This window comes from Ambystoma mexicanum, chromosome 8 (genome assembly GCF_040938575.1).
Source record: "Ambystoma mexicanum isolate Mex_15411 chromosome 8, UKY_AmexF1_1, whole genome shotgun sequence".
Lineage (NCBI taxonomy): Eukaryota > Metazoa > Chordata > Amphibia > Caudata > Ambystomatidae > Ambystoma > Ambystoma mexicanum.
The window spans coordinates 1,694,277,577-1,694,349,665 of record NC_090929.1 but is presented as its reverse complement, the minus strand read 5'-3'; positions in this window follow the sequence as shown (position 1 = coordinate 1,694,349,665).

Here is a 72,089-nt window from a genome sequence, read left to right as displayed (position 1 = left end):
AATCAATGGACTAGTGTCTTGGATAATAAAGAGCAGTTCTTGTAGTAAACGGTAAAGTCTTTGCAAAAGTTCTTAGAATTAGTTTGTATGAAAAAGAATCATATGTTTGGTCACAAGGCCTGCAAGTTGGGAAAGTTCCATGAACTTTCAAGGCGAGAGATGCGTTCTCTCAATCGGGTTGGCACAGTACCTTAATATGAAGCAAAAGATGCAGCTGAAGATGTTGGTTCTTGGCAGTTCCTGCAGATCTCACTGTTCTTGAGCCTCAGTAGTTGGGACAACACTGACAAAATGGAGTCACTTCAGTTCCAATAGCTGTAGTTCAAGCACACCAGCTGGTGTCCCTCTGCCTAGTTAAACCTAACAAGCTCAGAGAATGGTATCCAGGTGGCTTACGCGTTGATTGGTCCCACCAACTCAAAGGAAGAAGTCGTCCTTGAAGGGGCTTCTCTGTCGAGATGAATTTGGCAATTCGGACCTGCAGCAGGACTTCACCTGGCAAACCAACGGTCCAGGAGTTGCAGCAGCCGTCCTCTTCCAGCTCGTCTTCGGTTCTTTCGTTCCAGTGGTCGACTCTGCTCTCCAGTCCAAGAGACTTGCCTTTTAAACAGTTTTCTCCCTTTCATTCCAGCCTAGCTGTCACTCACCCCACAGGGTGGCTGTCCTTGCCGGACAGTTAGCCAGCCAATCATGCCAGTGTGCATTTGGGTCTCCCAGGAGACTAAGCACAGGAAGTTTTGTGTACCTCCCTCACTTCCTGCCCACCGCAGACACTCAGACGCCATGGGAGGTCTTCAGTCCTGAAGCCCGACAAAGGCATACGAACAAAGGGACCAAACCTGGTTTGGCGCACAGAGACAAATTCTAGAAGGACCTTTCCAAAAAGAAACGGCGAAAAAAGAAGACCAGGACCTGTTTAAACAAAGGGGCTTAAGGCTCCATCTTGAAAAACATGGCTCCCGTGATTGTTAGCTACCTGTGTTCGCGGTCGGGAAAAATCATGGTAGTTTGTTGAAAAACCACTGCTACATGACTATTTAGACACAGGGGATATTATGTAACCCCTCCAGCACTGGAAAGACTAGTAAAGTAAATTTCACTTTTCATTCTCTGGGAAGCAGTAGTTTATCCCAGAGAAGGTATTTAAACCTTGTGGAAGTCTAAAAAGACATCCCTGTGTTACTGCACTGAGGGTGCTGTGTAACACACATGAAAAGATGCCTACGGAGTTATCTTAAAACTCCATAATCAAAGAACACAAGAGTAAAACACACATCAAAATACTTGAAAGAGTGGGGGAAAAAAGGCTCACACTCTTTCCAGGAAAAAAAATCAAGTTCTCAAAATTGAGCAAAGTTGCTGGGGTTCTCTAAGGTGAAGGGAATTAGCACATTTATGAGAATTCTCCCTAACACCAACCTTTTTGTATCAACCTTGACTTGTGAATCAAAGCCACAGAGCCAAGACAAGAATACGCACAACCTGTGAGTCCGTGAAAGACATGAAAGGTCGGTTTGTGTCAAGGAAAGATTGAAGCCGAAATAGTGTATCTCACAATTGAAGCTTGCGCACATGCTGATGAGATGTGAAAGAAAGCACGTTTTAGTTGCTGATAACCATGAAGCCAGTGATACAGAGTAGCGGAGGGGTCCAGCGAAAGGAAGTAGCCCACTCGAAAGTCTAAGCGAAAGGTTTGATGTCTTATTATAAAGCGGCAAAGTGAACAAACGCTGGAATGCGCAATGGTCAATATTAACCCCGGTGAAAGGGGAAGTGAAAAGGTGAATGCTTTAAGAGAGAGATTTCTTTGAACTTTTGTGCCTGTGGTATGGAACTACCAACACCAAGAGACACTGTGGCAAATAACATAAAGGGAGAGCTGGAGTGAAAGTCGAAGTGGTTCTGCAGAGGTCTATAGTAAAGCCTCACACATTCGAAAGTCTTCAACATCATTGAAAAGTCTGAGCCTGACTGAGGGAGTCCTGGAATATGAAATAAGTTAGGTGAAGGGAACCCCTAACGAATGTGAATAAAGCTTGGGGAAGGGAACCCCTGCAAATTCTGTGATTGTGAGGTCTGAGCCCAGCTGAGGGAGATCTACGTTGAATCAGGTACTTTTTGGTTGAAATGTCCGAGCCCGGCTGCTGGAGACCTAGGTGAACTATTGATGCCTTGAGAGGTCTGAACCCGACCGAAGTGGACCTACGTAAACTTTTGTTGAACTGTGAAAGAACTTCTGAAAAGCTAAAATAAGTGACGTTAACATGGAAGGCCAAGCTGACCTCGACCCACATTTTGAACTGCCTTTTTATGATAACCTGAGCCAGAATGTCTCATCCTGTTTATGGGGGCCGCCTTACTCCGTGCTGTCCAAGGTGGGGAGGAGAGATGACTCGGCCACCTTGATCCTTTATGTTGTAACACTGACTTTGCTTTGCATACACATTCCCCTTTTCACACTTTGTGTATAAGAGATAGGGCAGGCATTAGGTTTTGTTAGTGAGGCCATTTTGATTTTACCAAGACTGACTAGGACTGTGTTTTCTTTATTATTTGATGGTAGGGACTACTCCTGTTTTAGCTATATGGCAGAGTAGGAGTTTTTACAAACCCTGAGAATGAAATAAAGGTTTTAAAACATGTAACTATTGTGTCATTGTAATACCTGTGATACCATGCCTCTCTTACAATATGCACATGTAAGGAGAAATGCCTGAATGTTGGCATCAATTATTCCATACAAAGGCTCAATCAGTGTTGTCAGTGTGGATTTAAGTGTAGCTGCTGTGATTCTTAATAAACTTCAAACATACCCCTGCAGAAATCATATCACAAGCAGTTTTGTTGCTTTGATGAGATATGTACTAATCTAGTTCGTTTTATCTTTTAGGTGGCACTTGCTGAAATTATTGCCTTAGAGTACAGATAGCGAGACATTCATTTGAGGAGGGACACACCGCTAGTAGCTGTTGTTTGGTTATGTGCCCACCCATTGACTGCCCACGGCCATTCTAATCCCTATGTCCATTCCCATGCAGTTCCTGCCCCTCCCTGCCCAAAACACCTACTCATGGGAACTCTTTTTCTTTTAAGTTCTTTTTATTGCTATATATAACAGTTAACCAAAACAGCATTCCCAACAATCATGATTGTGATAGTACATGGTATAATATTGCAACATATTACATACTTTCATATGCATTCAGGTTCAATTTCCAATTGTACAGTTGCGGTCTCTTTGCCCCGAGATTTGGTAATGTCTATATGGACCCCATATATCTCTGGGTCTTGCACTTGGGTGTGCCATGAGGCGATAGTCCACTTCAATATCAAAACAATGGGGCTCATTATGAGTGTGGCGATCTGGAATCAAGGGTGCCGGTAAGCTCACCGGAACCCTTGTTTCTGGACCGCCACACTACGAGTTTGTCTGCCGGGGCCCTGCGCCCAACAGGTCTGACTCTGCCAGGTGCAGCGACCCTGTAGGCAGACTCATCAGGGAAGCATCGGCACAGTAAGTAACGATGCTGATGCTTCCGTGAATCCATTCCCATGGAGTCCCATGGAGTTCCCATTCCCATGTCCAGGGGGTCCATGGACATGGAAATGGGAACTAAAATTTTCCGGCACCCAGCTTCCCGGTCTGCGGGACTTGTAATGTCCCTGCAGAGGTCTATCGGAAGCGGCCAGTGTGAGAGAATGTCGAGCGACTTGAGAGCAGTGGAGAGCAATACTGGTGCGGCTTGATGGTCCCGTTACGTCCTTTTCTCTAGCATAGTGCGACGGCAGCAGTGCGGACAGTGCGGACGGTGCCGTGAGCCGGCGGCCAGAGGAGCTGGGAGCTGGTGAGCCATGATACCGGAGCTGGTCGTATTTGATCACTGATGTGAGGCACCGCACATCGAGTAATAGAGCTGCATCACACCGTGTTGAGCTGCGGTGTGCAGCTTATGGTGAGAGGTTGAAAGGAGACGAGTGAGCCGTGCCCCAGGTAAAAACTTTGTTATTGGCCATGTGTTTGTCCCGGCCCGCGATAAACGGGGGCCTCTGGCATTTACAATACTGTAGGTAAAGAGTGTGCCTACTCCCTACTCACTTTACTATTGGTGCTCGTTTATATATGTATATAAACCCACCAGTGATCTGCTAAGGCGCAGGATTGTAGCAGCTCCGTCATCCCTATTTGGCAGGAATAACTTTTATTGGCAATAGCAGGAAACGCACCGGGGGGCTGACGGAAGCATCCACCAGGTACTTCCATCGTTAACCCGGTAAGAGATAGCTATAATTAACATTTAAGACTGGACTCTTTCCATTTCAAACTCTGCTACACGAATTTAAGTGATACAAGAGCTGGGTGTATTTAGGTGTGCATACAGGGCAAAGGTTGCTGTTGCTCCTGATTTTTATTGAATCACTCACAGATAAACATCAACAAGCAAAATGAAGCTGCGTAGTAAGGTCTTGCAGGATGACCACGTATGCCCAGAGTGGGATGGATCCTACTCAGAGGATTTAGAAATCCAAGATCTAGAATCAACATCATGCAGCACTTTTACTTCAACAATGGCACCAGCCAATATAGTTACAGTGCAGGTGCATGTGGGGCATTCAACAGTAAATAGCACACCATCTGACATTGTCCATCTCTGGAAGCGTGGGCTGGAATATACCACCCCTGCTAAATACATTTAAAGGAAAATTGAAGAACATTTTGGTGAAAAAAACAAAGCCAAAGCCTAAACGACATTCAAAGCAAGACGCGAGATTTTGGAGACAATGAAGAAAAGGCGTCCTCCCCTAGTCAAGACCTTCCATTTTCAGGGGCCATACAAAAAGTTAACTCTATTGAAAATGAGGTAGTGGTTGTCGCAATGGAGGAAGCAGCTGGAGTGGGGACGCCTACACGAGTACAAAATACTAAAAGTCAATGGAACGACAAAAGTATGGAAGCAGAACAAGACTGTAAACAAACATCAGAGGATATGGACACAAAGCAAGCTAGTGCTGCCACTCTCACATCCCTAAAATGTGTACTAAATTCTCTTGTGACAGTATTCGAGCAGTTGAAATCTGAAGTACAATTGCAAGCTGGAACCTTGTTGGAGCTGACCAGAGAAACAACCAGCATAGAACCAGCAATAGTGGGGCTGACCTCAACAATTAATGCAGTTGTTACACAATCTTTGAAAGAGCTGAGAGTGGAGTTAGCAAAACAAGGCCTGGACTTATCAAGAATCGAAAGGGCCCTCGTAAAGAACAAGGAAGAAGATAGGCAAAATTGCCTACTTCTAGAAATGTTGCCCTTACTTAAGGCCGAGAAGACAATAAAAATAGGGGCCCTAGAAGACCCCAAAGAGGACAGAAACAATAACAACTACTTTGATGATACCCCCCTCTCGGAGTCTGTTTTTAGAAGAATTTAGAAGGCTTGCAGACGTCGTGGAAGAAGAAGAGTTTGGAGTAACTGAGCCTCAAGTTACTAATCAAAGGGATCTGTTAAACAACCAGGATGAACGGTCCCCAGAGTGGACAGAAGCCGGCAAACAGCTTTCAAAGGGGAGAAGGAAAGCTAAGAAAAAAGAGGTCAGAAGAATAAGCACAACTGCATTTCCAGTTACCCTTAGAAAACATCAAAAGAAAAGTCCATCAGACAAGCAAAAGGGGAAAAGCACGAAAAGTGTGGAGCAAATAAAAAATAAAGTGAATGTAATTACAATACAGGAATATACAAGAAGAGGATTAGTGCGATAAAAGGCTGGCCACAATCAATGAGAAGTCAAAACGTATGACAAAAAAAAATGGGAAGCTCAGGTGGGTTTAGAAGAAAAAAGAAAAATGGGAAAAAAAGACAGATTTGGCTCATAAAAAGAGAGAATCGAATTATACATAGAAAAACTGTACAAATGTGGGTCTGCAGACAGACACACAAGGAATCCAGAGAGAAGATATGCAGAAAATGGTGCCAGAGGCTTCTAGACCCTCAAGTTCTCCAATGAACACAGAAGAAAAAAGAGGGAAGATTACCACTAAAAGCTGTCCATCATCAAAAGGACCCCCGTGGGCTCCAATATTTTTGGGGAAGGGGAGTACATGTTTACCCAAAAAAAATGCTGCTGCCACAATGGAACCAACCAAGAAAATTGCACCGATCTTTCTCCAATGAGCACCACATGCTAACAGAATTGTGCATTTGATGACTGAAATCAAAAATGGACAAGGTAAAACAAAAGAAATAGGGGACGAACACAAAGAACAAGAAGAAGTCTTTCGAAGGAAGGCTACCTCCGAGGAGAACCCCCAGCTTCAGCTGCCGGTGGTTGATTTGGAAGATCAGGAATATGCAGTCCCAAAATTATGGCTTAAGGCAATGAGTAAAATCCCACAACATGCCTCACTCTGCAGGGGGGATATACTGGGCTATTTTAATAAAGTACCAAATCTCTTTCTTTTCGGCTCAGGAAATATGGATTATGTAAAGTTCCCGAGTAGAAGCAATCCAAAAGTGGTAGAGGTGGAATTTACATCATTAAAAGCATGGAAAGCAATAAAAAATAACAAAAAATATTAAAGTCAATCTGCAGATTATTGAAAAACTACAGGAAGAAGCAAAAAAAAAAACAGAAAGTGTCATCTCTCTTTCTGAAGGGCTGAATTTAAGAGCTGAGCGTTTCCTGAAGCAGAAGGCATGCGTGAACCCGCAAGGGAATAATGGGGAACCAAAAGCTAGCATGTTAGCTGCACTTCCCGAGATCCTCACATAGGTACTCCAGAAATGAGGCTTGGGGCAACAGAATCTTTAGGCAAGGTGAATTAAATATTACAAGCTGGAATACCCGCGGCCCACATTCCTTTACAGCAAGTAGTAAGAAAAAAGCTCTCTTTCATAGCTCAGATGTCACCCTGCTTCAAGAGACTTGGCACACACACCCATTAGAAATAGAAGGATTTACTATATTCACAATACCAGCATGCCAAAAAGCAAAGGGTCGACCATCAGCAGGGCTACTACTTGGGATTAATAATTCGCTAAGTAAAGATGTTACACTTTTACATAGTAAAAAGAAGGGCATTCTCGCATGTAAAGTAGGAGTACACACAACAGAGGGATCTTTGCAGCTTATAATAGTGAATGTGTATTGGAATCAAGCACAAATCGACCTTCAAAACTTTCACCAGTTGCTATCTATGGTGCTGGAAAAGATTGCACTGTCTCATGCTGAGGCTAGAGTGATTTTAGGAGGAGACCTGAATGCCCAATGCATAGCAACACAGAATAATAAAAAAATCTAAATTGGGCGAAAAAATCGAAGACAGGAAAGCATTGGGCAAATTAATTGAAGACATGGGGACTTAACATGCTAAATGGTTCAGTACAAGGTGATAACCCATTGAGACCTACTTGGTCCCGAGGTACCTCCTTCTCTTCATTGGACTATTTCTTTGTCTCTGAAGATATTCAATCAAAGGAAATATCTATGGAGATTATTTGGGGTGAAGGGAGTGATCATGCTTGCATAAAAATAAACATCTCAGATTTCAAGAAAATACAACCGGAAAAGTATTCACATGATCTAGTCCTGAGAAAATGCAAAGTGACACTGGTAAAATATAAGAGAGAGGGGAAGAAACTAAACGATAAATTGAATCATATTTCCCCAAAAGAACAAAAAGAAAACTGTAAACCCAAATGTTTTAAAACATTTATTTGGTCTGCACCCGCCAAATACAGGGGCACCATGGCAAGTAACTCACCATCAACATTCATTCGATGAAGAAACTTGGACACAGAAAAAGACCTTCAGGAGAGAATGCAGATGACTAAAAAAAATTATAATAGACCAAACAAAATTACGAGGAGAATTAGAAAAGCTCAGAAGAGGTTATAAGCAATGGTCACGAGCAAGGAAAATTCTGCGGCACCAACAAGATAACGAGCGGATGCTCTCAACCCTATTTGAAAACAGCACTCGCAACTTTTGGTCAATTATAAATAACTCGGGCAAGAAATGAATTAGCAATAGCACTCAATGTAATCTAGTGTCTGAAAAGAGCTGGACCGACTATCTCACAAACATTTTTAAAGATACGTCAGAGTTCCAGGGAGGAGAGAAGGCAGTTGCACGGTGGGAACTTAAATATGATGCAAAACTAACAGAAGAGCTCTCATCCTGAATGCCTCATCCTCGAAGGCGGCGGGCCTACCAGGTTTTAAAAAATAATGCCAAAACATGGGCAAATCTTCTTTTCAACCTTTATAAAGAAATATTAGAGACACACAGTTTTCCATCCTCCTGGAAACAAGCAGTCGTTATTCCATTCTATAAGGGGGGTGACCGGTCCCAACCAGAGAACTATAGACCAATCACCCTCCTCGACATTGAATGCAAAATATTCATGATAATTCCCTTGATAGAGCTAGAGGACCGGGCAAAGAAAATAATGTCTTATTTAAATTTCAAACAAAGGTTCCGAAGTAGTATGCCCACAACACTAAATGGCTTGGCCTTAAATCTTTTAGCAGAACATTCTAAAGAGTATGGAGAGGGTCCGATATATGGAGCCTGGATAGATTTCTCCAGGGCTTTTGATCTAGTGATAAGGGAGCAACTATGGGCTAAATTGAGAGACTGGGGACTACCGAAAAGGTTGTTGTCAATATTAATTGAATTACACAAAGATACTTCATTGATGGTAAGATTAGACGAGGTTGGTCATCTTACTAATTCAATTAATGTTGAACAAGGCTTGAGACAAGGGTGCTTGGGAGCGCCATTTTTCTTTAATTTGTATTTATCAGACCTGGGGGCACTTTTGCAATCCTGGAAAATGGCGAGCCCAAAACTAAATTCGACCAAGGTTTTTTGGCTCGCCTATGCAGATGACCTTGTCTTGATTGACAGGACAGCATTAGGGCTGCAATGTTTAATGAATGGCCTAAGTGTATAACTAAAATGAATGGACTCCAAGTAAACCCAAAGAAGTCCAAAATGTTAGTGTTGAAACACCCATAAAAGCACATTAACTATGGAAAATGTTTTTTTTGAAGGTGAGGCAATCGAGAGAACATAAGAGTTAGTTTACTTGGGTTACATGGTGCATTCTTTCCAATCAGCCAGTAAAGCAGAAGCAGAAACAAGGCTAAAGACTGAGAAAGTGGTGCCTTAGATGAAAAAAAATCTCTGTGAACTTTGTAAATTCTCAATCATGCCACTACTAAAGTTTTACATTGCAAAAATAATTCCAGTGATACTATATGGACTGGAGGCCAAACCAACTCTCTGGGATTTAGACTGGCAAAAAGTGGAAGGTCAGTTATGGAAAAGATCATTAGGCCTACCTAACTGCCTTCCTATGCCCGTCTTAAGATTTGAACTCGGACTAAAATCATTGCAGCAACAAGTGGGTTGGAGATTGCTCTCACTGTATAGGTTGATAGTAACCCCACAAAAAAACTCACTTTATGAGGATATAAAGACGCAGCTTCAAACGGACAGGTCAAAGATCCTTCATCAGTTGGAAGTTAGAGTTGCGAGAATCTTGACAGGGGCCGATTCTTCAGTAGAAACTCTGAAAGACAATCCCCTGAAAGCGAAGAAAGAAACTGAAACAATGGATTGGATTAAGACAGGAGTGGAAATGCGGCGCTCAAAACCAAAGAATAGCTTCCTAACTCTGGATAAAAAACTGGGAGAGCTACCAAAGTATCTACAAAAGCATCCAAATAGGGAATCATGAAATATATTCCTTAGGGCGTGCCTAAACTTAATCCACACCAGAGAAATTTTAAACATTCGAGCACAAAATCACAACACCATCACTCAACGCCAGCAATATGTGCGCAGACTCGAATAAGCAAAATTTGCAGCATTTACTTTGTGACTGTGAAGGGACTTGGGATAATAGAATTATTTATTTCTGTAAGTTTGTAGACAAAACAGAATGTTTATTATCGGAAGGTTTCTGGAACCTCTTGATATCGGGGTATAGAACTGCTCTAACAATTGCGGTGGGACAGGGCCTAACAAAGATTGGCCTGCTACCTATGGAAGTCTGGCAGAACGGAGACACTAGCACTAAACAAATCCAGGCGTAGAGCGGGAGCGACAATGATTGTCTTGTTTTTTTCTTTTCCTCCCCTCGTTTATTTTTTTTATATAACGGAAAGACAGAGTTTGGACAGATAAGAAAATTGGGCAGGTCTTGATTGCCTAAACATAGCTTTTTGTTTTTGAGGTTCTGTAAATAATTTTGTCTTCAATAGAATTTTGTTCTCAAAGGAGTGAAAAAGTGATTGTGTTGTATTTTATATGTTATATTGTAATGATTGGTAAAACATTTTTTTGTTAAGGTCAAATTTGATCAAAACAAATTTTAAAAAAAAGTAATGTCCCGGTGGCACCGGGAAGCTAGTTGCTGGTAAAATGTTACGAGTCCGGCAGCAACCCACCGGAAGCAACGGCAGGGTTACTGCCAGACTCATAATGAGGCCAAATAGGTTATATCATTCAACCAGAGGGTCTTCAATCGTGCAGGCCCTCTCCCCCACATCATTGATATTGGTATTTATGCCAGGACTAACAGTAACTGTGCAAGGTGTCTACATGCCCTGGAAAGTTCTTTGTGCAACCGAAAGGTGCCACCAGTGGTGAAGGTTCCATTCCTTCCCAAGTATGTCCCTCAGTGTCTGAAAACCTCCATCCACCCAGTATCTCATGATACGAGGGCATTGCCATGCGAAGTGCAAGTTGAGGCCTGATAGCATGTACGGGCAGACGGAGTATAATAAGTTTGGTGTAGGTACTTAAAATGTATCCGTTTGTCCTGACAGTTCAGAGCAACAAATCTGTTTGCATCAGTATTGCCACATGTCATCTGGTATCGGTGTACCCAGAATTTCCTCCTATTTCAACTGTGCTGACTCAGACATCCAACCTTCTCTTCTATAATTTTTGCATACAAATGAGAAAACATGTTTCCAGTTCCCTCTGCCGTTATGACGGTGTGAAGCAGCAACAAAGTATCAGGCGGCTTTGGGAAGGTGGTGAACACTTAATTTATTGTGTTTCTGAGTCAAAAGTATAAACATATATCTAATGGCGAGGTTCTCCCGAACCTCTTAAACTCCTCCATTGTAATGAACAGTCCCAGGGGAAACAGATACTGAAATCTCATCAGTCCCACCCTACGCATGCATTGTATGTAAGCCTTATCACTATTGAGTGGGACCAACAGTATATGCTCAATGGGGAGGAGGGGAGAGTACAGGATTCCCACTCCTGCTTTCCCTCCTAACCTTTGCCACGCCATACATGTGCATTGCACTATGTTGTTCATTCCTGCAGAGCGGGTTTGTGAGCACCACTGGCCTCAATAGTGACGGTGCAGCTAGGGCCCTTTCAATTTGGACATGTGGCCCATCTGGAATGGGAGCGTACCAATGGGACATATAGTGAGCCAGGGCAGTCAGTGCTAACCCCTCCTCTGTCTAGTGGGGCAATCTGCTTCTCCCACCTCACATGGGTTTGTTTACCTGCCCATATAAACTTAGAGATCACAACCTTCAGGTCTTTAAAGAAGGCTCTCGGAACGAGTAGTGTGACATTTTGAAATGTATACAATAATCTCAGTAATAGTACCATTTTAATCAACGAGATCCTGCCATATAGAGAAAGAGGAAATCTCACCCATCAGTCAGTTATGTTCTTAGCTTGTTCCAGTGCTTTAGCATAGTTTTCACTCCATAGGGCATCAACCAATCGGGCCAGCTCTAGTCCGAAGTAGCGAGTACTTGTCATGTGCCACTGAAATACCAGCCCATCCGGAAAAGCCACTACTTTCTCAAAGAGTGGGAACAGGACAGATGTTTTGGGGTTGATCTTAAGACCTGTGAAGCTCCCAAATGACAGTACATCCGAAACCCCAGGTCTCAAGTTCTCCACGGGGTCTCTAATATATAAAACCATATCATCGGCATACAGCGATATGCCCTTCTAGATGCAGATTCTAAAATCTTTTCATCGCTGATACTAAATGAGTTACAGTGGTGTGCGGACTGTATTGGACTTATAAAAGTCAGCCTGGCGGGTTTTAAGGCAGGGGTGGGGACCTCACTTGCCCGCTGTGTAATGAATTCGCTCAATGGTCCTTCTGGGAGAAATCCCTTCCAGAGGTACATGTAGCAACAATTGATTTATCCTTACCATTCGATCGAGTCAACCAAGAGAGGCTCTGATCGAAGTTGGCAGGCTTGGGACTCTCGCGTGGGTTGTTGGTCATTTTGGTCCATCTACACACAAAAATTCGGCATTGAAGGTACCCCTAAACAGTGACCGAGATCTAACAGGTGAGATTCCTACTGCCAGAGGCCTGCGCCAGAGAAGCATCTTAGCACCATTTCTTTTAACGTTTAACTATTTGAGTGGGGTGCAGCTCTGGCAAAGGTGTTGTTTGTTCCTCCAACTGTCAGCGGAGTACATTTACTTTGGATGTTGTACGCTGATGACATTATCTTGCTAGATTGCACCCGAGTGGGTCTTTAGTGATGAATGGGTTCCATTAAGAAATGTTGCACTATTAATTAATGATTTGTTGATTAATACAGATAAAACCAAGATTTTAACTATCTCAGCAGGTCATAAGAGAAAAATAGGCAGATGGTGGTTGGCAGTGAAGTCAATAGAGTTAGTAAATTACTTTAAATATCTTAGCAAATTAAATGAAAAGGCAAAACCTCTCGTGGCGCAAATGAGGAATTTTAATTAACGTTAGAGGGACTTCTTAGTGTTACCGATTTTAAAGTTTTACAATGCTAATGTGCTCTAGCACCTTGAAGCATCTTTTGTGTTAGATGGAACTATCAATAAAGGTCACAAACCAAGTAACCGGACAGACTCAAGGAATATGTCAAACACTCATTTGTTCTCCTTTAATAAACTAGGGAGACCTGGCAGACATCGGACAGATGCATGAACATAGAGGTTTTATACCTCATTCTACATCATCTATGATGTTATCCTACATGGCAAACAATACAACCTATCGAGGGGAGGGATAGGTTAGGTGAACATATCTACTTATCGAACATATAAGTAGTAGTGCTTCGTTTGCTACCTCTTATCTGTAGGGCACACCTTGAACTACCTCTAAATGCATACAGTACTGATTATATCAGACGAAATAGCAGCAGATTGGTCTGTGCAACATTGTATACCAGTTTACCCTAAACACCCACTGATTGGTTGGCATTCCCACCGAACCTTGGATTTTCGGATCACTACAGCAACCAAGGAAAACAAAATCTAGGTGCTTTGAATCACGTCAGACTATTCCCCATATTTCCCAATTAGTCCATCATCCCTCATCGGCTAGGCCATAAGCCACAGTCTTCCATTTGTAGTTGACCTTGTAGCCTGCTCCATACCTTGGAACATTTGAAGGAGTGTGAGCATACCACTATCTTCGGCTGCGGCTTAAAGACTTTTGAATCACGAGTTAGGGGACCACAAAATTGCCCATTTCAAGCTTCTATTTGGTGCTATTTGATTCAATTATGCTCGGTGTCGTTGCTCCTTTTGGCCCCTTGAGACTTGCTCACTCCATCTTATATGAAATGTCTGTACTTTTAATTGTTCAATACTTGGCGCTTACAAATGTTTTCTGCTTTAATCTAAGAGAAATGTGACCTTTGTTCACATCTTATCCTGGTTAACTCCCCTTGTGCCTTGCAATTATTCCTTAAAATAGCATCCTTGATCCTAGGCCAACATAGCCTTCTTGTTGTTCTGCACACAGGGCTTTCCAGCATCTCCTGATCCTGCAGCCTTGGTTTGTTTCTGAGTTAGCTTGGCTGAAATTGACACGAGCCGTTGTCCATTTTCCTATCATGACCGTCTTTACCATGTTACATATACCTTTATAGCAACCTCTATTTTTATTTTAGTTATTGTGCCTTTGTAAGGCGCTTACACATCAAGAAATTGTGTTTCAAAGTGCCCTCAGGGCAAGGGGAGGGAACACGGGACCAAAGGCAAATTAAATAACAATGATGTTTAAGATAGAGGCAGTCCTATTGGGCCTTTGAGAGCATTCCGAGTGTGCAAGTGCAAAGGGAGAGAAGGGACAAGGGAAAGGAGTAAGTGCTAGGATTTCCACGGAAGGGGATGTGCCAGGGAGTTGGGAACTGGAGCTGGGAACTGGTAAGTGCCTGGCAGAGGTCACATGGTAAAGAATGGTCCCCTGTCAATAAAATAAGTGCAGTCCTTTGAGAAAACACAGGCCAGTGGGTACCCAACTGGTATTTGAGGCGATCCGGCTCAAGATGGAGGGCGAGGGGGAGGCTGTTCCAGAGGAGGGAGCCAGCCGATGAAAGAGATCATCCACCAGCTCGCTGATTAGAGAAACGCTTGACACGCAGAGAGTTGGAGTCACGGAGCATAGAGATCTAGAGGAAGAGTATTTGGTGAGAGCATGTTGTAGATAGCATGATCTCCGGCCCCAGACAGCCTTATGGATGATGCAGAGGGATTTGAATTTGATCCTTGCAGCAGCCGGGAACCAGTGAAGAGATTTTCAGGCTGAAGAGATACAGTTCCTGGGCTTGAGGCCAAATATAAGTCTTGTAGCCCTATTCTGGATAAGGTGGAGGGGCGCAGAGAGGAGGAGGGTAGATTGAGGAAGAAGCTGTTGCAGTAGTCCAGCATAGAGAGTAAAAGAGCTAGATTCATTTAGCTTCTCAGGAATAGTGAAAAAAGGAAGGATGCCTCTGAGGGGGTGGAGTTGAAAATTGACTTCTTGGCAATGTCCAAGATGTGTTATATATCTCTTCTACCTTGATGTACTGCGTATTTACAGTAATTGACCAGTAAGTTAATGATTACTTTATCTTTAGGTATATGTTTCTCTTGATGCTTCAGTTACATTTTCATTTCATATTGTTTCAATATAGCTTCATATATCTTCATATATCTTCTTTATGACATCATTCTGCCCTCGTCCGATTTCATTTAACGTTCCATGGTGTTCATTGGTGCGTGCTGTCATCCTTCCACGCAAAATCCTTCCGCTTGCTCAATCTTATGGTACATTCTATATGGATGTCTGAGTGCATAGTGTCTCTCATGTACTCTATGCGATATTGGAACAACACATTGGGTCCCACTTATAGCTCTTCTCCTGCTATACCAATATGACGGTGGTGAGAAAGCATCCACCTGCTTCTCTACATTCCCCCCCTCAGGTCGAGTCCCCTACCACATTCTCTCTTCATTTTCTTTTAAATCGAAATATACTCCTAGTTTTATTGTAAAACAGGCTTTCTCCAGCTCTATCCGGAACTATACTAGATGTCTCATTGACACCCTCCATATCTGGAGATTTCTCATTGACATTTACCATGTCTACTTTATCAATTATAACATGTCTGAACGCCATTATAATAGTAAGAAAAACACAAATCTTAATACCGAATGATATCACCATCAATATTACATGAAAGCCGATTGACTCTCTTGATGGCAATGCATCTCTTATATTTTAAAATCTCCCCATTTTGTTTTCATTTCAATATGTAACTCTGTTATTCTTCATGGATTCACTTTTATACCAGAAACTGTAAGATAATTGCGATGATCACTCTCCAAATACTACAAATACTTCAATTGTTCTTGGGATTTGCCAAAAAACATAATGATGTTTTTACGCCTCTTCGTATCGTGGCTGAATAAGACTGTAATATGTAGGAAAAAATAGCATACACATTTTGTTCTCGTCAAGCTCCAGATTTTATTCTCATTGCCTCTTTTGTCATATCTAAAAAAGGTTCCAGGATAGCTGCAAGTCTATTTTCTTCTTATCGAATTCAGAAAACGTTAATCCCTATTCTAGAGTAATGACATGCTCTTCATTTTTCTTGTCCTTGCTTCTGGTCATCGAACGAGTCAGCATGCGTGGAACTTCTTCTCCTGCTTTACTGTGGCCAGCTGCAGGAGGGGTCAGTGTTTCACCTTTATATAGTTTAATGTCATGTTGGTGCAGACACGCTCTCCGTCCTTTCAATTTCGCCGCTCTGTGGCTAACTTCTTCCACTTTGTGTGGCCGCTCAAAGTGTGGTGTACTCTAGGTGCATACAAATGTGCGCACTAGCACCTGGTCTGGATACAGACTTGAAGGTTTTAGCAATTCTTCTGTTTCAAGAGGTTGATTGTCTTTGTTGCTTCTTTTAACCCCTCCCTTCTGTTCTTTACCTGTTGGGACATGAAAGAAACACTTGGCAGCCATTGTTGTAAGGTAATCATGCATCTTGTCACCTAATGCCTTAGCTACATTATGGGCATCAGTTCTTACTCTAGTTGGAGGAGCACATGGGGTTCTCATACAGTGTCCAGTCACCAACTCATGAGGAGTTAGATGGTGATCTGAGCTGGGATGATTTCACAGTGCATACAGGGAAAGGGGTAGGCAATGTAGCCATCCCTTTTTTAAGGTAATCTTGAGTTTCGCTATTCTTTTTTTACATTTTTTTTATTGTATTTGGTTGAAACAACCTTTTACAAATCTCAAAAAACATTTCATAATATAAACATCATTTTTCATAACTTCTTCAAAATAGAGAAAATGGAAAGAAAAAAAGAGCCAGAAAAAGGAAAAGAAGAAAAAAATAGAAAAAAAAGAAAAATCTAAAATTCCATGAAATTTCCACAACAAATTCACATTCAACGAGGTAAAATATAACTTCGATCTCCCAAACACCAAAAATTGACCAATAACACTAAGTGAGCAAGGAACAACCACAGAGACATTAAAAATTAAACATTGGTATAAAAAATTAGGCAACAATATTGCAGCTTGCAAGCACCTGTACCACTGGAATTGTGAGAGATTTAGAATCACTTGCAATTAACCAATCCCAAAACATTTCTGGTAAAAAGTTCTCTCTACCCAGTCCCTACCTTGCCAACAGGCGACTTCTGAGCTGCAGGGTTCCTTGACACTCCATTAAGAGGTGTCTCAACGTTTGATCCTTTGGATTAGCACACCGATTACAGAGACTTATCGTTAAACCACCCATGCCTCTCTGAGCCAGGAACTCTCCTGTCCTTGCTATGTTCAGCTGAACTCTAAGGAAGTTATCCCTCATCTTACAATCAGGGAATTTTACTTGATATCTTGGAATGTAGCCTAGTTTCTTCTCCTCCACCATGAATTGGTTTGTACCCCCTCTATTCTTTCCTTTAATAGTCTGTTTAATCTGTCAGAGATGCCATTGACATGTGGGTGATAAGCGAAAGAAAACTTTTGCTTAAAACTCATAGGAGGACTATCTGCTCAATCATTTCATTTACAAAAGGCAGTCCATTGTCAGACTGCAAAACCTTTCACAACCCCACCTGGGGAACACCTTGCATACTAGAAACTTGGCGGCACATGAGGTATAAGCGTGTATGCATGGACCTGCCTCAATCCATCTAGAAAAACAATATACTACAACCAGCATATATCTGTAGCCGTTGCATGTCTGTAACATATCCACATAATCTATGCGCAGATGCTGAAATGGGCCATTTGATCTAGGAAATGCTCCTCCCACCATTTGGAAAGTACGCCCTGCAGTACATTTCTGGCACATGATGCAATTTACAATGAACTGTGCCACATGTTCTATCAGTTTGGGTAAAACCAATCTTCTGCAATTGTAGCAGCAAGAATGTCTTGAGTCATGTGCGCTGGGTAGTGAAGCTGCTCCAGGGCCACTCTCAATAATGCTAAAGGCATAACTGGCTTTTCAATGCTATCCTTTCTCCAGATTGCCTCAGTGGGTGATATATTATTTATTTATTTAATTTTTATAGCGCACATACAACCCGAAGGCATTGAAGCACTGTTGCGCGTACAAAGTACTAGTCAAGCTAGTAGGTTACAGGCAAGGTTGCATTCAGGTGCAACGTGACAGAGGGTGACCAAATGGCGGTTGTCACAGAAAACAGAGTCATATATAGTTGTAAGAACTAGCAGTTGGTAATACAAAGAGTCAAACACAGGTATAAGAGCAGGCAAATGTCAGGTGGCAATTATCATTCCAAGAAGTCGAATGTGCGGTCAGACAGACAGTTACTTTTATGTTTTATGTAATGAGCTGAGTTTTTATTGAACAGGTTTAAGCAATGCAACAAAACCAGGAAACCCTGGCCAATACTTATCAAAACCATTACAGGAAATCCATACCAAAATTAATACCCCTCCAGCCCACACCCCTCCCACCTGCACATTGGTTTATCTGGCTCCATTGGACGGCGGGCATACAGAGCAACGGGAAGAGATCATCATCAAAGTAAAAAACCAAACCATACTCAACGGCTGACATTGTGGGGTCTAGGTCCATGACCGTGATGAAGGGTGCCTCCCTTCGCTTGCTAGGGCTACAGTCTCATAGTGTCACATTGTTAGTGTAAAAGAACTCCCATCCAGTCCTGCACAAAGGATGACATAGCATTGTTGGTAATAGCAGACAGCTTTTTATGCATGAAGATTGCCCACAACTTATTGAGCCACTCCGCTTTGGATGGTGCTGATGCGCTCTTCCAGTTTAAGAGCTGAGTTTTTAATGCTTTATGGAATATCCAATAGGATTTTCCTGCCCTTAAGGATGGGGGGAGATTGTTCCAGAGCTTGGCCGCAAGGTATGGGAAGCTGGATCCTCTGGATTTGCATCTTTTCACGTTGGGAACAATAACTCTATCTGTGTATGGGGTACTAGTGGGTCCGGAAGAATGGACTTTGGTAATTCTATTGGATAGCTAAGGTGGTGCTGTTTTGGAAAGGCACTTGTGGGAGATGGATAGTGTCTTGAAAATAATCCGCTCCTGTATGGGGAGCCAGTGTGCATCTCTTCTGGCTCTTGAGATGTGCCCTCTTTTTGGGATGTTCAGGGCTGCTCTCAGCGCGTCATTTTGGATTACTTGCAGTTTTAGTATGTTTTGGAAGAGGTGCCGTTGAATAGGACATTGCAATAATCAATCTTCTAGCCAATGATTGCGCTTGCAATGTTTATGCAGTTATTTTTGGAGAGGAAAGGTCTTGCTGCATTAAGTACTTTGGAAGCATAGGCTGCTGATGAGGCAATGGCACTAACTTGCCTAGTTATGGTAGCGTCTAAATCGACCCCTAGGGGCTTTATCGTGTTGGACGCAGGGATCGAGCAGTTGTCGATAGTGAAGACTGAGTATTGAGTGTTTAGGGACTTTAGGGCACTTGGCGGGCCAACAATCAAGATTTCTGTCTTATCACTGTTAAGACAGAGGTGAATGGCTGCCAATCGTGCCTGGAAACATTTGTGTATATGTGCGCTATAAATGCCATATCATATCATATCCAGGTGTGAATTTTGGAGTAGTTTGTGTTAAGTGTGTTTGAGTCTTCTGTGCAATTGCCTGAGAGGGGGATCAAGATTTGTGCCTCAACGGCATAGTCAGTGTAGGCTATGCCAAGCGAATCTAGAATATGGAAGAGGGGCCTGGTGAAGATATTGTACAGTGTGGGGGCAATGCAGGATCCTTGTGGCACACCGTAGGTGATAGGAGACGGCGAGGCGTTGGCAGTCTGAGAATACTCTCATCACTCTTCCATTGAGGAAGGAAGCAATCCAGGCAGTGGCAGAGGGTGCAAAGTGAGCGTGAGTGCTGAGGTGGTGGCAGAGGATCTGGTGATTTACCAGGTTGAAAATTGCTGGTAAGTTGAGGAGGAGGAGTAGTGCTGACTTGCCTTCATCCCTGATTTCATCTAATTGTTTTTTTTAGATCAAACAGGGCAGAAACCGGTTTGACGCATCCCTAGGATGTGATTGTCCTCCAGGAACTGCTGAACTTCTAGGTAGGCTGCTCGATCCAGAATTTTTAGGTGGAAGGGGACAGTGGTGATTGGCCTATAGTTTGTGGGTATTTCTGGGTCAAGAGATGTTTTTGTCAGGGGAGGGAGTACCTAGGCTTTTTTTAGGCTGGCTGGAACAGTGCTTTGAGCGAAGGAGGTATTTATGATAGCTGTGATGATTGGGGTAAGTATGTCGGCACAGTGTTTGACGAGGGACGCAGGGCAAATGTCACCTTTGCATTTTGAGGGTTTCAGACTGTTAATCAGTTTGGTGACATCAATTTGAGAGAGTTACCTGAATACTAACTGGGGGGTAGGAGAGGTAACGGAAGATTGTGTGTAGTTGTTGTTGGAGGTAATGGGTACTATGTTGAAGGTCGCTTGTTGTGAGAGGATTTTCCTATTCAAGGTGTCGATTTTGCCTAGGAGGGCCTCTTGGATGCTCGAGCACCAAGTTTTGTCTTTAATGATGGTTGTGGGTGGAGCAGCAGGGGATTCAAGTTCTCTGTAGATGGTGAATATTTCTTTTGCATCAGACTTAGCTTTGCTGATTGTAGTGTTGAATGAGTTGGACTTGGCTGTGATTATGGCTGAATTATACAGTTTAGAGGTAGTGGCAAAGTCCTGTTTAACAGTGGTGGTGGGATCTTTTAACCAGGATAACTGGGCTTGTCTTTTCAGGGTGCATAGCTCCAGTAGGTTAGTGGTGAACCATGAATTGGTGTGTCTGACCATCTTAGCTTTGTGCGTATTAGGGGGGCTAGGGTGTTCACTGCCTTAGAGAGGATTGTGGTGTAGGTATTGACTAGTGAGGTAGGGTTCAAAGGAAAGGGAGCCTGTAGACAGGGAGTGTTGATTAGGGATAGGATGTTGTCTCTGGTGAGCTTCCGAGAGCCCCTTGAGACAGCTGGAAGAAGCCAGTTGGGACGAGCTGTTGGCTTGTTTGGCTGTGTGATGGAGAAGTGGATAATATGGCGTTCCGACCAAGGACAGGGTGTGCTGGCGCTAGTGGTGATTTGGCAGTTGTGGTCTGAGATCCAGCCCAATATGCAGCCTTTGGTGTGTATAGGGTTGGTGACGCATTGGGTGAAGCCAAGTGTATAAAGAGCGTGAGATAATGATTTTGAGGGTAGGTCATTTGGGTCATGGAGGCCCAAGTTGAGGTAAACTTAGTAAGATTATTTGTGAGGATGATTTGAGGTTATCCTGGAGGATATGGAGTACATTTTCCACAAAATTTGGAGAGGGGCCAGGAGGGCGGTAGATAAGGTGAGAATTTGAGAGAGAGAAGGTCTGAATTCCCATCCATGGCAGTGTGAAATTGTCTAAGGGGGTTGGAATCTCTAACAATCATGGTGACTACACCTCCCCTGGAGGTGGGTCTGTTGTTCTGCAGTATAGTATATCCTGTGGGTAAGGCTAGGGCAGGGCCAGAGGCTTCATGGAGCCAGCTCTCAGTGATGGCTAGTATGTCAAGGTTGTATTTCGTGATCAGATCATGAATATCGAGTGCGTGGGCAGGTAAGGGAGCGAGCGTTGATCATGGCGCATGTCAAGAGTGGATGTGGGTCAGAAGGCTGGGTGATAGAGACTTGAGCATGTGTGGAGGTTTGGGTTTGAGAGGGAGGGTAGAGGGGTGGGGGGAGTGTCTGTAGTAGCGTGGGCGTTTGGTTGGAGGAGTTCTGGCTGGTCATCTTTTTGCCATGAGGTGAGACGTTGTGAGTTGTGGAGGATTGCGAGTGGGCAGAGATTCTGTTGGGTGGTGGTTTAGGAGTTGTGGCTAGTCCGTAGCATTTGTGTGCGAGATTGGCTGTATTGAGTGGGGCTAGCATGGTGAATGTGTGACATTTCATAGTGGTATGAGTTGAAGGAAAGGCATTAATGGGGCGTTTACCATAAGAAATGGTGGTGTGCGGCCTGAGGTGTGTGTTCCTGATGATGCTTTCTGTGGGTGTGGTTGTTGCAGAGGGGTGGAATATTTGTAGAATATTTACTGGCAGGGGTGCAGCCCAGCTGACCTCTGGGGTGCAGTCTTAGAAAGGTGGAGGTGTGAAGGTGGGCATTTTGTGGTGCTATCTATTGTCTGTGTTGTGCCAGAAGTGATTGCACTAGGTGAGAAGTGAATTCCCTGATGATATGAGACACCAGGTGGTGTGCTAGTACGCAAAGTTGTGATGTTTGCTATGTTTAGGGAGACACTAGTTGTTCTGACAGAGGGGAAGCCTGTATAGCAGGCACGGCTCATGGCTGCAGCATTCCACAGGAGATCAGCTGTGGAAGGGGGGGCAGAGCATGCGAGTGCACATGCACGATCGTGTGGCACTGTGGGGATTGTGGTTCTGTGCGCTGGACTCGAGCTGTGCTTTCTTTGAGTGAAAGCGTTAGGTTGGTGTCAGGGCGAGTGCGCGGGCAGTGGGAATCTTGCGCTGGCAGTGCCCTGGCGGCCCTGGATAAACACCCCCTTTTCCTCCATAGATATTGCTCTTCTTGTGGTGCTCGACCTTGTATCTCAATTAATCGGACAAGAGATAACATGTTAAAGCCCTCCGTTACAACATGTATCGTCCTGTCATCTGTTTAACATTTTCCTTTTCAAAATTAGACAGGGTTGGATAATAGGCTGCTTTTTTGGCTTCTAAGTCTGCAGCTTTTTTTCAGCAGGGACATTACGTGCGTTCTTTTAGAATGCACTGCACATTTTACGACTGCTGAAGTCAATAGGAGTGCTAACGCTTCAATAAGCCTATCCAACAGGGCTCCATGTTACACCGGAGTGCCTTCTGTACGGAGGAAGCCCCTCCTTTTCCATCGTGACAAACCAGCGTGTACCGGTGATGTCACATAGGCAGAGTCAGAGTACACCGTCACTTCCTTATCTTCAAATCTCTGCAGCGCTTCGATAAGCGCCACTAATTCTGCAGCCTGTGCTGAGTGATTCGGTGACAATCTCTCAGTTGTCACTACCTCAAATTCATCCTCTCGGATTAGCTTCAGTACTGCTGATCCAGTATGCCTTTCCCCCCAGTTTTTTAATACATTCTCGAAGAACCATCAATAAAAACAACTTCCCCCCTTCAAAGAGCATTTTCTCTAACTTGGGGAGTATCATTATAACATTCAGTTTTTGTTGTGCAATCATGTACATAATCATTCTCTCCTACTGGTTCTGCTATGAACATTGCTGGATTTACCATTGCACATCTGACAATTTTAATTGCAGGGTTTGAAATAATCACCTCTCAGTGTAGTTAATGTACTTTTGTGCTTCTCTAAAATCGCAGATAACGCATGGTCTGCAAACAATGTTACTGAACACCCCATTGTTATACTTGAAGATTTTTCAATCTCAAATTCAGCAGCAGCTAAAGATTGCTCACACGGGTAATGCCCTTTCATAACTGGATCTAAAATCCTACTATAATAAGCTAATGTTTTTTGTCTATGTGCTAATTTCGTCTTTTGTGTGAGAACTGCTGGTATAACCTCTCCATTTGAATGAGATAATAGATACAATTCTTTATGATGTTCTGTAATTCCCAGCACAGGCTGTACTGATCGCATTTTTTAATTCTGCAGATCCTTCAGTCATCTTATCTGTCCATGTTATTTTACCTTTATCCACCTATGCTTCTTTAAGTTCTTTTAAAATTGGTTGAATATATGTACTGTAATGGAAAGCCCAGGCCCTACAATAATTACATAGGTCTAGAAACTGTTGCATTTCCTTCACTGTTTTAGTCTTCATGATTGCTTCTGCCATTTCAGGTATCACTTTTCTCCCTTCATGAAATATCAACTGTACTATAGACAAGACCTCTTCCTGACAGCAGTGTAACTTTTCTTTGTCTGCCTTATACCCTTTCTCTGAAAGTATGGTCTTGAGTTTAACTGAGTCTTCTCTGCACCTTTCGTCTGTCTCACTGCACACCAAAATGTCATCTATGTACTGAATAATTACACTTTCAAGTTGAACATTGCCTAGGTCCATCTGGGGGATCCCATTAAAAATTAAAGGGGACTCACAGTACCCCCGGGGCAAACGAGTATTCTTCAGATGAATTGTTCTACACGAAAATTAGGTCAAATCTTGCGAGTCTTCATGTAGGGGAATTCTTTTTTTTTTTATCTATAAAGGCAGAATATTTGGCCTTAGGGTGTGGAACTATAGGAAACTCTGCTTTGACTATATTGCTTAAGGGGCCAAGGTCCTGTATACATCTCCACAACCCCCCCTTTGATTTCTCCACAGGGTACATGGCTTTGTTACATGGATAGTCAGATGGCGCTAATATGCCTTGCTTCTTTGAAGCGGAAATTGTCTCGAATTTACCTTCATACGCTTCTCTGGACATAGGGTATTGCTTTGCTCATGGCAAAAGAGGTCCTGGTTTAAGCTTAATTTTAACTGCCCCTATCCATTTTAATACACCTACAATATTTGGCACTTTCTCCAAATCCTCCTGAAAAAATACGGTTGCTTTTTTACCAACGCCATTCTCTGCGATATCTCTACATTCTCTACATTAATCCATAAAGTGAGATTTATAATCGTCTGAGTAATCATCTCTAAATAGCTCTTCGTTTGTCATATCTGTCAGCCTGTAACCTTCACTCAGGGCTATCACTGTTCTCCATTCTCTTGCCTCATCATCTGTATCATGAACCATCACACTTTCCTCTCTGACCACTGCTGCTTCTAATTCTAAGGGGATAATCTGCCCTTATTCTTCATCCATGGGAATTTCTGGACTAAACAAAAATGTATCTGGTATTCTTAATAGTTTACCTATCAACCTTGGTAACAATGATAATAAAACAGTCACTCCATGCACAAATACCTCTGGATCTAGGGGAGATCCCTGTAATGCCTTTTTCGCTGTAAAGGCTAATATAAGCTTTCTCACATTCATATAATGTATCTTTGGAGTAGAACACACTATTCCTTTGTCAGTAAAAGATATCGTCATGTTACGTTTTGGCATTAAGTCATGTCCTATTATATTAACTGGCATCTGCTTAGAATATAATAATGACATAGACGTGTCATGTTCTCCTATAGAGATTGGTAACCTGTCTGTAAAAGGAACTAAGCTCATTGCCCCAGAGAATCCCTGCACGTTCATGGCAATGCCTGACATTGGATATTTTCCCTCACAGACACAGGAACGAGTTGCTCCAGTGTCTACAAGAAATGAGAATATCTTGCCTCCTATCGTCACCTTGACCCTTGGATCATCTTGGGGGTCTGGTGTCACTGAACACATCAGGTTGCCCGGTGGGCTGTCCTATTGTGGATATAAATTAATTGCTGTACCTGTAAAAGGGTTTCCTCCTACTACAGTCACACTCCCTATTTTAAGTGCAGGTGCTTGCAGTATTCCTGTATTCATGTTCTATTGTGGTACCATAGCCTGTTGTGTCTGCGCATGCTGAGTTTGTACCTGCTGTGTTTGGATAGGCGCTTGCTGCTGTTGCTGTGGTTGCAGTGCATATGTCTGAACCTGTATGTGATCTTGGGCATAATATTTCGGCAGTTGCGTATTGTACTGTGGAACATAGCCCATCCCCCTATTGAAGCTTGCCCTTTCCGCTGCATAACTCCTCTGCTTCTACATGTTCTAGCCATGTGTCCTATCCTTCCACAATTCCAGCATTGCTGCGGCTCTCCTCCATTAAATCCTCCCCTTTCTTGAGGGTTCTGAAATTCATCTCAACTTCCTCCTCTAGGCCCATTACCTCTTCCTCTTTACCAGAAATCATACACAACCTGATCCATGGGGTATGCTATGTTGTTTTGCTGTACTGACTGTATTGCTTGTGTCGTCACACCTTCATTACTTGACAATACTGCTCCCTCTATGGCCAATTTTGATAACTTTTTCTGAACGAAGGTTGCTTCCTCCTGCTTTCTGTTCTCAGCGTTCTTTTTATTCTTCTCCTGCAACAATCAGCAATAATGTACGATCGTCAATTGTATTTCTGGCCATGGCTTTGCTTTCATTCCCCACCTGTTTCTTCAGTTGCCTTTGCACTGGCTTCGGCAGTCCCTGACATAAAATATGATAGAATAATGCCACTGTTTTATCCCACAGTTCACGAGTCTCTTGACACCATCTCACTTGAATATCTTGAATAAAAGTGACAGGGTCTTCATCCTCCCCCATTTTCCTAGCCATAATCGCACCCATATCCGATATATTGGGATATTGTACTGTGAGCGCCCATCGTACTTCTGCTCTGCAATTGTTAAATGGCTCTCCATCATGTGTCGTGTTCTGTGCGGTCACACCTTCATATCCTGCTCTCTTTCAAATGTCATCAGGGTGACTAGCAGGCCTTTTACGTCACCTACACCTAGCATCATTCCTGATGTCATTCTCTCGAATTCATAAATACATTTTCCTGCATCGGAAGTTAATCTCTATAATTTGCATCTTAAATTGTCTTTATCCATCTGTGGCTACGGAATATATTGTGGTCGTCCTCCCCCTTTCTCTAATAATGGAAATAGTGAAAATCCCAATCCATAATACCCATTTACACTTCTCGTTTTCCAGGCGGGGCTAATCTTGCCCGTTTGTCTCCGTCCTGGTATTGCTCTCAGTCTACTGACATAAGGCGGGGATACATCACCTGTACCGTGCAATCGTGCTTGTGGTCATTCGGCATATACTGTCCATTCTGGTGTTCTCTCTTTGGGGTCCTCTAGATCTGACTATTGTATTCCTTTCGCTGCACTTGATTCTTACGAAAATCTGCATGTGCCTCCCTTTGTACTCTTTCATTTTCTTCCCTTTCTTTGTCTGACATCATTATGCCCCAACTTGTATGACTGTTATCCTTTTCTGTTTCATCAAGATCTAATCTACTTAAGGACAGTGTCCTGTGATCGTCTGTTATGACATCATCTGACCTTCCTCCCTTTTCCTTTAACAAGGATCCTTCTGTATTATCTTGGGTTCCCTTCTTTATCCCTCGTCTGCCTATACATTTTTCCAAGTCGAGTTCCTAAATCTTTTGTCTCTTGCTCATCAGCCCAGGTCGACACCCTTGCCATCCCTTGCAGCTCCCTACTTGGCTGTTGTGATCCTCTCTCATCCTCAAATCGTTCTCGTGCTTCAATCGGCACCATACTTCTGTGACATTAATATTCTATCTCATCATCTTTGAATCCCATGCTTTTATTTATTTCTTCTTCCCTTCTCCTCATCTCCCTTAATTCATCTTCCTTTCGCCTTCTTTACAACCTATATACTTTCATTCTTTGGGCTTCTTCCTCCTCTCGTCTCCTCTCTTCTAGGCTCTTCTTCTCTTTCCTTGCCTCATACCTTCTTCGTTCTTCCCTTCTCTTATGTTCTTTGTCCCCCTCTTCTCTGAATACGCTCTTCTTCCTTCTCTTTCTTTTCCCGCTCTTTTCTTTCCTCTGTTTCGCAAACACCATCAGTGCCCTTATGTCTAGTTTAAGTAATATTTGTCATCCCATCCATTCATTCTGCACTAGTGCTATTCCCTAAGCTTTATCCTTTATTTATTTCTGCCTCTTTGCTTCGATCTCCATTTGTCTGTCTTGCCTGTCCTTTCTCTCATCGGGCTGTTTAGTTTAATCGCATGTGAATGTATGTTTACATCTCTGCCTTTATTCTCTACCCCATTGTCCTCACTATTGTAATCGGGGGCTCATAGGTTGGATTAACATACCCCGCTGCTGCTTTTAATATCTTTAAAGGATAAAATCCCTTCTCCTCTATATCTATGCTCTTGTTTTCAGGAGGAAAAAGGGGAGCCTGAGGAATTACACCTTCTCCTTCATGCTAATTAAGCATCCACTCCTTCTTGGCTGCGTCTTTTTTTCTCACTCTGGTACATCTTCCATAACTCTAAAACAGCCATCCTTTTCTGTAACCTTTTTCCGTTGTATGTGGCATGCATATATGTTGTCATATGCCGCAATATTGTTTTTGACAGTTAACCCTCTTGGGGCCACGGCATGAGTGTCTTATTGGTCGTGCCCTTAACCCATTCTGAATGCTATTTCCTTATCTTAGCTGTGTATCTTGGCAACGTTCTACATAAATGTAACAGGGGAGTGTCCTCCGTGATGACAAGTTGATCTCGACTGTCGATACGCGCCTTATTTTGTATATGGTTCTTCATTTCATCAAATATAACACGCTGATCAATTTGAACAGGCACCATCAATTGCTGCTTACTTATTCAAAACCACAATATTTTAATTGTCTTAAAAAATCTATGCAACTATGCTCTTTTTGCTCCTTTGTTTACACTTTCTGTCAGTTTCTTTTATCCTGTTACTCTCTTATTAATATTTTAAGAGTCTCTCCTTTATTTATTTATTAATATCCTTTGATTTTTATTCTCCTGATTGACATCAATCTCTAGGTCGAGAAATCTACCAATCACCTTACTTTTTTACTATTGTTTTATATCTACTAGCTTAAACACACCAAAAGCTTTACACTAACATATGTATGACCCCACACATGTGCACTTTAATACATTTGAGCTTCATACGCACTCTTCTTATTGGATTAGCCTCAGGAATCCTTAACACCTCTATTTGGCTTGTTTTATTTAGTGCGTACCCTTCCGTCCCTGTGGAACTGGGAATCAAGGTATCTACTTCTTCTTTTTATTATCCCCCAAAATCCTGTTTCTTACAGCAATATATTCATAATACAGCCATTCCCCTATTTTTGCCATTATCGATGTTCTACTTATGCCCGTGACTCAGCTCGAGTCCCTTGGCATCGAATTTCCCTCAAGTGACCAGTTTGCTTTCGGTCCATGGGGCATCTGCGGGGATCGAGCAGGAATTTCATCAAAGAGGCAAATGTCAACCGATTCTTCTTACATGTATATATTTGCGGGTCACTCTCTGTAGGAAACTCTGTGATCTTCTGGCTAATGGTGGGAGAAGCCAAATGTTTGGGGATCTGGATCTGGGCCTAGGTCGACTGGACCCATAACCATCCGTACCACTACCAAATGTGCTCTAGCACCCTGAACGGTCTTTTGTGCTCAGTGGAATTATCAATAAAGGTCGCACACCAAATAACTGGACAGACTCAAGGAATATGGCAAACACTACTTTATTCTAATTGTTGGAGACGGGTCAGTAGTGTTTATTTCTTGGGGCTGAATCTTCCCCAGCATAAAGTCCAAGTCCTTCTTTGTTATTGTTGATGTGATCTTTAGGCCTCCTTGAGGCCAACTCTTCTCAGTACTATGATCAGTCGCTGAGATGATTTTTATGCCTCCTTGAGGACAATTCTTCTCAGTACTATGGTCAGTTGTTGATATGATCTTTATGCCTCCTTGGGGGCATCTCTTCTCAGTACTATGATCAGTCGCTGAGAGGATCTTTATGCCTCCTTGAGGACAACTCTTCCCAGTACTACATCAAGGCAGTCTGTTATCACTCAGCAGGTCTCTTTGGTTCTTCTTCATATTGATTTATAGATCAAAGACAGAAGAAATCTTGCCATAACAGACAGCAGCGTTTTCAGGAATTTTGGACGCAGTTTTGATCCCAAGGGAAAAGGGGTCAGGGAGTTCCTTCACGGAACAGGAGTCGATATTCCCATATGGAGAGACTCTCCCTCTGAGGTCCCGCTTTCCACAACCCCTAGGGGGACTATTGGGTAGCAACCTCGCCTCCCTAGCCTCACAGGGAAGGCCTCCCATCTGGGGAGAATTGACATCATCCCATAAATCGTCACAGCACATATAAAAGTAAACAAAGTCCCATGTGTAAAAGACAAGGGTGATACAAAAGTATCCCCATTGCACTGCATTGTAAGATGCTGTGTGCAATGTTAAAAAGTTACAAAAGTGTAAAAGTCAAAAGGGAAACATAGTTTCCCAGTACTGGTAGTCTGAAGGACTGATTAGTTCCCCTTACCAAAAATTAGCAAAAGGTAAGGGCAGTAAAGGTGAAGGCTTGACTTCCCTGTAAAACGTCAGGACAGGTACAAAAACAAAAGAAACATTTGGGGGTGGGGGTGTCCATAGAACTATGGAGGGAAAGTTGCCAAAAGAGAACTCTTCCCTAACACAAGCCTTGTGGGGTCAGCCACTCACCGAACAGAGGCAAACAGCCCAACTCAGGAACTAGAGACAGCGGTCAGCACCTGTGTCCTGAGCCTGACAACCCTCTTCCTACCGCAGATCCCTCTGCCGATTCTGAAAGTCCTCAGGAGATCTCTCAAGGCTATTCAGTCAATCAAATGATGGTTGCCTGGTTTAATAACGTCATGCTTCAGAATAGCAGTTCTCTCGTTGCGAGAACCACAAAGTTCCCAGAAACAGGCATCCCCTAGGCTCCATATACGAAAGCATGTCCAACTTTCTGTCCCCCAGCATTAGTCTATCATCCCCTGCCCTTCAGATGCACATCTGATCGCAGCTGCTGGAGGGCCCTTGCCAGCTAATTCCACACTTCTTGGCAGGAAAAATGCTATGCATCCAGGGCTTGATCATGCTTCGGGGGGCCCTGTGTGCAATCATTGGGGGGTAGGAGGACAGTGAGAGAATATCTGCAGCAAAGAGATTAATGAACTGCACTATTTTACTTGGATTGAACGTTTAGCCAGCATGCAGCACACACATTGACTGGGAGTGGAGTCTGTAACTGCTCAGCTACCTGCCCACTTTACCCTAGAGGATTTTTTGTAAAGGGTGCAATCCAGCATGTTTTTCAAATGCTTCTGTTTACCAGCATGCTGTGCAGTGCAGTGTTTAATAGAAGGCCTGGAGTAGTCAATTTAAATAGAATGTACATTTCAACTGACCTCCCGAGGCCATTCCAAACAGGTGCCATTGCCCTATATAATGGTACCCAGAGTATCACCCACCCCTATACTCATGCGGCTGACCTGTGAGCGTTAAGACGAGCTACACGGAATCTTTCCTGTTAATACGGTGCACGGGGATCAAACCCATGAAATAAGCATTTGAATTTCGCTTGGAAACCAATTATGGACGAATGTGTATTTGCCCTGATTTGAGAAAGCCGAAACACGTGTCATCATAAAGGGCAGTTGCTTAATTGTGACTAATTAACAATTTGGCATCACAAAGTGCAGTTGGTTAATTTTGACAAATAAACAATTTGCCGAGCTACCTAACTTGGCGCAAGTCTCGGGAGAGTTTATTTTTATTTTTGTACACATCAAGGTGGTTTATGCCTTTCCCTCCACCTACTCCGACAACATTTCTCAACTATACCTACAACTAACAATGCTAATCGCATAAAAATACCAGTCGAATTTTCAAGTCGCCAGCAGAAGACCAGTCCTCGGGAGAGCATGCTATACTTACCCTGTGAGCGTAAAGGTTTACAAAATTCACATATATTGTGATATTGATGACAAACCCAACAAAATAACAAAGTTGGAGTCCAGTAGTGCATATGGCGGCACAGGAAATAGGGTAAAGTCTAAGTTGACTGTCACTGCCAGGACATCTCTGGATCTTCCTCCTACTCACCTTCCCGTGCTACAGGAGGGGCACGCCTGATACCTCGTTACCATGAGGACGTCCATATCGTGTCAGCATGGTCAGCCCTGGCAGGCTGCCTCTCAGACAGCGGCCTTATGGGCCGATCATCTCAGAGGTATGCTTTGCGGGTTTCAAAGTCCAGGCTGAACACAATTGGTTAATCTCTCTGTAAATGGTTGTAACTAAATGGACAATGATGGCCATTTTTTTGGGGCGCAGTAGGCGGCTGCCCGGGTCCAAGGGGCAGGATCAGCTTTCCCTGCCAGAGGTCGGAGACTAATTTACAAGCTCTGTTACTGTTTGTCTGTTATTTGTCTTGAATTTTTATTACAAAGAAAACAAAATCACACAGCCTGTCAATATATGTTAAAGAGGTTTTTGTTGTCACCAGAGCATTGTAAATGGGGCTCTATTAGTAGTAGAGGACTGTAGACATAAGTGTGAGTGTTTGATCTACAGTCACTATTGTAGTGTGATGCAAATATTGGCTGATTAGAAAGTGGAGGGGTGCATATACTGAAACAATGACACAGTCAGGTGACCTTATTACCACATGTATTCACTGTGTGACCTTTAATCCTCTATAATACAGTAATACAACCCAAAGAATATATATATTTAGATCACCAATAAGACATATCTGCATAAACTAAAGCACGGAAGATATGTGATCACGTGCCTGGAATGCAGGAAATGGGCAAAGTTCGGCTCTGCAACCGAACCAAAGTGTATGATCACTCACAAACCATTTGACCTCACTTAGATAACAATATTGAGAGTCGTTCTAAATTATCCAGCTCACAGCATGTGCTAAACAATAAAAGCCTCAGCAATGGTACACCAGACAATAGTCATTGGCAAAGTCAACCATTATTTGCTCTGGATTGTGAAAATGCTTTGGTGATCCTAGAACACTTATAAATTGCTCACAAATTGTAAGTTTTAAATGTAAAAATGAAATATTTTAAAATCTTTGTGATTAAGTATGGAATAATTATGATGGTTTGTTTATGTGTCTAGATTGTTCATAAATTGTAATTTGATATATTTTAAGGACTTTGCATACAGTAACGAAGTATGCAGTTTTTATGTAATGTGATTGATTTAAAGTATTTTGATATATTTGTAAAGGTTTTGTAAACCAAAAAAAATAAAAATGCTTTCTTTGCTGAAATGTGTTCACTGTACAGAGACATGTTTCCATCCTGCATGAGGATCTTGGCTGCATCTACTGTTGCTGAAGGTTGAGTGGCGTTTCAGAAAATGTAATCTGATGAAACTATATATATGGTCTTTAGAAGCAGAAGAAGGGCTAATGTTTCTTGTTACGTCACTGAGAGCAAAATGATTGGAAAAATACATTGCGCAGTAGCAATAAACACTTTTACAGCAGAATAGACAATGAACATATACATGAGATATTTAACGTGAATTACTTTTTGAAATTTCGTCTTTTTTGCCGTGTCTAATTATTAGTTGTATGTTTTGTAATTGCAAGTTAACAATAAAATGTGGTGTTTTATACGGCATCGCACACTGGCGGTTCCAGATTACGAGACGGCATGCTATGTGTAGCGCTAGCCACTCATCCCTTAATAAAACTAGCTTTTGTTTATATGGCAAACATTGTGTAATGGTGGGGTGTGAGTTTCCAGTGTCAGCGTGCATTCAAGTGTTTTATCCTGGTTGCTATGTTGTCTAGAGACTGCCCCATGTGCGCGCTTCCAGAGGCCTGCCGCTCTTTTAACATTGTTGGGCACTATAGTGAACGGCAGCGAAATCTGTAGCTGGTTAAAAGATGTACTACTGAACCACTTTCAGACCTTTAGTGAGTTGAATGTGACCTGTGTCGCTTCAAAACTCATTTCATCACAATCACACAATGCAAGAAAAACGAAATGGGTTGAATGTTTATCTGTGAAAACATAAGTTGACTTTCCTTTTTAGAGAACAAATACTCATGGTAGAGACAGGCTTTCTTGTGACTGGTTTCTTTGGGGATGTGACAGCGGAGGTTGGACCTGTAGCCAGGGCTAAGAGTAAAACAAATAGACATAGTAAAAAAGCCTCCCATTCAACTTCGATGGGCGGACATCTTTTTTCTATGTCTATTAATTTTCTCCTGTTTGTGTAAACAATATCATTCACATGTTTTCAACCTTTGGAGGTTATTACTAGGCATAGGTATGGAATGTTGAAATGGTTTGTTACCATCCCAAAAAAGCACTGTCAAAACACTGCGATGATTTGAATTGGCCCTGTGCAACTAGTAATTACTTTTAAAAGCTATTGTTTGCATGCATACTACAAAACTATTGTCTGAAACCTAGGCCCTTCTCTAATAGGTATCTTCATGAGTTGTGGCAGTGAGCAAAAGCTCTCTGTAGCCAAACCTAAAAACTATCCAAAGAAAAATGCATCACATTATGTTTTGTTTTTCTCTCCCTAGGCCTAGCAGGCCGAAGATTCGTGATGCCCGCAGGATCCGTAAACAGTTAAGTATTTCATACCCATAGCTAATTGCCTGTCTAACAATATTTTTTCATAACATGTGGATCCTGAAATATTAAGCACTAATCAACATGTGTGTGCACTGACATTAGCGGGTAATGTACAGTTGCTATGGTGAGGGTGAACAGTAATATACATTGCAAAGATCAATAATCTAATTGTCATCTGGACATGCAGGTTTGCTTTGTTGTGTTGTATGCTGAGTTTCATTACTACTGTGTGACCTATTGATCGATATAACTGTATTGGAATCTGAATCTGCCTTTTCTGAGCTACCGCCTCAAGTAGTGAAATAATAGGAACATAGAAGCAGTTTTGGTATCTTTTCGAAGGTAAGGGGTTTAGACCGATGTTTCATAGGCTGTACAGAAGGACCTGCTTCTTACCCCTGTGGCACTGGTTGCCAATGATAGACTGACAGGAGAACACTATGTTCTTGTGATCATGACTCGCTAGACCCCTTCCTTACTGAGCACGGATATTTTCCTGTTAAAGGCCAGGTGGGTGACACACAGAATTTTGAACTGCAATCTCTTGGATGTTTGTTGGCCTAAGGAGGCCATGCTGTACCACTGACATCTATGTGGTGAGTAATCCCCCTGACACAATGGATCCTAGATATATGAATGCTCTCCACATGGGAAAGTAACCTGATTCCATTGCCAGAGGGATGTTTGACAAAGTTCCAGCTTAGGTCTTGCCAGTAGGGGTTCTGATCTAGCTGCTCTGATAGATTTTTGTATTACCATGAGCTGACTCAAATGGGTGGAGGCAACAGGGTTGTTAGCGACGTTACTAAGTTTAGTAACCACATGAGCATTAACGTAAAAGCCCTTCCTGTTTGCCTGTATGAGTTGCACCTGCTACAGGCAGCATTGACATTACAGAAGCGCCTCACAGTACGGTAATTCACACAAGAGTTTGAAGCAGTGCCATGAGTTGGTCTTCATAGACGATTACAGCAACATCCTGTTTACTAGCATTGCCTGAAGGGTTCTACAAATAGGCCAAATATTACATAAGGCCTGTATACGTTGCTTTGTCTCAGTTGCACTCAAAGTATCCACTAGAAGCCAAACATTGTACACCGAATGGCAACTAAGATGACTTTCAACAGATATTGTTTTCTAGAAAATGAATAGGTACTCAAGTACATCAGAGAATAACACAAAGCCCTACTTTTACGTAAAAGAAGACACAACCTGGATACAGTGATTGAAAGCAGCCAAGAAAGGATTAAATATATAACATGAACCGCTGGATTACTGCAAGAGCGAAGAATGTATAAGAAATAGAGGGACTCTTCCCATTTTATTTTGCTGTGTTTTCCCTCCCTGGCTCCTTATCAATCAATTTCCTCTCTCCATAATTACCAATTTGAAGGGAGCCCAAAGTCTGCACAATACTTAATTCTAAAGCACAGGTATACGATAGCAGCGTGCATCAATGCGGTACTATTATAAATATTATTATGTTACCCTGGTCAATTATACAAAAAAATAATGAGCACTTTGATTTAATTTAATATACTACACTTATGTCGTAGAAATATAGCTCTTTCTTTTTTAATGCATTTCTATGGGCTTTTTTATAAATATTCAATACACAACAAAGTGGGTATGGTACCCTGCAAAAATGACCTCAATATGCTGATCATATCCCCAGTACAGTAAACATCACTGGTATTTAACATCACATTTTAATGACAAGTTTGGGTTAAAATATAAACCGAATGGGAAATAGATTTATTGAACTCTTTCAAACTACAGGTCTTTCTTTGCCTCTTGTTTTATGGTAGCTGCCGAGACTCAGCTAGGCAGAGCAGCATTAAACAGTTATTTTGTTTTCTTATAGCTTTAATGTGGGTTGGGGGGGCACTTGCCAGCCGGTAATGTCCCACTACTACAATATAAGGGCCTTAAGTGAGGGCTCAGGGCCTTAAACAAGGGTGGACTGCGAACCAAAAGTGGCCCTAGAAATGTTTTTCAAAGTGGTCCCATATTACACTGTGTGAGCAAGCCCAACACTTTTAAGAAGTATTTGTGGGGGGCGCTGTGGAGCAGCCGTCAAGATGGTGGCTCGTCTTTAAGCGGAGAGTGCATTGCACAATATGGCTGGCCTGTATTCTCGGAGGGCTATCCCCATGGTGCAGTCTGCCCCTGTGTTGGCGAGGTGTGATACAGAGCTTGTTGTGGTGCGAAGGAAACACTAACTGGGCCTTAAATGCGACAATAATGCAGCGACTTGCCCCTACCCCAACCAGTGTTAACCCTTTACAGTGTACGCCACCGCATGAGTTGGGATCGCACAGGGGATCTACTGCTACACTTGGAACAGCTGCTTCAAGGCTCCGGGCGAAGGATCTCATCCGCATATGTCGACCCTTCCTGTGTGATAGGGGGATACCAAGAACCTTATTGAACCACACTTGAACTCTAAACGGCGCAGCACCCAGGAAGTATAATTAATGCTCACCTTGAAATGGTCACCTGGGACACGAATGTACTGACACTGCATCACCGCCGCTGGTATATATACACTTCAAGGAGCGAAGAAGGGGACCACGGCTGGTCAACGTGAATCATGGCGCAGGATGCTGGGAGTAAGAAGGGAGGCAGCATGGGCCACTTCACGGCAGTGGCACCCAAAACCTCGGAAATGGTGTCCATGCCATCTACCACCGACAGCCTAGCAACGCCAGAGTTGTTGAGTATGCAGCAAATACTCAACATTATGACAAAAACGTTTAGTGCTGTCAATGGCAAACTTGATGATATCACCACGACAGTCCCCTCAATAAGGGCCCAACTTGAGAAGGAGACAAAGAGAATTATTGAGGCTGAGAACAGAATCGGCACATCTGAGGACGATATCACGACCCTACAGACCACGGTGGCGACTCTATCAAAGAACATGAGAATGGTGAAGGCCAAATGTGACGACTTGGAACCGAGATCTCGCAGACCTGAGGAGGCGCTGTGGCAGTGGAGGATAGCGGTGGAGGAGCTCTTAGACCATTACTGGGTGTCGCAGGCCTATGCTCTCATTTCACCATTGAGCGTGCCCACCGAGCACTGGCGGTTAAACCTAAGCCTGGAGAATACCCCGGCCAATCATTGGCCGCGTCATGAACTATAGAGACAGAGACCATATCCTGCGTAGGGCCAGTGAAATTGGAGACCTTCGCAACAAATCTAACATTATACATATGTACCCAGATTTTACAGTAGCTGTTCAGCAGAAGTGTTGCACATTCACGGGTGTATAAAAACGTGTGCGAGAAAAAAAATTCTCCTACTCCATGCTGTTTCCTGCCCGTCTCAAGTTTCAACATAACAACAAGACATTTTTCATCACAGTCCCGGCTGAGGCGGTAGCCTTTATTGAATCGCATATTCCTCTGCTGACTCCCGCTCTGTCTTGGCGTAACTCATACATGATTGTGAACGTTCTCACTCCTATACCACGCTTGCTTGTAATATGGGTCCATAGGAATGCCCGCTGCGTTGGGCTATGTTTCACGAGTTAGGCAATGTGGATTAAGTTTGCCCACCCGCTCCGTGCGGCTACAGCATCCCCCTTGCAAGTGCAATGTGCTTTATTGGGCTGGTTGTTGAGTGGGGGGGTCTAGCACTGCCACAGTTTGGGGTGCAGTGAGGGTGGGGCCTCAGGGATGGGGGGAAAATTGTTGGGTTGGTTAAAAGCACACTTGGTGAAACTTGGGAAGAGACATGGGGCCTCATTAGGACCCTGCCGGTCCGGAAACAAGGGTGCCGGTAAGCTTATTACAGGTCTGCCTGCCAGAGCTGCCGTACCCGACAATTCTGACCCTGCCGGGCACATCGGCCACGGTAGGCAGTCCTGTCATGGAAGCTCCAACACCGTTAATAACTGTGCCGGTGCTTCCGTGCCCTATTGGACTCTATAGGAATGGGGATTAACGGAATTGCTGGCACCTGACTTGCCGGCCACCGGCCTTGGAATAGGTGCCAGTAATTTTTTATGGGTCTGGCAGCAACCCACCAGTAGCACCAGTACGGTAAACGCCGGACCCGTAATGAGCCCTATGTACTGTTCAAGATCAGGAATCCGTACTGGGGAGATCTGATGTCACACTCATGTTTTAAGCAATGCGGATGGCCCAGAAAGGTAAGTTTCTTAGTTGGAACATCAGAGGGTTGGGTAATCCGATCAAGGCGCATAAGATAGTTACGTTCGCCAATCGGAACGGTGCGCAGGTCCTCTTCCTATCGGAGACATATGCATTAGACCAACAAGCCCATAGCCTGGTATCAAGCTGGGGTACGCAGACATATTACACCACCTACTCCACTAACGCTAGGGGTGCACTTATTTTGATACACCGCTCATTGCACTTCACGCTACTTGACACTAAGGTAGACTCGGAGGGCAGATATATTCTGGTACATGGGATCCTACATTAGAAGGAACAACCTCCTACTGAGTGTGTATGGCCCCAACATTGACGACCCAGCCTTTTATGATAACCTGTTCGAGCTATGTGCCCTATACCCTGTGGCGGAGATAGTGCTAGGTGGCGACTTCAATACCATATTGGGCATCACAACGGATCGGTCCGGTACTGCTAGGCATACATTATCCAGGGCGGCTCAAGCAATATTGCGTGGCATGCAAACGCAGGCACTGCTGGATGTCTAAAGGACATTGCGGGCAGAAATATGGAGTATTCATTCTACTCCTCTGTATATAATATGTATTCCCGCATAAACATGTGGCTGATATCTGCTTCCTTTCTTAACATGGTCACACAATGTGTGATCCTCCCCCGCACTCTTTCTGACCACTCCATTCCTTAAGAGTGTTAGGAAAGATCTGGCTAGAAAAGAAGCTGAGCTGGGTGTCCTGCAAAAGAAGGGTGGGTTGTCCCCAAACAAGGACCTTCACCTCGAGATAAAACTGGCACAAGAGGAGTACAGAGATTTGGCTCAGAGCGAGCTGAGGTTGATGGATAAACCACAGATGGCCAAAAGGTATGGGGAGGAGGACAGACCAGGTCGAAACGTAGCCCGCCTAGTAAAATTGGAGTCTTGGAATATGCACATACATTTTACCCGAGTTCCCGATGGTTCGATAGTTTATACCAACACTGACATCAATAAGGTATTCTATGACTTTTACTGGGCACTATACCAACCTAACGGGAGTGCCTTCATGAGCAAAATAGAAAACTATTTAAATGGGATATCCACCACTCTATTTTCCAGTGTGACGCGAGACGCACTGGAGGTGCCCCTAACATTGGAAGAAATACAGGCAACCATAGTGGGCCTCTCCTGAGTCAAGGCCACTGGCTCGGACGTGCTCGGACCTGAGTTCTATAAGGAATTCTCTGGTCTGCTGTCTATTTACATATTACAGCTCTGGAGGCAGGTGTGCTACTGATTCAGTACGGGAAACAATCATCATACTACTGCTTAAACCCGAAACGGCACCAGAGTAATGTGCGTCCTATAGACCTATGTCCCTCATCAACACACACGCCAAAATATTTGCCAAGATACTTAAGATGTGTTTATCCCCACTGATGACCCATATGGTACATCCTGATCAGGCGGGATTTATATCAGGCCGATCGACGGCACTGTGCCTCTGACATCTGTATAATATCATGACCCCTACACCGCCGGACGCTCAAGCGGTGGCAGTGTCATTGGACATGCAAAAGCCCTTTGACACAGTGTCGTGGCCGTTCCTCTTTCAGGTGCTAACTAACTATGGATTTGGACCTAGATTCATATCCTGGGTGAAATTACTTTAAACATGCCTGTATGCCCGTATGCATACAAATGGTTGTGACTCCCCGCTTTTGCATTTAAGAGGGGGTACCAGGCAGGGGTGCCCTTTATCCCCACTGTTATTCGCACTGGTAATCGAACCACTGGCAGACAAGATCCGGACTGGACATAGCCGGGCCGGCATAATGATAGGGGGAAATCGGAAGTAATTTCAATGTACGCCGATGACATACTATTGTATATAAAAGATCCTGATGTTAATTTGGCTAAGGTACTGGACACTGTGGTGGGGTTTGGTGCGCACCCCGGTCTTAACCTGAACAGTAGCAAATTCAAATTTGCCTCCTATGGATCGGGACGAAGGAACCCACTGACACTAAGGGGTTGAAGTGGGCTGCACACTTGGTTCGCTATTTGGGGATAGTGGTGTCACGTACTCCTAACCTAACCCGACAACTGAATTACAGGTCCTACATGGGGGTCCTTAAGGCTAAACTACACAAATGGGGGAAGATACTGATATCAATGCCAGGGAGGCTATCCCTAATTAAAATGATGATACTCCCCAAACTGCTCTACATTTTCCACAATATTCCACTTTGGCCAGGCCGCACACTGTTTCACGAGCTCACGGCGGAATGTTCCTCCTTCATTTGGGCGGAAGGGGCGGTGCGACTGAAATGGACACATCTGAGCAGGCCCTATGAGGAGGGGGGGTTTAATGCACCTGACTTGGAATTGTATTACATGGTTGCACAGGTACACTGTGCATCCTACTGGGCCGCATCAGAGCTTACCCTGCTGCACTCGCCCCTGGAGAAGGTGCGTGCTAGTCCCGCCTGCTTAACTTCTTCATTGATCGGTGGTACGTACCAAGCAAGGCATCAACAGGACCCTGTGGGGACCACCTGGAAAGCATGGAAGAAAATCACAGCTTGAGGGGATCAGGCACCTCTGTACGGCGGGCTTCTACCCCTGTGTGGGATCCTGATGCTTCCCCTGACGGATGATGGTGGTCTAGCCAAAACCTGGAGTGCTGTGGGTGTCCACACGGCCGGTGATCTATATATGGAGGGCGGATTTGTGCAATGGGAGGTATTGAGGACAGCTGTGGGAGGAGGCCCTATGCAAGCACTGTATTATTTTCAGATGCGCACAACGGTACAGGCACATTGGCCTGCATTCCCGGATGAGCCACCAACGCGCCTGTGTTTGTTATACATATTGCAAAGGTCTACTGTTAAAAAAAAAAATCTGTACTATACAAACTTGCACAACCTATGACTACTGGCAGTGTAAGAAATATACGCTCAAGGTGGGGCGAAGATCTTCAGGTAGAATTTCCTGATTTCCTGACTCTCAATGGAAGGCACATTGTTCATTGTCAAAAGGGGAATCATTGAACTCGAAGTATCGACTCATACGCTTCAAGGTTTTTAACAAGGCAAGGCTTAACCTGTTTCGGACAGATAGGGCTAGTGTGTGCCCCAGATGCGGGGACAACAACGCTAACCTGCTGCACATGCTCTGGCCCTGCCCAAAACTGCCGTTAAAGCTACTTTGTCTGAGATTCTGGGGGAACAACTGCACCTGTCGCAATGTGACTGCGTACTTGGCTATATCGTCTTGAACTTGGGTTTACTTCTGGCCAAGAGAGCTATCCTTATGAGACACATAAACAACCTACCATGAAAGAGACATGGCTGCAGGACGTTGTCTGGGCTAACGATATCGAGGAACTGTATATTATCTTAGTGCCAAGTGTCATCAAACCTAAGGACATATGGTCTGAGTTCCGGGTGCATCTAGTCAGGGCTGACACATCCCCCTGAATCGAATTGTCAGAACCTCCAACCTTCATGATACGTGTTTATAAGTGTGTATTTAACAAGATCATATTATTGTTTGGCCATGCTTTTTTTACTCAAATTACAGTAATGATGCAATATATACCAAGTGTAGTAAATAAACAGTTAAAAAAACAAAGAAGAATTTGTGGGGGTTCTCTCTCAAAGAACATTTGGAAAAAATAGTTAACCTTACAAAAAAGAGACCCATGGTTCTGAGGCATACCAGGAAATCTCGACAGCTCCCTGTAAGCCAGACCACCTCGGCCTTTAAACAGTCAGGAGGCTCCCCAAAGCAGTCATTAATGCTGTTAGCACCATTGGAAAAAATCTTAGTTCCTAATAGCTGTTTTTTAAGGGACATTGCTGGAGATAAAAAAGGGGGCTTGCAGCCAGTCCCTTCATTATTTCCATGGCCATTTTGCAGGAATTCTGAGGTGACGTGCAATAGTAAGGAGGTAAGATAACGTTTGTGGAACATTAGTAGGGTGCAGGGGAAGGGAGCTATGGGATTCCTGGGGTGGACGGAGTCAGAACATGGGGTACAAGGCATCAAAAAGAGGGGCGGAAGTGAAGTAGAGGTACCGGCGGCTAGGATGGAACTTGAGCTGTTACTTAAGCAATAATCATGGGCTCCCCAGGCTGAACTGCGTGGTGAGAGCCTGGAACCCAAGTCAATAAGCCTGAACAACCTTGGTTGCTAATAGCAATGCCTTTGTTTAATGCAATGGGTCACATGAGTGCTTGACCCGTTGTTCTGAACAAATACTCACCCAACATGGCTGCCATGGAAATGGAAGCAAGGCTCTGGTGAAGCACCTCCTCCATTTCGATGGTGGGCCAGGGCAATGTGAGGAGCAAACCCTAACGGCAAGTGGGTTCTTGGGAGGTAGCAGGAGGGAGGAAGCAGCTGGGGCATCGGGGAGCAGGCACGCAGATGGCCGGAGTGTGTGAGCAGCAGTAAGATTGCTCTTAACGCAGACTTGAATCATGAGACTGCTCACCCTGCGAAGCAAGTAATCTGATTGGCAGCTGCACCTGCCCCGGGTGCTAATGTTGGATTAAGGCCATTTTCCTGGTCACCTGATTGAATGGTGACTCGACCGGTGATTCCTGATCTTCATTAAGATCGTATGTCCAGTATTGAATGCTTTTTTCAAACATGTATATATTTGGGTTTATCATTTATGAGTTGTCCCTGCCAGGATTCAAAAGTGTAAGTTGCACAAAGATCTGTGCTGTCTGGCCCGGAATAGTATTGGGATGCATGCTTAGCTCCCCTGTCTCCCCAAACAGTTTAGATTGAGAGCAATACGCTAGGAGTGTTTGTATATAATGGGACAAGGTTGCAGGGGGGAGGAAGAGGGTGTACACGAGGGACAGTGGGTCATAGCAGCATGTAGTAAGTGTAGGGGTTGTAGAAGTTAGGTATTTTGAGCAGCAGAATATACTGAACCACCAGCATTTTGGAAGCCAGGCCTAGAATGGTCAGGACCCAGTACCAGGGAATAATATATGGAGGCATTAGCAGTAGTGCACGTTCCCATTCCCGTTCTCATCTCAGGCAGTACACGAGAAAGTAGTTCCATCAATTTACACATAGCCCTTCATTGTTTCACACTGCAGGCTAACATAGTTCGAAAGGAATGTGAACAGCGAAGCACGGGTAGGGTTGCGCCTGTCTCAGAGGGACAATCTCATGGGCGGCAGGGCAGTGGTCTGAAGCTGTCAAAACACCCATCCCAGATCCAGATTTAGAACACCCATGTCCCCATATCCACAGTCATTCTATTCAAACTACCAGATGGCCGCTATCAGAACCCCAATGTTTGTGTTGCCCAGCGCACACCTATTTAGTAGCTTTATTTTAGGGGTCTGATGGATAACTAGTGGGGTGCCGGGGAGAAAAACAACCTTGACACTGGGTTGTGTTAACCTATGTAGAACCAACAGATGTCCACACACTTGTGGAACTCTCCCGTCCCCTGCACTCCCTTTCAATTGTAAATACAATCAATACTCAATAGACTTATATAGTAGCTTATTCGAAAAAATGTGTACATAAATATTTTGGAAACCGATTATATAAAAAAATAATCCATTTAATTTTGCTTTGAATCACATGCTACTAGTTTACATTTCAATACATCAAGTTGTTAGCTTCTGTATTAGTATAGTTCAAAAATGTCATACAATGTGTCAATTTACACTTTCACAGTGAGTTGAATCACACTTAAGTTAAACACAATGTTCCTCGTGGGTAAACAATATACTTATCACACTTTCCTCACGTATGCGGAAAGATGCATACAACATGTGCTTTCTCAGAAAAACGTTATCGTATAGTACTCGACGCATTTCGGGGCTTGATTATATCTCCTTCTTCAAGAGTTGTTTACCCTCTTTTATCCTTTTTTCTCATTCGCCTACAATATATAACGTAAAAATCAGTTATTGTTCTTTAGAGTTAACTAATTTCTGTCATGTTATCTTCAATTAATTTTTCTTTAATAATCACCTGGATGTCCAATGCTTTTTCTACTTTCTGGATGTCCACTAAGATTCTAGTTTTTTAAATTTTTAACCAAAGGGTTGTGTGGATTCACAATTGGTATGCAACCTATAAAAACAATGAAATGGGCTAATTGTAAAAAAGAAATTCCCGAGTTGTCACTTTGGGCTTAAAAAAGGTCAATAGACATGCCTGCACACTGTTAACATCCAAATATACCTTTAAATTTGTAGAAACTGGTTGCTTCTTCATAGGATGGCCATATAGCAGTTATCTGGTTAAATTGCCCCGTGATGGCTGAATCCTAAAGTCACATCTGTAAGACACATAAATGTGTGTATTTGATCTATATTCTAATGGCATATTATTCAAACTGCAGTTAGTAGCTCATAGTTAATAAGTTAATAGACCATTTAAAGATATTCAAAAATGGTCTCAACATTCTTCATGAAAACTTGCAGCTTTAAGAACTTAGGTGCAATCACACCTCACATATGTGACCATATGGTGGTCCTTCCTATTCAACAAACATAAGAGAAAATGTTAGTTTTCTCATTGTGTCCTTATACTATACTGCTTACCTTAGTCTCTAAGTGCTTATAACCCTCTTACCTCAAGTGACTGAAGAGGCTCCAGGAGTCGTCTCTGCGCCTTGCACTGCTCATAATAGCTCAACCAAAATGGCCGTTATTTATCTTGTGACCTCATCACATCAAAGTGTGATGACGTCACGGTGTTTACATCGTCAGCGCATGACGTAGATACGTCCACACTGACGTGGGTAAGCTATTACACCGATGTATCACTATTGATGTAAATAAGTAGTCTCCTATCTATAATAAGAGTGTGTTGTCAACATTAGTCGATGCTTTAACTGAAAAGTCATAGGGCCTCATTACGAGTCCGGCGGTAACCGCAGCAGTAAAACCGCCTGGTTACCGCTGGACTCGTATTACCATTCTGCCTCCGTGATTCCCGGAATTACCGGGGCATTACAACCCCGGTTTTCCAGGAATCACAGAGGCGGAATGGTGTTAATCCCCATTCCCATCGAGTCCTATGAGACTCGATGGGAATGGGGATCATGGAAACACCGGCAGCATCTCGTAATGCTGCCGGTGTTTCCGCGGCCGCCTGCAGGCGGGCGGAGTTAAACCCGCCAGGTCAGACATGGCGGGAACATCCCCTCCTGCCTGCAGGAGTCGGGATCAGGTGGTCCGGAAACAACGGTGGCGGTGGGTTTACCGCCACCGTTATTTCCGGACCGCCTGAGTTATAATGAGGCCCATAGTATTCTAACTAAGAGATGATGTGGCGTAGGTACGTCCATGCTGATGTTATAACATAGTTAATTAGTTAATTCCGTATTTGTAAAAATAGATGAATGGTCTCGAATTGAAAATAAGAGTGAGAGATTATTAACTGAGGCTGAAATGTCAAGCGGATCACTATAGACCCCATATTAGAAGATGATATCGGTTGATTCAATTAGATAAACCTAAAATACATTAATTTGACTGGTTCATCTTGAGTTTTGGTGGAAGACAGAATCCTCCGGGATGTTAAAGAAAAATAGACTGATTTACAAAGGGGCAATTAATGTCTGTCTGTCCTGGACATGTGCAGTCATGATATTCTTTATCAACTTACATGGTTATAATCTAACTCCCTAACGGGGAGTGTATTTTGGACATCCATGTGCTTATTTATCCTGTAATGACAACATGCTCACATTCTCAAATTCACTCGTGCCGCACCTTATCAGCAATATTGAAGGCCATTTTTTTAAAAAAAACAATTATCATTTTGTACAAAGTAATCATTGTAACGCTCACCTTGTTGATCCATGGGGCGCCTCTCGAATAGCTGGGACGCTCTCGGGAACCCTTCGCCTGTCTGGAATCTGGATAATCGAGGGGCAACTCTAGAAGATAGGAGGAGGAGTTAAGCTTCGGTTTTTTCCTTGCAACTCACCTCCCGAGTTCCCCTTGCAGTTCCCCAGAGAATGTCTCAATCCATGTCTTCTATAAAGGGGCACTCTCTGTCCTGCCGCGCTGGGCAGGAGCATGTTGAAAGGTGGCACCATTCCACCGCGTTTCTTCACTGGCGTGGCCCGGAGTTGAGGCCGGCTGCAACTCCTTCTTTCAGGTTAGTCTTTCAGGCGAAAGCAATGTCTTTTAGATGTAAGCAAAGTCTTTAGTTGAATTTGCAATAATGTCTTTCTCGCTTCTTGTTGCAGGTAGCGACTGCTGCGGTAGAAGCCAAAGCCCAGTTCGAATAGGTGAGAAGAACGCCAAGCGGCACTAGGAGCGTCCTTGCAAGAGGCTAACCTGTGGTTTTGTTTTGTTCTGTAGGTTGCGACTACCAGGAGAAGAATTTTCCCCGGGAATCCGACGGGATGAAAGATGTCTTGAAGATGTTGGCCTTCCGGGCGACCAGTGGAGCTGGTAAGGATGGCGAGGATTCTTGTCTTGGATGACTTTGAAGCCGATGGATGCGGCTGAGCAGGTAAGGATGGCGATGGTTCTTGCCTTGGATGAGTTCGAAGCCGGTGGACGCTGCAGAGCAGGTAAGGGTGGCGATGATTCTTGCCTTGGATGAGTTTGAAGCCGATGGATGCTGCAGGACAGGTAAGGATGGCAGGGCAGGATCTGATGAGCATCACGCTGCAAGGCCAAATAACACAAAGCGTGTGCCCTTAGTCGGGCGTGCTTTAAATAGCAAGGCGGTATCCCAGGTGTCTTTGGGGCGGGTCCCACCTTGAAGGCTAGACCGCAGAATGCAGTTCTCAAGTATTCCGCATGGGGGCGGCCATGCTTGTCCTCTGTCCATAGAAACCCCGTCCCAGCAAGCGTCTCCTATGCCAACAGCGCCAGGACGGGCTCCAAGGCATCCGAGGGGACCCGAATAAGGTCCTTAGGGCCCCGTGATCCCTTGGTGGGGATAAGGTTGTGATAGTTCTACCCCTTAAGGCCCCTCTCAAGGTGGTTCACTGGCCGGATCCTGTCTTGGAGGGAAACGTCCGATGGAAACGCTGGAGCAAGTGAGGGGCATGAACATACTCACTCGGTTCCCACGTCCTATCCTGGGGTCCATATCCTTTGCAATCTACTAGGTAGTAGAGTCTCGATCTCACCCACTTGGAGTCCAGAATGTCTTTTACCTCGTACTCAGGTTCCCCCTGAATGACAATTGGCTTAGGGGGAGCAGTTACACGGGTTCCCGGCCTAAACGGTTTCAGGAGAGATACATGGGACACTGGGTGTATTCTCATATGGTCTGGTAGTGTCAGTTTCACAGCTGCTGGATTAATGATGGCCTCCACCGGGTACAGTCCCAAGAACCGGGGACGAAATGTTCGTGTTCCTTTAATTGGTACATGCATGGAAGCAAGCCACACTAAATCTCCCACCTGATAAGTAGGGGCTTCGAAGCGACGCTGGTCCGCGCATCTTTTCTGGCATGCCTTAGCATGTCGTAGGTACTCCTGAGCTTTCGCGAATGCTTGAGTGATGGTGGTGTGTAGAGTCTCGACTGCAGGCATTTCCAAGGTTGTAGGGATGTCGAGTTCAGAAGTGCATGGGTGTCGTCCATAGATCGTAAAGAATGGCGTTTGTCCTGTGCTGCTATGTAGCGAATTATTGTACGCGTACTCGGCGATCCATAGAAGTTCCCTCCAATCCCCTTCGCCCTGGTGTTGCATGCAGCGTAAGTACTGCTCGAGAGTCTGATTTGTTCTCTCCGTTTGGCAGTCGGTCTGTGGGTGGTGGCTAGTGGAAAGCCGGATGTCTATCTGGGCCAAAGAGCAGCATTTCTTCCAGAAGTTAGACACGAATTGGAACCCACGATCTGATATTAGGACTGACGGGAATCCGTGTAGGTGTACAATATGTTCCAGGAAGAATTTGGCGAGGCCGGAAGCAGTCGGAAGACCCTTGAAGCGGAAGAAATGGCCAATTTTAGAAAATAAGTCCACAATCACCAGGATGGTATTGAAACCTTGACATGGAGGGAGGACGGTGATAAAATCGAGTGACAATGTGTGCCATGGGGCTGGGGGAATGTCGAACGGCTGAAGGAGCTGGCAGGGCTTTGTTTGCTAGACTTGTTTTGGGCACAGTCACCACATGAAGACACAAATTCGGTTACGTCCTTGCGCCAAGTTGGCCACCAGTAGTTCCTTTGTACCTTAGCTAAGGTTTTGGCGATTCCTGGATGGCCCTCCATGAGGGAGTCATGGGGCTCGGAGATGACCTGTCCTTGTAATTCATTCACTGGAATGACTAGCTGATTTCGGGAGTACGGCAGTTGATTCTTGACACTATAGTGCTCTCCCCTAGAGGCCCACTCTTGTAGCTGCTTCTGGGTGAAGACCTGCTGAATTTCGTATAGTAGTTCACTCTGGGTCATGGTGGTAGCAATACCTAGTACTCTATTCTCCGGTATGATGGCCACTGGGTCCGGCGGCGTGTGTGCCATGTCATCTGTACCCATGCGGGAGAGAGCGTCATTTTTGCCGTTTTTGACCCCGGGTCGGTACATGATCACAATGTCATATTCTCGATGAAAAAGGCCTAGCGTAGCTGCCGTGATGATTGAGCCTTCGCTTCTTTCAGGTACTGGAGATTCCTGTGGTCAGTTATTACAGTGATGGTGTGCCTGGCTCCCAGCAGGTAGTGTCGCCAGGCCTTAAAGGCTGCTTTAATGGCCAATAACTCCTTATCGGTGATGGCGAAGTTGAGCTCTGCAGGCGTGAACTTCCGTGACCAAAAGGTCAACGGGTGCAATTGGCCTGTTAAAGGGTCTTTTTGGGACAAAACCGCTCCCATGGCCAGACTGGACGCATCGGTTTCCACAATGTAGGGAAAATCTGGACGCGGATGTCGCAAAAAGGGGGCTGAGGTGAACCTGGTCTTGAGTTCTTGAAAGGCCTTTTCTGCTTCTTCAGTCCAATTAAAGGTCTTGTTGCATTTTCTGAGCAATGAAGTAATTGGGTGCACAACTTGGGAGAAACCCGGGATGAAGCGGCGATAGAAATTCGCAAACCCCAACATGCTTTGGACTCCCTTAATCGAAGTGGGGGCTGGCCAATTGAGGACTGCGTCCACCTTATGAGCGTCCATTCGTATGCCTTGGGGGGAAAGGACAAAACCCAGGAATTCCACCTCTGTAACATGGAACAAGCACTTTTCCAGTTTTGCGTACAGATGGTGTTCGCGAAGTTTAGCCAGGACCGCCCGCACATGCTCAATGTGTTCTTGTTTAGATGTTGAGTACACCAGAATGTCGTTGATGTATACAAGAGCACAGACGTCGATGAGTTCTCGGAGGACGTCGTTCATAAAGTACTGGAACGCAGCAGGGGCGTTGCATAGGCCGAACGGCATTACTTGTTACTCAATTAAGCCATATTTGGTATGGAAGGCCGTCTTCCACTCGTCCCCTTCTTTGATGCGCATCAGGTGGTATGCCCCTCTCAGGTCCAGTTTGGTATAGATTTTGGCCTCCTTGACCTGGTCCAGTAACTACGGAATCAAGGGTAGTGGATAGCCATTTTTGATGGTCACCTGGTTTAATGCACGATAGTCTATGCATGTTCTTAAGTCGCCTTCCTTTTTCGGAACGAAGAATAACGGCACCGTGGCCGATGACTTGGACGGGCGGATGAACCCATTGGCCAGGTACTGCTTCAGGTACGTCTTCAGGTGCTGATTTTCGGGCTCAGTGAGCGCGTTAATGTGTCCACATGGAATCTGGGCTTCTGGTAGCAGGTCGATTTGACAGTTGTAAGGTCTGTGGGGGGGCAACGTGTTTGCCTGCTCCTTCTGGAAAACTTTTTGGAAATCTTGGTAGTGAACTGGCAGGGTTGCAACCCCTCTGAGGGCATGATCCAATCCCTCCCGCACCGGGGAACTTACGAGTTTTGTTTTCCGCCCTTTCATGTAACAAGTATGCGAACAGCTGTGGGCAAAAACCAGTTTGCGCGCTCGCCAGTTGATTCAGGGTTATGAGCAACCAACAATGGCATTCCCAGGATCAGCCAGAACTGGGGAGCTTTGATCAGGTCAAATACTATAATTTTGCGATGCCCATCTTCGCACAGGAGGGTAAGTTCAGTGGTGCATTCTGACACAACTGTGGTTACGGTTTCTGTGGTTGGCTTGGGGCCCAGGACTAGTCCCATCTTTACTGCAAGGTCTCGATCGATATAGTTCCCTACCGCTGCGCTGTCGAGGTAGGCTTTCAACGAATGCATATCCGACGACTGTTGGTGTGGAATTAAAATCACTGGTAGCGCATAATGGGAGGTCTGACGCTGGATTTCTTTGCTCGACAATTGGACCCCTACAATTGCCGGGCTTGGTCGTTTCCCGATTCCTCTTCTGGGTTTTCCTTGTCCGTGGCACCGACGGTTCGTCTGGGGGGCTTGACCGGGCATTCTTTTAAGAAATGGCCTGCTTTCCCACAATACAGGCACAATTGCATCTCTCTCCTTTTGTCTCTTTCGGCTTGGGTTAACGGGGGCCTGACGCCTCCTATCTGCATGGGTTTACTGGTTCCATCAGAGCCCCGCAGAGCATGATCCTTGGGAGGTACGAATAAGGGGCGCAAATCCGATTTCCCTTGGTCACTCTTCCTATCTTGTAGTCGACGATCCAACTGGACTACCAAATCAATGAACTCAGCACAATCCCAGGGTGGGTCCACCACTTGGGCCAAGACGTCCTTTAACTCCCCACAAAGATCCCGGTGGAATAACGTAGTCCGTTTATCCTCAGGCCAATCTGCCTCAACCACCGGTCGATTGAACGTCGCAATGTAGGTCAGCAGATCCTGGCTCCCTTGACGAAGAGACAAGAGTTCGTTATCTAGGGCCTGTCCATGGTGGCTTCGGGTGAAATCCATCAAAGTCTTGAAGCAGAGGGTCATTTCGGCTAATAAATGGAACTGACCAGTCCTGCACAGAAAGTGGAGGCGACATTGGTTCATGAAGGTGACGTATCGCCGGGGATCTCCCGCAAACCGTTCCGGAGGAGCCAGTGGCACAGGCCCAGGGAGGTTAATCTGAACCGGATTGTTTACGGTAGCCGAGGTGGATTGACCAACTCCAGGAAACGGGGCTTGTCCTGCTTGTGACTGAAGAAGTTGTCTCCCGAGGTCATGCGTCCTCTCCTTGGTAACAATCAACTCCCTTCTTAACGCGTTGGTTTCCTGCCACGCAGAATGAACCTCTGCACGATACTGCCCCAACAACTGGGCTAACTGGTCTGTTTCCGAAGTTTCCATAGTAGACGTCCAGGTGGATGATTTAGTTAGGGCTTCACGTTCTGTAACGCTCACCTTGTTGGTCCACGGGGGCATCTCTCGAATAGCTGGGATGCTCTCGGGAACTCTTTGCCTGTCCTGGAATCTGGATAATCGAGGGGCAACTCTAGAAGATAAGAGGGGGGAATAAGCTTTGGTTCTTTCCTTGCAACCCACCTCCCGAGTTCCCCTTGCAGTTCCCCAGAGAATGTCTCTCACCTTGTTTTCTATAAAGGTGCGCTTTCCATCCTGCCGCGCTGGGCAGGGGCGTGTCGAAAGGTGGCACCTTTCTGCCAAGTTTCTTCACTGGCGAGGGCCGGAGTTCAGGCCGGCTGCAACTCCTTCTTTCAGGTAAGTCTTTCAGGCGAAAGCAATGTCTTTTAGATGTAAGGAAAGTCTTTAGTTGAATTTGCAATAATGTCTTTCTCACTTCTTGTTGCAGGTGGCGACTGCTGCGGTAGAAGCCGAAGCCCGGTTCGAATAGGTAAGAAGAATACCAAGTGGCACTGGGAGCGTCCTTGCAAGAGGCTAACCTGTGGTTTTGTTTTGTTCCGTAGGTCGCAACAACCAGGAGAAGAATGTTCCCCGGGAATCCCACGGGATGAAAGATGTCTTGAAGATGTTGGCCTTCCGGAGCTGGTAAGGATGGCGATGATTCTTGTCTTGGATGGCTTCGAAGCTGATGGATGCTGCTGAGCAGGTAAGGATGGCGATGGTTCTTGCCTTGGATGAGTTCGAAGCTGGTGTATTCTGCAGAGCAGGTAAGGGTGGCGATGGTTCTTGCCTTGGATTAGTTTGAAGCCGATGGATGCTGCAGAACAGGTAAGGATGGCAGGGCAGGATCTGATAAGCGTCACGCTGCAAGGCAGAATAATGTGAAGCGCATGCCCTTAGTCGGGCGTGTTTTAAATAGCAATGCGTTATCCCAGGTGTCTTTGGGGCGGGCCCCACCCTGAAGGCTAGACCGCAGAATGCAGTTCTCCAGTATTCCGCATGGGGGCAGCCATGCTTGTCCTCTGTCCATAGAAACCCCGTCCCAGCAAGCGTCTTCTATGCCAACAGCGCCAGGACTGGCTCCAAGGCATCTGAGGGGACCCGAATAAGGTCCTTAGGGCCCCGTGAGCCCTTGGTGGGGATAAGGTTGTGACATCATCCTTAACCTGTAACAGCCTGTTAGCTAGATCTGAGACTTGATATCCACTAAGTGGGGTTCTTCTCGCATGATTGCCACCTCATTGAGCTTTTTTTACGATTTCAAGAATGATCACCTTCAATTAGGCAATGCTGTGTTTTTTAGGGCAAAGTGTCTGGCCACGGGTGAGTGTATATTTTTGGTCCTTATGTTACTTTTATGCTCATTCCAGCGTTCCTTGGCTTTCCTCTGAGTCTGTCTGACATAGTAAATGCCACATGGGCAACTTAGGCCATAGATGACTGATTTTGTGTCGCACGTCGCAAAATCATGAAGGGGAATTTTATTTCTGTTGTCCGGGTGTCGCACATAGTTGCCTTTCATTATGTTGTTGCTGTTCCAACAACTAAGGCATGCAAAGGCATGCAAGGTTGTTTTTCTCCCCGGCACCCCACTAATTATCCATCAGACCACTAAAATAAAGCTACTAAATAGGTGTGCGCTGGGCAACACAAACATTTGGATTTAGATTACGTCCCCTAAAAACTCTTTAGGGTGTGACACAACAGCCACAGCAGCACCCAGCATAATACCAAATAACCAATCAACCCTTAAAGTATGTCATTTTCAAAGATGAATGCGATCACAGAAAAACATGCCACTACTTTGGCATTCAATGAAGAGGAGGCTTCACGGATATTAGGCCTTTTGAAAGAAATTGAAACCACCACCCCCACAACGACTAGTCCTGAGAAATTAATAACACAACTGGAAAGGGTCATCAGGAGAGAGATAGCACAAACACTGCATGCAACCACACTAGTGCAATATTATCGTGCCCAGAGAATCCCGAGAGGTCTGACAGTCTATTTGAGGCCTACTCTGTGCAAAGAAAACCCGGATTTTGTAAAGAAATGGGAGCAAATCCTAAATAAGTGTTCTTTGGACCTGATATTACTGACGATTGAAGAATTGGCTAAATCAGTTAACACACTGGACAAAGAGATTGGGCACCTGACAGAACAACTTTCCAAATTCAAGAACAAGGAGGAACTGACAACCATCATAGAGGAAGTGAACAAAACACTTGACGATTACAAAAAGGACATTAAACAACGGAAAGTACGGAAATTCAGGGGAGATACATTGAACTACCTGCAGGACATAGTATACTCCCGGCAGGAATATTACGCACAAAAGAAACCAGCACCTGATAGAAGACCACACTCAAATCGAAAAACACCAGCATCAGGACAAGAGGCAAGTGGATCAAGTAGTGAAATACCAACCATTGGAGACAAAGTTATCGACACGGAAAATACAGACACAAGATCGACCATACATACATCACAAGAAGCTTCAACCTCTAAGGCACAACCAATTCCCTCTGTTTTTTTAGAAAAAAGACAGCGCGAAGAAGCAATAAGAAATCTAAGACCGCGAAATAAAGCAAACAACTAGTGGTTGACATTTCATCTAAAAATTAACAAAAGATCAAACTGATACATTGAATTTAGGCATATCCTTCATACCCACCCATAACTCCAATTTATTGGAAGAGAAAAACGAGACTAAAAGTCTATTTTGACACACAGACGGGAGAAGACACTGAATATGAACAACATCAGTATTTGGAAATCAAGCCCAAGAGCCAGTTCGACCCTCTAGTTAACAACATAACCATCAAAATGTTTGAAGAACAGATGATGAAGGATCTGAATAGAGTAAACTTCACCAGGTCTAGAAACTATAACACCAGGAGACGACAAAATGAAATGATCAAAAATCTAGCAGATGACAGAAGCCTGACACTCAAACCAGCAGACAAAGGAGGGGCCATAGTTATCATGGACACCACCTATTATGAGGAGAAGATCATGAACTACTAGCAGATGAGAATACATACATTAAAATCAATCAGGATCCAGTGCAACAAATTTCAGACATTATTGAGACAACTCTTGAGAAAGCAAAAGAACAAGGATGGATTTCCAATAAAACCAAACAATTCCTGACAAATAAACACCCTATCACTCCAATGTTTTATGGATTGCCCAAAATACATAGACAATTGAGGGCCCACTACTTAGGCCAATAGTACCAGGGACGGATAGTATCTTCAACCCATTGGCAATCTATGTGGACAAAGCACTACAACCGCTAGTACAAGCAACATCAACATATCTAAAGGATACCACAGATTTTCTAAACCATTTGGACACTTTGACAGACGTTAATGTAGATGACCTACTAGTCTCATTTGACGTACAGAGCCTATACACTTGTATTCCACACCAAGACGGTTTGGAAGCACTTGAATGGTCTCTATTACAGAATGAATGTGAAGTGAATAAGATTTCTATTTTGGAATTGAGTAAAATTATACTCGTGAATAACTATTTCAGATACAAAGCATAATACTTTTTGCAAGCAGCTGGGACTTCAATGGGCCCATCGATGGCTCGGGCCTACGCCAACCTATTTATGTTCCACTTAGAGGTGAAATGGATCCTAATACATACAAAGTATAAAGAAAAAATCATTACCTGGAAAAGATACATCAATGATGTTTTCGTTATATGGAGAGGAGGAAACACAGAACTGGAAGAAATTCTACAATACATTAACTCAGGCCACAAGAGAGTAAAATTTACAATGGAAGTAGGAACCCCCAAGTTACATTTCTTGGATGTAGAATTAGAAATTGGCCCAGAAGGAATCATTCCAAGCGTGTACCATAAACCTACTGACGTCAACAATACCCTACACTTTAGGAGCCATCACCTGGAACACCTAAAAAACAACTTACCCTACAGTCAATTTCTTTGACTAAAAAGGATTGTTTCATCTGTAGATACTCTCAAAAATGAGAATTTAATAATGACAGAAAAGTACAAAGAAAGAGGTTACTCAGAATCTACCATCAAGAAGGCAGAAGTAAAAACACAGAATTTGGAAAGAAAAGATCTTCTTACACCAAGAAATAAATCCCGGGAAATCCCGTTCCTTTATGCACTGAGATATTCAGCACAGAGTCACCATATTACAAGAATGATCAACAAGCACTGGAGAATCATCAGTCTAGATCCACAATTGAAGAGTTTATTCACCGAACCACCTATAATCGCATATAAGAGGGGACGCAACTTTAGGGATAGACTGGTGAAAGCAGAGAGACCACGAGTTGATAACCAACGCACACTAACAAAGAAAAAAACAGGCACCTTTGCATGCCTTAGTTGTTGCAACTGCAACAACATAATGAAAGGCAACTATGTGCGACACCCAAACAACGGAAATAAAATTCCCCTTCATGATTTTGCGACGTGAGACACCAAATCGGTCATCTATGGCCTAAGTTGCCCATGTGGCATTTACTATGTTGGACAGGCTCAGAGGAAAGCCAATGAACGCTGGAATGAGCATAAAAGTAACATAAGGACCAAAAATATACACTCACCCGTGGCCAGACACTTTGCCCTAAAAAAACACAACATTGCCCAATTGAAGGTGATCATTCTTGAAATCGTAAAAAAAAGCTCAAAGAGGTGGCAATCATGCAAGGCAAGACTGATGAACCAGAGGGAAATCTTCTGGATTGAAAAACTGAACAGTCTAGCACCCCATGGGATGAACGGGGAATACAGTCTAGTCCCATTTTTATGGGTTGGTTTAAGATTCTAAAGTAAAAGAACCCCACTTAGTGGATATCAAGTCTCAGATCTAGCTAACAGGCTGTTACAGTTTAAGGATGATTACTTTGTACAAAATGATAATTGTTTTTTTGAAAAAATGGCCCTCAATATTACCTATAAGGTGTGTAAGAGGATTCAATTCAGCACTACAGCCAAGTTAACGCCTAGTCTAGAATACTGAATGAAAACCCTTATTGATATATCTTTAGGTCCAGTTCATGCGTCCTGGATGACTACCCTTGTATAACACCCCTCTCTTGGAATCCCCCTGACCCCACTGAGCCAAGAAGTAGTTCTGTTTTGCAAGTTTAAAAGGTTTATTTGATAAATTAAAATATATATATCACACTTTATAATAAATTAATAATTGAATATCACACTTAATCTGATATGGTAAATATTAACAACGGAGAATCTGGCACTAGCACACTTCTTTATAATGACTAATGAGTTGACCTGAAATGGATAAGGTAGCACACTGGTAAATAGGAACAAAAGTATAATGTGGTAGAGGATGCTTTATGTAGCTCAGGTGGATGCAATATTCAATGAATGCAGTACAGAAAATACGCAATATGATTTCAACCAAACAATGTAATCACTTTTCTCTGGCTATTCACTCCCCCCCTCTTTATGCAATGCAAGGAAATGGAAGGAAAACACACAGTCCTCAGAAATGCAATCAACTGTAATTCAGTTCAATCCCAGCAAGCTTACAGAAAACAGATAGGAGTTTTGAAAACACAGGCAATGCTTGGATATGTGCTGGCAATGAATGAGAAATATGCTAAATTTGCTTTTAATTCCCTTATAGAGGTTCAGGGTGAGTGGTATCTAGTTAATATTAGTCCAGGCTCACACTAGCAATGATGCAGGAATGATTAGCAGGTTAAACGAATTTCTGGCAAATGGAAAGCAAAACTGCTGTCTTTTTACACGTGAAGAAATTTGCAAATCGCGGCAAAATTCGCGGATGCGCCGAGCGCTATTACAAAGGAACCGCAAGGACTATCTCTACCGTTTTGGGGTCCTAGAAAAGCCTGGGATCTCAGCTTCCAAATGAAAGTTATTGCAAGTCTCTAGCCCAAACGGTTGCGGAGATATGAGTAATTTAGTAAAGGTCGTTTTTGGTTTTGTAAATTTTAAACGCACACTTTTTCAAAATGACAAGTGACAAATTTTTTTGCAGCTAGAATGACAGGTGACAGCTAGGAGGCAGTTCTACTTAGGTTAAATAGATTGAATTAGATGAATTTAAACTAAGAGATGTGTTCTGAGTTTTGCTAAGTACTCACAAGAGATTTTGAACAGGAAAGCGACTTGGTCACGGACTTCAGTCTGGTCAGGTCTTTCCGGGTTCTGCTCACAGCGCCTGGCCTCTGGAACTGCTCACAGGGGTCTGGTCTCTGCTAGGCACCGGTTCTTTGGGTCTCTCTGCTCTGGATAGATTGAAGTCTCTAGTTTGGCTTTCTGGAGTTTGATGGAGGTAAGTATGGATTTTTCCGGCAGAGCGTCCCGCTGCAGATGGATTTGGAAAGTCTCTATGTGTCCTGACTGTCTGCTTTTATGTGTTTAGAATGTGGGTGTGTTCTAGCATCACTGACCCTACCTCTCTCTCAGCTTCTAATTGGTCAAACTTCCATTTCTTACTTGATTGGGGGAATGAAATGAAGTGTCATCATGATGAGGTCTGTTTATGATACAGAGAACCCACCCCTGTCAACTTTACACACAATCTATATCTGACCTAAAAACATATTTGCACAGGTACACATTTGTTTAAAATTACATATACATGGTGTGGCTGAATTTAGCCATGTCTCTGTCCAAATGTGCTTTTCCTAGGAGCTTGCATTCAAAAACGGCCACTTCTAGCACTTTTTAATGTGCTAAACAACATTGGATCTTCATTAAATTTTATACAACTGTTCCTCACATATCTACCCACATACCAATGCATTTTCGTTTGTCTAGCTGAAACAGGGAGTTTGTAATATTAATAAACAATGGGGTTTTGCCCCAGAACATCACACAAATTCGAGTTTAGTCTTGAATTAAAGGTACATTTTTTAAATTAAAGCTCTCAAATTTATACATTTCTGTCATTTGATTACAAAGAGTTATCAGTGTTTTTGTAAAATATATATTTTACTTCCAATTCAATCCTCAGAGTGTTGAGGTCCGCCTCCAAGACTTGGGTGGGTCAGTCCTCTGGGCAGGCAGGGCTTTGTTGACATTAAACAGACAAAATTAACATCTTCCTTTCAGAGGAAAGGGTCCTTTGTGTGGTCTCTGGGAAGCTCCCAGCCAGTCTGCCTTCTATCAATCAAGAGGTCATGTGAGATTCTAACTCCTGGTGTGAAGCTCTTGAGGTGATAGGGTTTCCCAGGCTTCAGGCCTCTGGGAACAGCATGTGGCTAATTTTTAATTAAAATGCAGCCTTTGAAGTCAGCTAAGTCAAATCCCTTTGTACAGCAACTGCACTCAGTTCTCCAGTCAGAGTTTAGACCGCTAGTGCCGCCTAGAGGATTTTGTTGGCACTGCATGCAACTTTGGGATTTTCTTGGATTAATGCATTCTAAACAGGAATGGTTCTTACATGGTAGTAAATCCTTGCTTAACATTGTTTTGATGGGGCTCCTTACAGTAAGATGGTTATGTGGAACCCCACAAAAAGGGTTGAATCTTTAAAGTCGTCCAATAAGTCACGATTTCAGCAACTTTTTGACATCAGTAAAAGTGGATTTTGTCAACAAAGACCTTTCTTTACACTGGTGGGTGGCAAGTTAGGTAACCATTTTGGTGTGCGCACAACTGCGCAGCTGTCCTGGATTCTGGGATGAAATGATGGGCGGCGACAGCGCATCCCCATCTTTACCCACTCCAATTATTTATTTTTGTTCTGGGGCAAAATGATGGGCAGCGACAGCTTAATCCCCATATTTACCCCGTCTAATGATTCCACATGGGTCAAAACAATGGTTTCAGACTACTGTGCGGGTAGTCCAATGGTGGTTTTAGGCAGCGTCCTTCTGTGCCCATAACATCGGCAAAAATGGGTGGCAGCCTATTCTTCCTGCATTTCCCGGTGCATTTTCTGGGAAGCTCTGGTCATCATGATGTTTTCATGTCAGTACTGCACAGTTTTGAGGTAGGGCTAGGATGCATGGGTAAATACATCCCACAAGCCCCCCTCTTGCGATGGCCATCCTATTTCACGAATGGGACTCGCAAGATCTGGGATGTTTCCTCATCTTCTTCCAATAGATGGCATAGTTCAGCATCTTTTCCTCCATCCGGTACTGATCGATCGGTTCTCCTCGCCGGTCCTGATGGGAATATTGGGCGGTACCCCGAGCCCGTTGCGTCTCAGCTCCCGGTCTCCGGATCGTCCTCCTTGGCCCGTCTCAAGGTTTTCTTTCTCCTAGGACGACAAAGGAAGAGCGGCAATACCTACTCATAGACGTTTTTCCACCACTGTTGAGATGGTGGGACAGCATATGCATTTCATCATGACAAAACATTACATTCTTATTTTGATAAAGAAAACAGTATAACTAAGAGACAGTTTCATGCAAATCACAATATTTTAGAGACTAGATGTGGTATGTTTTATGATTGGAACTGAATTAGTCTGATACAGTACCCGCTAGGATTCCAGAGGATTCCTCCAGTTGTTGCAGAGTGTGCCTGGGATGGCAACACTTCAACTGGTTTATGTGGACCCACTTGTCTTCCCCCTCTGCCGAACCACCTTTGGGGATGCGGATCTTGTAGGCCACAGGGGAGATCTTATCGACGATCTCAAAGGGTCCCTTCCATGTAGGCAAAAATTTGCGCTGCTTGGCCTGGTTCCTTTGGAAGTTGTATAGATAGACCCGGTCTCCCACCTGATATTCCTTCCTGGAAGTTTTCAGGTCATAATGGGTCTTCATGCTATCAGTCGATCTTTCTAGATTCCGCTGAGCATAAGCAAAAGCATGTTGGAGGTGTTTCCTTAAATTCTCTACATACTCATGAGTAGTGGAGGCATTTATCAGTGTCTGCTCTTGGGTCCTGTAGAGCAAATGCTGCGGAAGCACCATCTTGCGCCCAGTCATCAACTCAAATGGTGACATTTTGGTTGCAGATGAAGGGGTAGATCTGATGGCCATTAGGACCAGAGGTAATCGGATATCCCAACTTGGCCCAGAATCTGCCACAAACTTCTTTAATATGCTCACAATTGTCCGGTTATATCTCTCTACTGCCCCAGAAGAAGCTGGTCTATAAGCAATATGCAGCTTTCTCTTGACTCCCAGTATCTCCCACATCTTTGTCATTACTTCACTGGTGAAGTGGCTACCTCTGTCTGACTCAATCCTTTGAGGTAGACCAAAACGGGAAAAGATGTGGTTAATCATCAAGGCAGCTGCAGTTTCTGCCTTGCAGTTTGGGGCTGGGAGACATTCCACCCACTTGGTAAACAAGCATGTCACAGTCAACATGTACTTATTCCCCCTAGCCGAGCGAATCACAGGGCCTACAAAGTCGATTTGTAAATCTGACCATGGCAGTGTCATCCCCCTCTTTTGGAGAGGCGCACGGTGTGTGAGGGATGATGGCTGAAATTGTGCACACACAAGGCAACCCTTCAGGTACTGGTCGAGGTCCTGCCCCATGTGTGGCCAGTATGCAACCTCTCTTAAGATTTCCAATGTTGTGTGAAACCCCCTATGACCGGCAGTGGCCGCATCATGGGCGTGACTTAACATCAGGCTTCGGAATGAGGTAGGAACCACCCACTGATCGTGGCCAGCTTTGGATTTCCTTACCAACAAACCGTCTTGGATCCGGAACATTTTGGGACATTTCATCAACACTCTTAGGTCCTCTTTCCCAGTGTAATCGGTATCCGTCAGGGGAAAGTTCTCAGGGTCCTCAAGGTGCTGGTAAAATTTACCAATAATTGGATCCCCCTTCTGAGCGGTAATCAAATCAGCATCAGGGGTCTCCTTGCTCCATTGTGCAATTGAAAGGTCGTTGTGAGCATTTGTCTGGGACCTAGTGATAGCAGTGACCTGGATTTCCCCCAACAGGGACTCAATCTCAATTAGATCCCCTTGGATGGCCCCGGTTTTGGCCAGCTGATCAGCTAAGTCATTTCCAGTTTTGTCTGGTCCCTCTACTTTGGAATGACCCTTGATCTTTTTCCAATAGATGGTCATCTCATTCGAGGTGACCAGATCATCAATGTTTTGGATCAACTTCCCATGTTTCAAGGGTTTGTTGTTAGCACATAACATGCCTCTGGTTTTCCAATTAACCAGGTGCTCCACGAACCCGTTCCGTACATAATCCGAATCTGTGATTATGACCAGTTCGTGGAGGTGATGCTGGACAGCAGAGCGGATGGCCTGATGCACAGCCATCAATTCTGCCACCTGACTACTTCGGGGACCAATTTTGTATCCAGCGGAGGGTTCTGGGGACTCATTCACCCATGCATTCCCTACGCCGGCCACCAGTTCTTTCTCCCCGTTGTTGTCAACATGGTAAGAGCATCCATCCACATACACAGTGGGCATTCCCTCACACTTGTCTTCTTCAAAGACTTTGTGTGGGGAATTAAGGTATGCCTCCATGTTGTCCTTGATTTTTAGACTTTCGTCCTCGAGACAGTTTTCTCTGGCACAATCATGCAAGTCAGCCAGACCTTGCGCGAGGGGACTCTTCTTGTTTTGGCCATATCTGACCTCCACAGGAAAGCCTTGCATTGACAGAATCCAGGAAGTAATTCGGGAATTACTCACATTTCCGGCCCGGATTCTGTCACTTTGGAGATATTGCAGAGGCTGGTGTGGAGTCTCCACTATGATGTGTTCCCCCTGGATAAACGGGCGGTAATTCTTCAATGCCCACACCGTTGCCAAGAGTGCCTTCTCACAATCGTTGAATTTTTCCTCCACAGAGGATAAAGTTTTGCTCGCATAGGAGATTACTTTATTGACCTTGTCATGCTTTTGGTATAATACTGCCGTCAAGCACGTATTAGAGAACCCTGTCTCCAGGAAGAACTCCTTGTTTCTGACAGGGTAAGCTAGGCAAGGCGCTTGTGAGAGGCTTCTCTTGAGTTGTCTTACTGCCTCGGCTTGTTCTGGACCCCATTCCCACTTGACCCCCCCCTTCAGGAGATGAATCAGGGGTCTGGTGGTCTCTGCGTAGCCCTCAATGAACTTTCTGCTGTAATTAGTCAGTCCAAGGAGGCTCCTTAGTTCCCGCAGAGTTGTGGGGTCTTTCAGTTTCTGAAGTGCTTCCACTTTCTTTTCCTGGGGACAGAGACCCTGAGGAGTAATCTCATGCCCCAAGAAATTAACACGGGTTCTACACCACTGTGCTTTCTGAAAGGAAAGTTTTGCTCCGGCGGCCCTCAACTGTGTCAGAACATAACGGATCTCTGCTATGTGTTCCTCCACAGATGAACTTTTGATGAGGACATCATCTACATAAGCCAGGTTACCCCTCGTACCCAGGTCGGGCATGGCCTTATGTAGGAAAATATTGAACTCATTACCGGAGTTGAGGTATCCGAAGGGAGTCCGGGTCCATGTGTACTGCTGGCCCCCAAAGGTAAAAGCCAGCTTGTATTGGTCCTCCTTACTGACAGGCACGGTCCAGTATCCATTGGTCAGGTCTATTGCAGTGAATACCTGTGACCCCTGGATCTGGGCCAGCCCTTGGTCAATGTAGGGAAGAGGCCATCGGGAAGTATGGACCCGTTTGTTGAGCTCCCTAAGGTCGGCGCAGAGTCTCCACTGGCCGTTTGGCTTCAATATTCCCAGCACCGGATTATTGAAAGTGCTGTGGACGGGACGGATTATTCCCCGGGACTCAAGGTTCTTAATTATTTCAGTAAGGGACTCCATTGATGCGAGAGGCAAGCGATATTGCTTCACAAACACAGGAGTCATGCCAGGGTCCGTGGGGATTGTTGTGGTGTGGATGTCGGTGCGACCACAGTCATATGAGTCTACCGCGAAGAGATCTTGGAAATCCAAGAAAACTTGTTTCAACTTTTGCTTTTGTTCCAGAGTCACACAGGCATCAGCTAGGTTGACTCTCTCTTCCACCATCTGCCTGAAGCCTGGAAAGACTTCTGGTTTGGCTATCTCCGCGGCCTCCTCCAGCTGGGTGGAGAAGTCCCTGGTCAGAGTGCTGATTTGGACCGGAGGCTTCAGGTGGGAAAGGCAGCCCTCATGGACCTGGAAAATCACCTCATCCCTCCTGAAGTCACAGGTCACATCTTCCTTACCATAGGGGCAGGAAGTGTACACCAGGAAGTTCCCCCCATGCCGGGTAAAAATCCTGTCTGGTGTTGCGTTGTCATCACTGTCACTGTCAAAACAGTCCTTGGGGATGGGTCCTAACAGTTCATTTACAAGATCAATGGAGAAATGTCGGTCATCAACCGCCATTCCAATAATGGTGCCTGCGGCTAGAGTAATACTCTTTAAGTCGCTGTTATCCACCTCTATTAGAATGGGGTCATGTTCTATGTTGACTAATGGAGTCGGGTTTACCCCCAACCCTTGCTGTTGGAGAGAAGCATTTAGATGTATGTAAGCATCAGGGTTTTTCAACTCTTGTCCCCTTTTAACTTTCACTTCCAGGGAGAATTGTCGGGTCCTTTCTGGGATGGTGACTTCCTCTTTAACCTGAATTTCAACTGCATAAGGTAGCAATTGAGCTGACCTAAATGCTTTTTCTGGATCATCAAAGCCCATGGGATTATCCGCTAATCGGGACCAAGCTTTGAAGTTTATTAGGTCCAAACTAATGGCAAAGCGATTGAGAATGTCACTGCCTAAGTAAAAGGCGGCAGGGACGTCTCGCACGACCCAACAATTATGGACTATGCTCTTGTTGCCAATGGAGATTTTGAGCATACACCTGCTTGGCAGGAGATGTTTGGAATTAGGTACTTCCAGGTCCATTTCCCATTTGTCTATCAGTTTGAAGGTGGGAATGGCTGGTTCTTTTGGGAGTTGGCGAAACATGGCTTCGCTGATGAAGCTCTTACCGTTGTTCACACACACTCGAGCGAGAACAGAGTCCTTCCCATCATTTAACTGAACAGGGATGAACAACTGCTCTCCAATTTGCTGAATATCAGCCAGGCTCTGAGCTGATTTCACATCTTTCTGGACTATAGGAGTGGGAGTTTCAGATTGTGGATTGGTATAGAATTTCAGAGTGTTTCCTTCCAGCGTGGAGTACCACTTTAGACTGGAAGGAAGGTTGATTTTCAGAAATAGAGAGGACCCCCCATCACCAGTCTGTTGTCCTACTGCTATTACTGTCACGTCTGGAATTTGGCTATTCTGGAAGTGAAATTCTACTTGGTCAGATTTTTGTTCAACCATGTGGCATGTGCCGTTTAAACTAACATGGTTGGCACTCTGTTTTAATTTTATTGGTCGGCTAGTCTGAGTCCAGAGGACCTTGTTTACGCAGTCTATTAGGGGTGACAACCTTCTCAGGAGGTCATTCCCTAGTAAACAAGGGGTGCCCTCTGGGGTCACCACTATGACCGGGTGTTTCAACTTATGTCGCCCAATTTTAATGTCCAAGTCTGCAGTCCCCTCAACGGGAATTTCCTTCCCGTCAAAGTTCTGTAGTTGTCCAGGAAGAGAGGTGAGAGGAATTTGGTAATTCTCTCCCCTTCCTGCATTCAGTTCGTCAAAGGCCCTTCTGGACAGAAGGGTAGCTTGAGATCCAGTGTCCACCAGTGCCGAGATTGTACCCTGCCCCTGTACTTGTACCGGTGCATAATATCTTCCCTCCTTCTCCTCAAGGGGGCACAGATAATGTACATTTTTGGACAACTGGTGGGCTAATTTTCTGGTTTTGGACATCGCTAGCGAAGAGATTTGGGCAGAATTCTGTGGAGAGTCTTGGGAATCTGAAAGAAAAATTTTGCAACTGGAGATCAGAGCCATTGTGGGTTCCCCTGGCTCCGTTTCTGGGCCGCCCCCCCTTTTTTGGAGGCAGTCGCCAGGATGGGTTTGAACCAGGGGATTTTCTTGCTGTTGGTTCTGGGATGAGATGGTGGGCGGCGGTAGCTCAGTCTCCACATCTCCCCAGTCTGGATTTGCATCCCTAGGGACCCATTTTTCTTTGGGAGGAGTTCCCCCCTCTCTGAAGGAGAAGATCCTTTTCCCAGGATCCTCTGAGGATCCCTCTCCCTCAAATTGGAAGATCTGTACCTCCTCCTCAAACTGAGTCTGTTTGGGTCTTTTGTTTCTCCTACCCCCCCTCTGCTCCTTAGGAGGCAGACTTTCAGGGGCAAGAGATTTTGTTTCCGGTTCCTGGGTTTCCAGGGGCTGTTTACAAGTGAGGAAGGAAGCTTCCTCCAAGGCTTTACACCCCCCTTCCCTTTATGCCTCCTCCCTGGGAACCGGTGAGTTATCGGGGTGCTGCCCCCGTCATTGTTCTGGAGCACCAGGTCCAGAGTTGGGTGCGTTCTGCGCCGGCATGCTGATCTGAGGGTTCTGCTGTGCCCTCAGTATATGACCCATATCCCGCGCCATGTTTTGAACCTGGCGCTCTAACTGGGAAACCCGCTCAGGCTGATACGGGGCCCTGTTTTCTCCCCTGGGCTGATCCCGGGAAGGGTAGCTGTCCCTCCTCTGGTAGTACCCCTGGTTGGGAAGATTTTGGTACCCCTCCACCCTTGGCCTCCCCTCTCCCGGATTCAGTGGTCTGGGCTCAGGGAATTGAGGAAAGAAGGATGGATGATTTTGGGGTTGGAAGTCGGGAGGATATCTGGGGAAAAAGTTCTGCCCAGGGTTTGGTAATTTTCTGCCCTCCTGTGGGAAGTTTGGAGGGAAGTTCCCTGGGTTAGGTGCTTGGCTGGATCCCCCCCCTTGGGCTGGAGGAGTCCACACATAACCCAGGATGGGTCTGTTACCTTTGTAGCGAGGACTTACATAGTCAGGAGAGCGGGGGACCCCATTTGTGGGGCTGCCTCCCTGGCTCCCTGTCTGTGACTGGCCCGAGGACCTTCTGGGCCTAGCATTATTAGGTGCAGGTAGGTTTTTAGGCCCCCCCATCTCCAAATCCAAAACGGGGGTGACCTTTACCTCTGCCACCTTGGCAGCAGCAGGGGTGCTGTTGGCTTTGGGGTTTTTCTGGGCATTGCTTTTATTTTCTATGGGCTTCTGCACCTCATAGATGCGGGTAGCCTGTTCAATGACCCAGTCTAAAGATCTTTTCTCGTGAAAATCCCTCACGAGCTGGGTCATGATATATTTGGGCAAGGCATGGAAAAACGTGTTTATAAATTCACGGCTATCCGTGCGCACCCTTCTTGTGGTCTGTGCAAAAGCCCGCTTTAACTCCTGCACAAATTCTTGTGGGGCCTGATCCTCCCCACATTGCAAATTGTAGGCTGCCTTGCGAGCCTCTTGAGGATTTCTGTGAACAGAAAAATGTTTCAGGATGGCCGCCTTATAGGTGGACCATCTTAAATGATTTTGGTCCTCCAGCCCCGCAAAGAAACTGGAGTATTCCGGGGAGAAGGTCCACTTTACATATTGAATGCAGCTTTGGCTGTCCTTCAAATGGAAAGTCTCCATCATTTGTTCAAACAACTCTAAGTGCTCCCAAACAGAATACTTAGCGTTCTTATGGTAAGGCGTGATGACGCTCCTGATCGCCTTAATCTGCTTTAAGGGGTCCTTGAGCAAGGCCCTTTTTGCCTTATTGGCCTTTTTGGTTCGGGTAACCCTTGTCCATTCTTCGTCGGACTCAGAGGCACTGCTCCCAGAGGTTCCCGTCTGTTCTTCCAGGTTTTCCCGGATTCTGCGAGCCTGGGAATGGCTGGCAGAATGTGGGGACCTGGTCTCCTGTGTCCTGCGCAGTTCAGAGGAGTCTTCAGATTCCTCCTTGCTGTCAGGATTTGATGGGTACCCCCTCCACTGACCTAACTGGGCAGAGGTTTTCAGGATGCCCTTAATGGGCCTACTCTCCTGGGGTTCCCCACTGAACTGTATTGTACTTGGGTGCCCATACCCGGATGCCCACCCCTCCATTCCTGGATGGTACTGGCCTATGAGCCCCATACTCTTAGCTGGATAGTAATCTGCCATCCCTGTGGCCCTGTGCTCATGTGCGCCAGGGGACACGGGGGTGGTAGAGTCCAGGGACTGGGGAAGATGAAGGCCCCTGGTGTTAGGGCTCCTGCGGTTATGGTCAGGAGTCTCTCTTTCCCAGCGGACCTCATCTCTATCCGCCCCTGCTCCCTGTTGCAATGCAAGAGCCTGCATTTGTGCTTTCAGTTCCTCTGTTAAGGCCTTACTCGACTCTATCAGTTTCTCCTGCATCGCTACCTGTTGTTGGAGCCTATCATTGTGCTGGCAGAGGGCCTCATTTTGCCTCTGTGCTTCCTGGTTGGTCCTGGAGAACTGGGCCAGTCTTTGCTGCAGGAGGGTTACCTCCTGGGCAATGTCCCTATTGGCCTGCTCCTTTCTTGCTAGAGCATCCTCCACCCTTCTGGTGTGCTCTACCAAGTTCTGGTTTTCTTTTTGGAGGTCACCCAGTCCCTGGTGGGCCAGGTGATTTTCTTCCATTTTTCTTTTTAAATGGCAGACTTCCTGGCCTAAGGCGTCTCTTTCCTGACTAAGAGCCTGCATTTGGGCCGCCAGGTCGTCCCTTTGCCTTTGGAAGGCACCAGCATTCTGGCGCTCCTGATCAAACTCCGCCTGGGTATCCAGGTCTTTCAGAATTAGTTTGTTGCTCTCTGCCTTCACTCTATCTAGGTGGCCTTGCAGGGTGACTACCTGCTCAGCACATACCCTGTTGAAGTCTAGTTGTTGCTCCAGCTTTTTCTGGTTTTGCAGTAGGGAGTCCAAACCTTCTTGGTATTCTTTCTGCAAGGCCAGAAATCTGGTATCCTGTTCTGACTTTTCCTTTTGCAGCACATCCATATCCTCCTTTATTTTAGTGATGTACAGTCTGCTGTCATTTTCTGACTCCTGGCTCCTCTGCAGCCTCTGCTCAGAAGAGACCAGGTCAGATTGGACCTTCTCTAACGCCATCTGTTGCCTATTTGCCAGATTTTGGCTTTCAGCACATCTATCCTGCATGTCTCCCATATATAGGTACAGGTATGCCGCTATCCTAACGATCTTGTCGTGTTCATCTTTGGCCTTAGGAGCCATATATAGTTCACTCAGGGCCACATGTAATGGACCCTGATCTCTATATATATCTGACCCTGTTTCAGTGACCTGTCGCGTGATGGCCTGCAACCAGGCATCCTGGCCCTGTTCGGTCCATTCACCTCTCACAAATAGCTTATGCAAGAGGTGCTCTCTGGCCATTTTCATGTCTACTAAGGTCGTCATTCTAGAGATTGGTCTCTGTCCTGACTTACAGAAGTTTGTATTTTATTTTTGCAGAACAGAACTTTTCTTGGAGTGTCCCTTTTGAGGAATGCTTCACAGCGTAATGCAGCGTGGTGATCCGACCGGATGTATGTATCCCGTCAGTTAGCACACTGTATTGAGCTGCACAAGTGGTGAATCTGACCCAACGTCTCGGCTCGAGCCCCCAATTTGTAAGAGGATTCAATTCAGCACTACAGCCAAGTTAACGCCTAGTCTAGAATACTGAATGAAAACCCTTATTGATATATCTTTAGGTCCAGTTCATGCGTCCTGGATGACTACCCTTGTATAACACCCCTCTCTTGGAATCCCCCTGACCCCACTGAGCCAAGAAGTAGTTCTGTTTTGCAAGTTTAAAAGGTTTATTTGATAAATTAAAATATATATATCACACTTTATAATAAATTAATAATTGAATATCACACTTAATCTGATATGGTAAATATTAACAACGGAGAATCTGGCACTAGCACACTTCTTTATAATGACTAATGAGTTGACCTGAAATGGATAAGGTAGCACACTGGTAAATAGGAACAAAAGTATAATGTGGTAGAGGATGCTTTATGTAGCTCAGGTGGATGCAATATTCAATGAATGCAGTACAGAAAATACGCAATATGATTTCAACCAAACAATGTAATCACTTTTCTCTGGCTATTCACTCCCCCCCTCTTTATGCAATGCAAGGAAATGGAAGGAAAACACACAGTCCTCAGAAATGCAATCAACTGTAATTCAGTTCAATCCCAGCAAGCTTACAGAAAACAGATAGGAGTTTTGAAAACACAGGCAATGCTTGGATATGTGCTGGCAATGAATGAGAAATATGCTAAATTTGCTTTTAATTCCCTTATAGAGGTTCAGGGTGAGTGGTATCTAGTTAATATTAGTCCAGGCTCACACTAGCAATGATGCAGGAATGATTAGCAGGTTAAACGAATTTCTGGCAAATGGAAAGCAAAACTGCTGTCTTTTTACACGTGAAGAAATTTGCAAATCGCGGCAAAATTCGCGGATGCGCCGAGCGCTATTACAAAGGAACCGCAAGGACTATCTCTACCGTTTTGGGGTCCTAGAAAAGCCTGGGATCTCAGCTTCCAAATGAAAGTTATTGCAAGTCTCTAGCCCAAACGGTTGCGGAGATATGAGTAATTTAGTAAAGGTCGTTTTTGGTTTTGTAAATTTTAAACGCACACTTTTTCAAAATGACAAGTGACAAATTTTTTTGCAGCTAGAATGACAGGTGACAGCTAGGAGGCAGTTCTACTTAGGTTAAATAGATTGAATTAGATGAATTTAAACTAAGAGATGTGTTCTGAGTTTTGCTAAGTACTCACAAGAGATTTTGAACAGGAAAGCGACTTGGTCACGGACTTCAGTCTGGTCAGGTCTTTCCGGGTTCTGCTCACAGCGCCTGGCCTCTGGAACTGCTCACAGGGGTCTGGTCTCTGCTAGGCACCGGTTCTTTGGGTCTCTCTGCTCTGGATAGATTGAAGTCTCTAGTTTGGCTTTCTGGAGTTTGATGGAGGTAAGTATGGATTTTTCCGGCAGAGCGTCCCGCTGCAGATGGATTTGGAAAGTCTCTATGTGTCCTGACTGTCTGCTTTTATGTGTTTAGAATGTGGGTGTGTTCTAGCATCACTGACCCTACCTCTCTCTCAGCTTCTAATTGGTCAAACTTCCATTTCTTACTTGATTGGGGGAATGAAATGAAGTGTCATCATGATGAGGTCTGTTTATGATACAGAGAACCCACCCCTGTCAACTTTACACACAATCTATATCTGACCTAAAAACATATTTGCACAGGTACACATTTGTTTAAAATTACATATACATGGTGTGGCTGAATTTAGCCATGTCTCTGTCCAAATGTGCTTTTCCTAGGAGCTTGCATTCAAAAACGGCCACTTCTAGCACTTTTTAATGTGCTAAACAACATTGGATCTTCATTAAATTTTATACAACTGTTCCTCACATATCTACCCACATACCAATGCATTTTCGTTTGTCTAGCTGAAACAGGGAGTTTGTAATATTAATAAACAATGGGGTTTTGCCCCAGAACATCACACAAATTCGAGTTTAGTCTTGAATTAAAGGTACATTTTTTAAATTAAAGCTCTCAAATTTATACATTTCTGTCATTTGATTACAAAGAGTTATCAGTGTTTTTGTAAAATATATATTTTACTTCCAATTCAATCCTCAGAGTGTTGAGGTCCGCCTCCAAGACTTGGGTGGGTCAGTCCTCTGGGCAGGCAGGGCTTTGTTGACATTAAACAGACAAAATTAACATCTTCCTTTCAGAGGAAAGGGTCCTTTGTGTGGTCTCTGGGAAGCTCCCAGCCAGTCTGCCTTCTATCAATCAAGAGGTCATGTGAGATTCTAACTCCTGGTGTGAAGCTCTTGAGGTGATAGGGTTTCCCAGGCTTCAGGCCTCTGGGAACAGCATGTGGCTAATTTTTAATTAAAATGCAGCCTTTGAAGTCAGCTAAGTCAAATCCCTTTGTACAGCAACTGCACTCAGTTCTCCAGTCAGAGTTTAGACCGCTAGTGCCGCCTAGAGGATTTTGTTGGCACTGCATGCAACTTTGGGATTTTCTTGGATTAATGCATTCTAAACAGGAATGGTTCTTACATGGTAGTAAATCCTTGCTTAACATTGTTTTGATGGGGCTCCTTACAGTAAGATGGTTATGTGGAACCCCACAAAAAGGGTTGAATCTTTAAAGTCGTCCAATAAGTCACGATTTCAGCAACTTTTTGACATCAGTAAAAGTGGATTTTGTCAACAAAGACCTTTCTTTACACTGGTGGGTGGCAAGTTAGGTAACCATTTTGGTGTGCGCACAACTGCGCAGCTGTCCTGGATTCTGGGATGAAATGATGGGCGGCGACAGCGCATCCCCATCTTTACCCACTCCAATTATTTATTTTTGTTCTGGGGCAAAATGATGGGCAGCGACAGCTTAATCCCCATATTTACCCCGTCTAATGATTCCACATGGGTCAAAACAATGGTTTCAGACTACTGTGCGGGTAGTCCAATGGTGGTTTTAGGCAGCGTCCTTCTGTGCCCATAACATCGGCAAAAATGGGTGGCAGCCTATTCTTCCTGCATTTCCCGGTGCATTTTCTGGGAAGCTCTGGTCATCATGATGTTTTCATGTCAGTACTGCACAGTTTTGAGGTAGGGCTAGGATGCATGGGTAAATACATCCCACAGGTGCGACACGAGTGAATTTGAGAATGTGAGCATGTTGTCATTACAGGATAAATAAGCACATGGATGTCCAGAATACACTCCCCGTTAGGGAGTTAGATTATAACCATGTAAGTTGATAAAGAATATCATGACTGCACATGTCCAGGACAGACAGACATTAATTGCCCCTTTGTAAATCAGTCTATTTTTCTTTAACATCCCGGAGGATTCTGTCTTCCACCAAAACTCAAGATGAACCACTCAAATTAATGTATTTTAGGTTTATCT